The sequence below is a fragment of the Cebidichthys violaceus genome, unplaced genomic scaffold, assembly GCF_023349555.1.
Source record: "Cebidichthys violaceus isolate CVI_PGR_0920_01 unplaced genomic scaffold, fCebVio1.0.p SCAF_47, whole genome shotgun sequence".
Lineage (NCBI taxonomy): Eukaryota > Metazoa > Chordata > Actinopteri > Perciformes > Stichaeidae > Cebidichthys > Cebidichthys violaceus.
The window spans coordinates 1666417-1736779 of record NW_027176672.1 but is presented as its reverse complement, the minus strand read 5'-3'; the positions used below and the strand labels follow the sequence as shown (position 1 = coordinate 1736779).

General features: G+C 44.6%; 5 protein-coding genes across 7 annotated transcripts in view; 3 read left to right on the top strand and 2 right to left on the bottom strand.

The window, feature by feature from the left end:
- LOC137886917 (uncharacterized) overlaps positions 1 to 5275 on the top strand; it is a 28739-nt gene extending 23464 nt beyond the window's left edge. The window contains exon 16 of the mRNA XM_068729612.1: positions 1 to 5275. This exon is cut by the window's left edge and continues 3393 nt beyond it. Coding sequence (XP_068585713.1) covers positions 1 to 4724 — 4724 coding nt within the window. The 3' untranslated portion in view covers positions 4725 to 5275.
- Positions 5276 to 17826: 12551 nt separating this feature from the next.
- On the top strand, positions 17827 to 22246 carry LOC137886966 (transcription factor-like 5 protein). Of its 2 annotated transcripts, none has more exons than XM_068729703.1 (7): positions 17827 to 17864; positions 18501 to 19085; positions 19187 to 19319; positions 19407 to 19566; positions 19669 to 19831; positions 21039 to 21180; positions 21501 to 22246. In XM_068729703.1, the coding sequence occupies exons 2-7, from the start codon at positions 18520 to 18522 to the stop codon at positions 21630 to 21632; spliced, it is 1296 nt and encodes a 431-aa protein (XP_068585804.1). In that variant the 5' UTR covers positions 17827 to 17864; positions 18501 to 18519; the 3' UTR covers positions 21633 to 22246. The 2 variants fall into 2 exon arrangements, with proteins under 2 accessions (XP_068585804.1, XP_068585805.1); XM_068729704.1 differs by lacking the exon at positions 17827 to 17864 and adding an exon at positions 17925 to 18130.
- A 518-nt stretch (positions 22247 to 22764) lies between these two features.
- On the bottom strand, positions 22765 to 36200 carry col9a3 (collagen, type IX, alpha 3). 2 transcript variants are annotated; one of them, XM_068729688.1, is made up of 33 exons: positions 36132 to 36182; positions 35946 to 36043; positions 34986 to 35054; positions 33723 to 33758; positions 33055 to 33126; positions 32846 to 32899; positions 30617 to 30652; positions 30410 to 30433; positions 30200 to 30253; positions 29281 to 29334; positions 29091 to 29132; positions 28932 to 28988; positions 28779 to 28832; positions 28629 to 28682; positions 28480 to 28533; positions 28306 to 28359; positions 28108 to 28161; positions 27970 to 28023; positions 27830 to 27883; positions 27693 to 27746; positions 27540 to 27584; positions 27393 to 27446; positions 27214 to 27267; positions 26629 to 26682; positions 26467 to 26538; positions 25840 to 25875; positions 25597 to 25641; positions 25264 to 25296; positions 24445 to 24591; positions 24272 to 24326; positions 23992 to 24174; positions 23511 to 23588; positions 22765 to 23318 (listed from the first exon to the last, which is right to left on the bottom strand). In XM_068729688.1, exons 2-33 carry the CDS (start codon positions 36009 to 36011, stop codon positions 23134 to 23136), a joined length of 2037 nt encoding a protein of 678 aa, XP_068585789.1. In that variant the 5' UTR covers positions 36012 to 36043; positions 36132 to 36182; the 3' UTR covers positions 22765 to 23133. The 2 variants fall into 2 exon arrangements, with proteins under 2 accessions (XP_068585789.1, XP_068585788.1); XM_068729687.1 differs by having other exon boundaries at positions 35946 to 36200.
- Positions 36201 to 37339: 1139 nt separating this feature from the next.
- Positions 37340 to 42616, bottom strand: ogfr (opioid growth factor receptor). Its single transcript, XM_068729696.1, has 7 exons — positions 42339 to 42616; positions 41706 to 41771; positions 41534 to 41615; positions 41366 to 41444; positions 40475 to 40541; positions 39990 to 40138; positions 37340 to 39888 (listed from the first exon to the last, which is right to left on the bottom strand). The coding sequence occupies exons 1-7, from the start codon at positions 42465 to 42467 to the stop codon at positions 38757 to 38759; spliced, it is 1704 nt and encodes a 567-aa protein (XP_068585797.1). The 5' UTR covers positions 42468 to 42616; the 3' UTR covers positions 37340 to 38756.
- A 5774-nt stretch (positions 42617 to 48390) lies between these two features.
- On the top strand, positions 48391 to 50908 carry kcnk15 (potassium channel, subfamily K, member 15). Its single transcript, XM_068729705.1, has 2 exons — positions 48391 to 48951; positions 49152 to 50908. The coding sequence occupies exons 1-2, from the start codon at positions 48669 to 48671 to the stop codon at positions 50159 to 50161; spliced, it is 1293 nt and encodes a 430-aa protein (XP_068585806.1). The 5' UTR covers positions 48391 to 48668; the 3' UTR covers positions 50162 to 50908.
- The last annotated feature ends 19455 nt before the right edge of the window (positions 50909 to 70363 follow it).

The following is a 70363-nucleotide window of genomic DNA, read 5'->3' as shown; positions in this document are numbered from 1 at the left end:
AAACTATGCATGACTTAAGAAGGCCAGAAAGCAGTTATATGCCGCCTGGTCAAGATATGGGTAGTGTCGGTAGCTCAGATACAAGGGGTGGTGGCTTTCCAAACATTCCAAATCCAGATTGGAGAGGTTCAGGACCAGGTATTGTTGGTCCTGATATGAGGGGCCAGAGGAGTCAAAATATAAACCTGGGTCCACATATGAGGGGTCCAGATTGGAGTGGCCCAGGATCAGACACAAGAGATGATTGGAGAGGTCCAGTCAGAGGAGGGCCATTTGAAGATGAACTGAGAATTCATCAGCCTGATAGAAGAGATGCTGGAGACCTAGACTTTAGAGAACCAGAGTCTGAAATGAGTGGTCCAAACATTGAGGACCTCAGACATGACAGGAGAACAGGAGGTGCAGATTTCATGGGACAAGAGCCTGAAAGGAGAGGTCCAATTAGGGGCAATTTAGGACCTGGTATGCAAGGACCAGGGGGTCCAGATGTTTTGGGACCAGGACTTGAAAGGAGAGGGCTAGCTATGGAGGGTCCGGGGCCTAACATTAGAGGACCTGGGGGTCCACATTTCAGAGGACCTGAGAGAAAAGGTCCAGCTATGGAGGGTCAAGGACCTGACATGAGAGTACTGGCAGGTCCAGATTTCAATAGATCATGGCCTGAAAGGAGAGGACCTGATATTGCTGGTCCAGGGCCTGAAAGGAGAGGTCCAGCTTTGGAGGGTCCCGGGCCTGGTCCAGATTTCAGTGAAGTGGGACCTGAAACAGGATGTTTATCTATGGAGGGTCCTGGTCCTGACATGAGTGCACCTGGAGTTCCAGATTTCAGGGGACTGGGCCCTGAAAGGAGAGGTAATAATATGGAGGGCATTGGGCCTGACGGGAGAGGACCTGGAGGTCCAGATTTCAGGGGACCAGGGCCTGAAAGCAGAGGCATCTCCATGGAGGGTCCTAGGCCTGACAGGAGAGTACCTGAAGGTCCAGACTTCAGGGGACCAGGGGCTGAAAGTGGAGGCTTTTCTATGCAGGGTCCTGGGCCTGAGAGGAGAGGACCTGGAGGTCCAGATTTCAGGGGTCCAGGGCCTGAAAGCAGGGGCTTATATATGGAGGGTCCTGGGCCTGACAGGAGAGGACCTGGAGGTCCAGATTTCAGAGGACCAGGACCTGAAAGAAGAAGTCCAGCTATGGAGGGTCCATGGCCTGTCAGAAGACGACCTGGAAGTCAAGATTTAAGGGGACCAGGGCCTGAGAAGAGAGGTAGGGCTATGGAGGGTCCTGGGCCTGACAGGAGAGGATCCGGAGGTCCAGATTTCAGGGGACCAGGACCTGAAAGAAGAGGCTTATCAATGGAGGGTTCTGGGCCTAACAGGAGAGGACCTGGCGGTCCAGATTTCAGAGGACCAGGACCTGAAAGAAGAAGTCCAGCTATGGAGGGTCCTGGGCCTGAAAGGAGAGGACCTGGAGTTCCAGATTTCAGGGGACCACAGCCTGAGAGGAGAGGTCCAGCTATGGAGGGTCCAGGGCCCGACGGGAGAGGTCCTGGAGGTCCAGATTTCAGGGAACCAGGGACTGAGAGGAGAGGTCCTGGAGGTCCAGATTTCAGAGGACCAGGACCTGAAAGAAGAAGTCCAGCTATGGAGGGTCCTGGGCCTGAAAGGAGAGGACCTGGAGTTCCAGATTTCAGGGGACCAGAGCTTGAAAGGAGAGGTCCAGCTATGGCTTCAGGACCTAACAGGAGAGGACCTATAGGTCCAGATTTCAGAGGATCGCAGCCCGAGAGGAGAAGTTTATCTATGGAGCGTACGGGGCCTGATAGTAGAGAATCTGGGTGTCCAGATTTCAGAGGACCAGGACTTGAAAGGAGAGGTCCAGCTATGGAGGCCCCAGGACCTAACAGAAGAGGACCAGGAGGTCCAGATTTCAGTGGACCAGGACCTGATAGAGAACGTCCTGCTATGGGTGGTCTCTGGCCTACCAGGGGAGAATCAGAAGTTCCAAATGTTAGTGGGCCAGGACATGAAAGGAGGGGTCCCTCTATGGACAGTCAAGAACCAGACAGGAGAGGACCAGGAGATCCTGGTTTCCAGGGACCAGGGCCTGACAGAAGAGATCTAGCTATGGATGGAATAGGTCCTGACAGAAGAGGACCGGGAGGTCCCGAATTTAGAGGGCATGGGTATGAAAGTAGAGGTCCCTCTATGAAGGGTCAGGGACCTGACAGGAGAGGTCTAGGCGATCAAAACACTGATATACATGGTGCTGACAGGAGGAGACCATATGCGAGAGGTCCAGGGACTGAGATTACTGGAATGGGGCCTGAAAGAACTGGTCCAGGCATAGAAGGTCCAGGGCCTGATTGTAGAGGACAGAGAGGACCACACATCAGGGGTCCAGGGCCAGAAAGTGGACAGCAAAATATTGAGGGCCCAGGGCCTGACAGGAGAGGTCCAGTTATCAGGGGACCAAGGCCGGAAGGACCTGGTTCCAGTATGGAGGGTCCAGGGCCCAACAGGAGAGTGCCAGGAGGTCCAGACATGAGGAGACCAGGGCTTCAGTATTCAGATCCAAACAGAGAGGGCCCGGGAGCTGACAGGAGAGGTCCAGAAGGCCCACATTTTAGAGGGCCTGAGCCAGGAAGAAGACCTCCAAATGTGGAGGGCCCAGAGTCTGATTGGCGAGGTCCACACATCAGGGGGATGAGGCCTGAAAGAACTGTTATGGATGCTCCAGGGCCTGATGGGAAACATCCAAGAGGTCCAGATTTTAGAGGACTAGGTTGTGAAAGTAGATGTCCAGACATTGAGAGCCCTGGGCCTGGCAGACAAGAACCTGTAGGCTCAGGCTTCAGGGAGCCTGAGCCTGAAAGAAGAGGTCCGGACATGGAGGGCCTCGGACCAGAATGCAGAAGATCTGGTGGTCCAGACTTTAGAGGCCCACGCATCAGACAGAAAAGTCCAAACTCAGAAGGTCTAAGGCAAAGAAGAGATGACTGGGGAGGGCCTGACTTTAGCGGGTCAGAACCTATCCAAGAGAGCCAAGATATTGCTGGCCAAGGAGCTGATAGAAGAGGACGAAACTTGAGGGGTTCAAGGCCTATAAGGAGAGGCATTAGAGGACCACGGCCAAATATAAGCAGTCTAAATCGGGGAGATCGATGGAAAGGGCCAGACTTTAGGGGCTCTGCACTTGATACAGAGGAACAATGGTCCGATGGAAGAGGGCCCAATATGGAGTCTGTAGGAAATGAAAGAGAATGCCCAGGAGATGATTGGAAAACATATGGCAACAGAGGTCCAGGCCCCATCCAGGAAGGTCCCGGTGAGCAGGTTCAAGAACATAGTAGTCAAAGTTCTTGTGGGGAATGGAGAGGCCCTGAAAGTAGGGGGCCAAGGTTCATACAGGAAAGACAAAATATGCAATTTCCAGGGCCTTTGAGAGGTCCAGGAGATGACTGGAGTGGTCCTGTTTGCAGGGGCCCAGGGCCTGTCCAGGGTGACCAAGATATAGTTTGCCCAGGGCCTGGTAGGGGAGGACCTGGAAATGGATGGAGGGAGCCAGAAAGAAGGGGTGCTGGACCAAATAGAAGGGGGCGTGGACCATTTTTCAGTGGGGAAAGAGTTCCAGACCATCGAGGTCAAGGCTGTGATAGAAGAGGTCCAAATATGGGAGAACCAGGATCAGATATGAGAGTAGGGGATATTGAGAATGACTGGATGCAGCCAGATTTCAGGGGTAATATGAGAAGGCCAGACATGGAAGGACATGGGGCTCCAGACTTGATGAAATCATGCTCAAACAGGAGAGATTTTGAAATGGAAGGTCTCGATAGAAGAGGCCCCAGAGGTCCAGATTCAAGACGTTCAGGGCCTGCAAACAGAATTTCAAACATTGACAGTCCAGGGACTGATGAAAGGTTTTCAGATTGTGGGGGATCTGAAATGCAAGGTGTAGACGTGGAAATCCCTAGAACAGGTAGACAACGATTTGAGCATGATTTTAGGAGGGGAAAAAGACATCCAGATATGAGAAGGTTAGGGCCTGGTAAAACAGATATTAGGGGAGAACCGGTAAGTTCAGATACAAGACATGGGCTTGGGAGGTGGGATACAAACACTGAGGGTCCTCGGTCTGATAGAAGATTTCCAGATATGGGCCCAGGGTTAGAATTTGAGCCAGCCATGAAGGATGACATTCAAGGGTCAAATATAAGGGGCCCAGGATGTGATAGCAGAGGGCCAGAAATGACAGCATCACCTCATTTCAATAGTCCTCATCTAGTTGACAGATCCCAAGGCCCTAGGGATCCACATTCTGCAACATACAATGGACCCCTAGGTCCAACTCAGCATGCAGTAAAGCCCCAGAGACACAGAGCTGCCTTGCTTCCCACTCCAACAGAAGGTATCATACGCTATCCGAATCATATGATCAACAATCCTGATGTCCTTAGCCCAAAACGGAAAAAAATAGGTCACCCAACAGACAGGACGTGGAGTAAAGGTAGACCAGTGAGTCGAGAACGAGAGTCGATCAGAGGTCAAAGACAGGAGCAGGAGAAAAGTCCTGCTGGTAAAATAAGCACAGCTGAAGATGAAAACAAAGGGGATGGAAAACAAAAAAAGGAAGTGGTCAATGAAACTGGTAAACAAGATAAATGTGTAGAAATGAAAACCAATGAGAGTATGGACAGTGATGGAAATAAAAGCAATGTCCAGTCAAGTTAGACACAGGCTAAAATTATGACGCATAGACCCCTCAGGACAGTAAGGCTGTCGAAACTAGACTTTCAAAAAGTGTCTTAGTATCATCACATTGAATAGAGATACTACAGCATAACACACACTGAATGTATTTGTTCTTAAGGAAAGCGTTTGTCCTTGTCTTATTGACACTTCAAAAAGACCTACAGGCAAAGCCAGGCGGAAGATCAGACATTGTAGCTTGATATGAAAATGCTCTGAGGTATTTGAGTTTATGTTTTAGTTTGTCTAGCAGTCAAAGATTCATTTTTGTTTTTTTTTGGTTTTTATTGGATTATGACTAAATGCTAAACTAAAATCAATCACTTCAACTCGATGTGCATTTCTAATTGGAAATGGTAAGACATGTTTTGTACAGAGAATGTACAGTTTTGTTTTGTTTCTTTGATATTTAACATAGCCATAGTGTCAGTACAGTAGCCTTGATCTGGCTTTTATGTTATTCTGCTGATAAAAAATGGCTTGTTTCATTGTTATTTTAGAATGTAAGAGCTCAATAAATTCATATACCTTTTTTAAAATTTGTATTAAGTCTGATTTCTGGAAAGAGACATTGCTGTTGAGTTCAAATGTAATTTTTGGGGGCTTTAGCAAGCCATATACTCCCAATATATGCGAGAAAAGGCAGACATCTCTATGGCCCATACTTTCAAAACCAAGCAACTCATACCAAAACAATCTGGACTGATAAATAGCACTACAGAAGAGGAACACTGTATTTTTGATTTGGGGTGAACTGTTCCTTTAGGTAAAGGTACAACAAGGAAAACTGTTCCAAGTATAATGTACTCATAGTAGAAGTAAACATGCAGAAAAAAAGTCCATGTCACTTTCAACACATTCATGTGGAGGTATATTTTATTTATTTAAGCTATTTATGAATTTTAGCTACTATATTTGATAGGTTATATATCACAATGCAAAATACTTTATCAGATAATCATATATTTAAGTGTTAATCTGCAATTAAATATATTATATGTAATAATTTAGTTAAATTTGTACAATGACTTCATATTTGCCTGGAATGTAGTGAGGTAGAAATACAAAGTAGCATGAAATATGTACTGTATACTCAAGTACAAGTACAGTAATTTAGTAAACATTCTACCATTGAATATAGCGAATGGTCAGTATTGTAAGACACAAAAACAAGCACATTTACTGTCATGGAGAAACTCCGGTCTCTCTTTAACTTGCCTTATTGACCCACTTGTGCTCTGGAAAGAGTCATGGTGTTCTCACAATAACATGGGGATGACCTAATTCACACACAAACACTACCTTGTAATCTGTTGTCGGGTTTCTTAAGGGCTCATGATGAGACAAGCAGGTGGAGATAGACAATGGGTGAGCAAAAGAGAGGGAAGGGAGAAGAGAAAGTCAAAAAATAAATCATGCTCATAGAGGACTGAATCTGCCTGAGGCAGTATTGTGTCTTATCTCCCACAGCCACCTGCAAAGCTCATGGTCGACCAGAAGAGGGCGACATCATTCTTCAGTCCCTCATCAGGCAACACAGCATCCACCAAGGAGTTGATATTGATCTTTTATTTTTTGATTTCAGCCTACTTTGAACTCTAACATTGTACACAATTAATGATAATTTCCAGTTTCCTATGTATACATACTGTCTGATTTAACACATGTTGGTTGGTGGTTAATGTTGTCTCTTTGTGCTCTATGACTCTTTTATTGTAATGACAATTACATAGTGTCATGATTGGGATCAGGTGTAGCCCAAGTTACTACAAAGTATTTTGTAAAAGAGCACTTTTGGCAGATTGTTTTTGCTCCTGTAAAATGACAAAATGAACAAACAAAATCACCCTTTAATAGTAGTTTTCTAGTCCAGGAGACCTACTATTAGAACAAATAAGATAATCCTTTATTAGTCCCGCAGTGGGGACATTTACAGGATTACAGCAGTATAGTGCAAACAAGAGACATAGTAAAAAAACAAGATCAAAACAAGTATTATAAATAAGTAAATAAGTAATACAACAGTAAAGAATATTAAATAAATAAAAAAGTAAAAAATCCACAATAACTAAAATGTTATATATACAGACAGAATAATTGTTATAATTGTTGTGCTGTAATATTATATATACAGACAGAATAATTGTAGTATTGCACAGTGTATTATATTTATTTATATATATTATTAAAATTTAGAAGCTTCTGCCAGTTGTTGGGATATTTGCAAAGACAGTTTGATGTATAGTAATCATTTTTACAGTACAGGAACTAAGTATTATACTTAATTATACTTCACATTAGCATAATCATGGACCTGGAAATCGTGAAACTTGTCAACCCACTGAGTTGACAGTGACTCAGTGTAACGAGTAACGACGTCCGGTGGTTGGACGTCAGTTGTCTTCTTCTATGGTCATCACCGGCGGCCATCACAGTAAGTTTAACACACAAAAGAATAAGACCCGTAGAGAAAGATGAATAACAGCTGCATCTTATTTAGAGTCCAACTAGTATATATTGAACATACATATTAATTTAAAATGTTTAATATTTACTATTTAACGTTAGCGTAGGTTACGCCAACGTCTTTTCAAATTCACTAGCTTAAAAGTTCCTCTTTTGCTAACGTTAAGTCACGAGCTAACGTTAGCTTTGGTTATTAGCCGCGGGCTAACTGACGTCTTGGAGTTGGGGGATGATGTAAGTTGTTTCGGCTAATTTGAACAACACTTTTGTACATTTTTTAATCATGTTAATAATAATATAATGTTTTCTAGTTAATTAACACGGAGCTGAAGCTACATAGCTTGTTCTGGTGTCAGTGTACAAAGAGCAATATATACATATATACTGTAATATATACATATACATATATACATGTTGTTTTCCTTGATCTCCAGCCCATTTCTAGAGTGAAGGATGGTAATATATACATATATATACATATATACTGTAATATATACATGTTGTTTTCCTTGATATGCAGCCCATTTCTAGAGTGAAGGATGGTAATATATACATATATACTGTAATATATATATATATACATGTTGTTTTCCTTGATCTGCAGCCCATCTCTAGAGTGAAGCATGTCATCGTTCCCCTCAGCGTGTACAACCCTCCATGCATCCCCTTCATCCAGAGAACACCCCTGTGACCGACCATATGACCCGGAAGAGGAGTATGATCCAGCAATGGGATATGGACAGGTTGCCCCTAAGAGCATAGTAGCAATTAAGGCAGATGGCCCTGCAATATCAGGCTTTGTAGATGATGGTGTGGCCTATGATCCAGAGGACGAGACCATCTTTGCAGATATTCAAAGTGATGTTGTAACAAAGCCACCTGTTCCAACTCAAACGTCAGATTCTCCATCATGCCCAACCACAATTTCTACCCAGATTGTAACACCAACTCCAGCACAAACCTCCACCCCAGCTGAAGTAGTTCAGAATATTCCTACAGGCACTGTGGTTGTCTCAGCTGCAACACTAACTGAACAACAGCGGATGCTTGAGGATCTGAATAAGCAGATTGAAGAGCAAAAACGTCAGTTGAAGGAGCAGGAAGAAGCACTACGTCAACAGAGAGAAGCTGTGGGTATGTTCATGGCTCACTTTTCTGTTTCTGATTCTCTGATGTCTCCCCCACAAAAATCTTTGCCTCTCAGTCAACTGTCAGGATCAACAGACAACACCAGCAACCTTACAGAGACTGTGGACAGTTCAAATGTGGATTCACAAACTGTTAAGCTAGAAGACTCAACTGCCATCCCTAATTTAGAAAATGATACAGATACTGTTGCAGAGCAAGATGAAACACAGGACAATGTTAAGGAAAATGACAATTATTTCTCTGCTGGAGAGATTGAAGATTCTGATGTAGCTTATGATCCTGAGGACGAAACACTTTTTAATGAAATGCAAGATGATGTATTTCAAGGAGGCAGTTCAAAGGCTTGTGATTCATCTTTGTCTAGATCAGGACATAGTTCCGGCCGCAAGGGCACTCTTAATTCATACCACAGCAGAAAGCGAAGGCTATCACCAAAGAAGCGAAGTCATCGTGAAAGAGACCGCCATAGAAGTCCTTCAAGGAGATCACAGCAGCGTTCTCCTTCACATTCCCGGAGACGTAGGGAAAGGGATAGACACAGAAGAACTGAAAGGGAAAGGTCAAGGCATAGAGCTAGAGAGCAGTCTGAACGCCAGGGTCGGCATCGTAAAGAGCATACTACACGCCGACATTCTCATGGCCGTAGAAGATCCCCATCATCTTCTAGAAAACAAGATTCAGGGTCTCTTTCACCAAAGCAGAGCAGAGGACCTTCCCCACAAGTCCTTGAGGAATCCACTGCTTTAAATGTTCTATGTAATGCTCCAGACTCTTCAGACTCTGTTGTTGGACAACTTGCAGAGAGTAACAAATCATCATTTACCTCGGTTACTATTAAAAATGACCCTGATGGGCATAAAAGTAATCTTGTCGAGAGCGCTGTTAAAGGCTTTTCTCCTTGTTCACATGAACTTCGTCACAATGTGAAGCTTGAAACTTCAGAACCACCACAATCCCAGGAGCCTCAAAAAACGTCAGTCAGTGGCCATGATGACACAGGTAGTGGTTCTTCTACACACGTTGATAAACCCTCTCAACAGGAGACTCTGTTTATGAACAAAATCGACAGTGCAGTCCCTTTAAGAGAAATTGATCCACCCATTCGAGATTCTCCTCATAGCCCTGATCCAGAGCCCCAATTTGTGAAACCTAGCAGCATAGAAAATAGTAACTCTGTAAAAATTGAGGAAATCAGAGATCCTTTGATGAATATCAGCGTCGCAACGCAACATGTTAAAGTTGAAAATAATTATCTGCCTGATGGAGGTCAAACAACAATGTCCAATATGCTGTGGCCTTCTGTTGGAGGTCCAACATCAAATGTTAGAGATATTGGTTTGAGAGCCCTAAATCTTAAGGGCCCAGGTGTCAGAGATGAGGATATGATGGAGGCAGACAAACAGATAAAAGGGGAAATTCCAGGTTTAAAGCATCAAGATGTTCTGTGTCAAGGGGGAGGACTTTCAAATCAAGTTACAGGCACAGATGTTCAGGGCTCAGGAACTGAAATAGACCCTATACGAAAGCATCCAGGACCTGATAAGAGTGGTCCAGGTATTAGGAATGCAGGATTAGATGTGAAAGAACTTGGACATAGGGGTCCACAGATAGATTGTAGAGAAACAGGAATTGAATTCCCAGGACCTAATATGAGACATCCAGGCATGCAAGGAATAAGTCCCAACATTTGGGGACCTGGATCACACACACAAGACCTATCTAGTATGCAAGGTGTGAACCCAGAAGTAACAGGCCCAGGCCCTGATATGAGACACAGCGATACAGAAATGAGAGGACAAATTCTTTTAACAGCTGTCACACAGTCTCCAGATATTAGAGGAAGAGGTGGTGGCCAAAAAGATAGGGGTGAAAGTCCACATACTGGAGGTATGAGATCTGCTATGAGGGCTGGTGGTGTAAGAGATCCAAGTCCAGATATAAGGAGACCAGGTCCATCTTGTAGGGGTTCAGGAAGAGTTCAAAGGCAAAGTAGGCATGATGGCAGTCCAGTTTTAGAGGAAAGGGGCCCTTCGAAAAGGTATTTTCAGACTCATGGAAGAGATGCAGTCTTGAGCAGGACGGGTGGTGTTCGAGAGAGGAGTTTAGATTCAAATGCAACTACAGGTTCAGAGGGTAGAGTTCTAAGAGCAATGACGGATGAAAGGTGGGGCCTACAAAGAGGGCAAGATGTACCCATGAGAGAACCAGGGCCAAACATAAAATATGAAAGTGGTGGACAAGATAGTGGCGGACCTAGAGAACAATTCAAGGAGCCGCGGCCTGATATTAGGGCTGAAAGGAGTGTGCATGGCACTGACCGGAGAGAATCAGAAACTATGCATGACTTAAGAAGGCCAGAAAGCAGTTATATGCCGCCTGGTCAAGATATGGGTAGTGTCGGTAGCTCAGATACAAGGGGTGGTGGCTTTCCAAACATTCCAAATCCAGATTGGAGAGGTTCAGGACCAGGTATTGTTGGTCCTGATATGAGGGGCCAGAGGAGTCAAAATATAAACCTGGGTCCACATATGAGGGGTCCAGATTGGAGTGGCCCAGGATCAGACACAAGAGATGATTGGAGAGGTCCAGTCAGAGGAGGGCCATTTGAAGATGAACTGAGAATTCATCAGCCTGATAGAAGAGATGCTGGAGACCTAGACTTTAGAGAACCAGAGTCTGAAATGAGTGGTCCAAACATTGAGGACCTCAGACATGACAGGAGAACAGGAGGTGCAGATTTCATGGGACAAGAGCCTGAAAGGAGAGGTCCAATTAGGGGCAATTTAGGACCTGGTATGCAAGGACCAGGGGGTCCAGATGTTTTGGGACCAGGACTTGAAAGGAGAGGGCTAGCTATGGAGGGTCCGGGGCCTAACATTAGAGGACCTGGGGGTCCACATTTCAGAGGACCTGAGAGAAAAGGTCCAGCTATGGAGGGTCAAGGACCTGACATGAGAGTACTGGCAGGTCCAGATTTCAATAGATCATGGCCTGAAAGGAGAGGACCTGATATTGCTGGTCCAGGGCCTGAAAGGAGAGGTCCAGCTTTGGAGGGTCCCGGGCCTGGTCCAGATTTCAGTGAAGTGGGACCTGAAACAGGATGTTTATCTATGGAGGGTCCTGGTCCTGACATGAGTGCACCTGGAGTTCCAGATTTCAGGGGACTGGGCCCTGAAAGGAGAGGTAATAATATGGAGGGCATTGGGCCTGACGGGAGAGGACCTGGAGGTCCAGATTTCAGGGGACCAGGGCCTGAAAGCAGAGGCATCTCCATGGAGGGTCCTAGGCCTGACAGGAGAGTACCTGAAGGTCCAGACTTCAGGGGACCAGGGGCTGAAAGTGGAGGCTTTTCTATGCAGGGTCCTGGGCCTGAGAGGAGAGGACCTGGAGGTCCAGATTTCAGGGGTCCAGGGCCTGAAAGCAGGGGCTTATATATGGAGGGTCCTGGGCCTGACAGGAGAGGACCTGGAGGTCCAGATTTCAGAGGACCAGGACCTGAAAGAAGAAGTCCAGCTATGGAGGGTCCATGGCCTGTCAGAAGACGACCTGGAAGTCAAGATTTAAGGGGACCAGGGCCTGAGAAGAGAGGTAGGGCTATGGAGGGTCCTGGGCCTGACAGGAGAGGATCCGGAGGTCCAGATTTCAGGGGACCAGGACCTGAAAGAAGAGGCTTATCAATGGAGGGTTCTGGGCCTAACAGGAGAGGACCTGGCGGTCCAGATTTCAGAGGACCAGGACCTGAAAGAAGAAGTCCAGCTATGGAGGGTCCTGGGCCTGAAAGGAGAGGACCTGGAGTTCCAGATTTCAGGGGACCACAGCCTGAGAGGAGAGGTCCAGCTATGGAGGGTCCAGGGCCCGACGGGAGAGGTCCTGGAGGTCCAGATTTCAGGGAACCAGGGACTGAGAGGAGAGGTCCTGGAGGTCCAGATTTCAGAGGACCAGGACCTGAAAGAAGAAGTCCAGCTATGGAGGGTCCTGGGCCTGAAAGGAGAGGACCTGGAGTTCCAGATTTCAGGGGACCAGAGCTTGAAAGGAGAGGTCCAGCTATGGCTTCAGGACCTAACAGGAGAGGACCTATAGGTCCAGATTTCAGAGGATCGCAGCCCGAGAGGAGAAGTTTATCTATGGAGCGTACGGGGCCTGATAGTAGAGAATCTGGGTGTCCAGATTTCAGAGGACCAGGACTTGAAAGGAGAGGTCCAGCTATGGAGGCCCCAGGACCTAACAGAAGAGGACCAGGAGGTCCAGATTTCAGTGGACCAGGACCTGATAGAGAACGTCCTGCTATGGGTGGTCTCTGGCCTACCAGGGGAGAATCAGAAGTTCCAAATGTTAGTGGGCCAGGACATGAAAGGAGGGGTCCCTCTATGGACAGTCAAGAACCAGACAGGAGAGGACCAGGAGATCCTGGTTTCCAGGGACCAGGGCCTGACAGAAGAGATCTAGCTATGGATGGAATAGGTCCTGACAGAAGAGGACCGGGAGGTCCCGAATTTAGAGGGCATGGGTATGAAAGTAGAGGTCCCTCTATGAAGGGTCAGGGACCTGACAGGAGAGGTCTAGGCGATCAAAACACTGATATACATGGTGCTGACAGGAGGAGACCATATGCGAGAGGTCCAGGGACTGAGATTACTGGAATGGGGCCTGAAAGAACTGGTCCAGGCATAGAAGGTCCAGGGCCTGATTGTAGAGGACAGAGAGGACCACACATCAGGGGTCCAGGGCCAGAAAGTGGACAGCAAAATATTGAGGGCCCAGGGCCTGACAGGAGAGGTCCAGTTATCAGGGGACCAAGGCCGGAAGGACCTGGTTCCAGTATGGAGGGTCCAGGGCCCAACAGGAGAGTGCCAGGAGGTCCAGACATGAGGAGACCAGGGCTTCAGTATTCAGATCCAAACAGAGAGGGCCCGGGAGCTGACAGGAGAGGTCCAGAAGGCCCACATTTTAGAGGGCCTGAGCCAGGAAGAAGACCTCCAAATGTGGAGGGCCCAGAGTCTGATTGGCGAGGTCCACACATCAGGGGGATGAGGCCTGAAAGAACTGTTATGGATGCTCCAGGGCCTGATGGGAAACATCCAAGAGGTCCAGATTTTAGAGGACTAGGTTGTGAAAGTAGATGTCCAGACATTGAGAGCCCTGGGCCTGGCAGACAAGAACCTGTAGGCTCAGGCTTCAGGGAGCCTGAGCCTGAAAGAAGAGGTCCGGACATGGAGGGCCTCGGACCAGAATGCAGAAGATCTGGTGGTCCAGACTTTAGAGGCCCACGCATCAGACAGAAAAGTCCAAACTCAGAAGGTCTAAGGCAAAGAAGAGATGACTGGGGAGGGCCTGACTTTAGCGGGTCAGAACCTATCCAAGAGAGCCAAGATATTGCTGGCCAAGGAGCTGATAGAAGAGGACGAAACTTGAGGGGTTCAAGGCCTATAAGGAGAGGCATTAGAGGACCACGGCCAAATATAAGCAGTCTAAATCGGGGAGATCGATGGAAAGGGCCAGACTTTAGGGGCTCTGCACTTGATACAGAGGAACAATGGTCCGATGGAAGAGGGCCCAATATGGAGTCTGTAGGAAATGAAAGAGAATGCCCAGGAGATGATTGGAAAACATATGGCAACAGAGGTCCAGGCCCCATCCAGGAAGGTCCCGGTGAGCAGGTTCAAGAACATAGTAGTCAAAGTTCTTGTGGGGAATGGAGAGGCCCTGAAAGTAGGGGGCCAAGGTTCATACAGGAAAGACAAAATATGCAATTTCCAGGGCCTTTGAGAGGTCCAGGAGATGACTGGAGTGGTCCTGTTTGCAGGGGCCCAGGGCCTGTCCAGGGTGACCAAGATATAGTTTGCCCAGGGCCTGGTAGGGGAGGACCTGGAAATGGATGGAGGGAGCCAGAAAGAAGGGGTGCTGGACCAAATAGAAGGGGGCGTGGACCATTTTTCAGTGGGGAAAGAGTTCCAGACCATCGAGGTCAAGGCTGTGATAGAAGAGGTCCAAATATGGGAGAACCAGGATCAGATATGAGAGTAGGGGATATTGAGAATGACTGGATGCAGCCAGATTTCAGGGGTAATATGAGAAGGCCAGACATGGAAGGACATGGGGCTCCAGACTTGATGAAATCATGCTCAAACAGGAGAGATTTTGAAATGGAAGGTCTCGATAGAAGAGGCCCCAGAGGTCCAGATTCAAGACGTTCAGGGCCTGCAAACAGAATTTCAAACATTGACAGTCCAGGGACTGATGAAAGGTTTTCAGATTGTGGGGGATCTGAAATGCAAGGTGTAGACGTGGAAATCCCTAGAACAGGTAGACAACGATTTGAGCATGATTTTAGGAGGGGAAAAAGACATCCAGATATGAGAAGGTTAGGGCCTGGTAAAACAGATATTAGGGGAGAACCGGTAAGTTCAGATACAAGACATGGGCTTGGGAGGTGGGATACAAACACTGAGGGTCCTCGGTCTGATAGAAGATTTCCAGATATGGGCCCAGGGTTAGAATTTGAGCCAGCCATGAAGGATGACATTCAAGGGTCAAATATAAGGGGCCCAGGATGTGATAGCAGAGGGCCAGAAATGACAGCATCACCTCATTTCAATAGTCCTCATCTAGTTGACAGATCCCAAGGCCCTAGGGATCCACATTCTGCAACATACAATGGACCCCTAGGTCCAACTCAGCATGCAGTAAAGCCCCAGAGACACAGAGCTGCCTTGCTTCCCACTCCAACAGAAGGTATCATACGCTATCCGAATCATATGATCAACAATCCTGATGTCCTTAGCCCAAAACGGAAAAAAATAGGTCACCCAACAGACAGGACGTGGAGTAAAGGTAGACCAGTGAGTCGAGAACGAGAGTCGATCAGAGGTCAAAGACAGGAGCAGGAGAAAAGTCCTGCTGGTAAAATAAGCACAGCTGAAGATGAAAACAAAGGGGATGGAAAACAAAAAAAGGAAGTGGTCAATGAAACTGGTAAACAAGATAAATGTGTAGAAATGAAAACCAATGAGAGTATGGACAGTGATGGAAATAAAAGCAATGTCCAGTCAAGTTAGACACAGGCTAAAATTATGACGCATAGACCCCTCAGGACAGTAAGGCTGTCGAAACTAGACTTTCAAAAAGTGTCTTAGTATCATCACATTGAATAGAGATACTACAGCATAACACACACTGAATGTATTTGTTCTTAAGGAAAGCGTTTGTCCTTGTCTTATTGACACTTCAAAAAGACCTACAGGCAAAGCCAGGCGGAAGATCAGACATTGTAGCTTGATATGAAAATGCTCTGAGGTATTTGAGTTTATGTTTTAGTTTGTCTAGCAGTCAAAGATTCATTTTTGTTTTTTTTTGGTTTTTATTGGATTATGACTAAATGCTAAACTAAAATCAATCACTTCAACTCGATGTGCATTTCTAATTGGAAATGGTAAGACATGTTTTGTACAGAGAATGTACAGTTTTGTTTTGTTTCTTTGATATTTAACATAGCCATAGTGTCAGTACAGTAGCCTTGATCTGGCTTTTATGTTATTCTGCTGATAAAAAATGGCTTGTTTCATTGTTATTTTAGAATGTAAGAGCTCAATAAATTCATATATCTTTTTTAAAATTTGTATTAAGTCTGATTTCTGGAAAGAGACATTGCTGTTGAGTTCAAATGTAATTTTTGGGGGCTTTAGCAAGCCATATACTCCCAATATATGCGAGAAAAGGCAGACATCTCTATGGCCCATACTTTCAAAACCAAGCAACTCATACCAAAACAATCTGGACTGATAAATAGCACTACAGAAGAGGAACACTGTATTTTTGATTTGGGGTGAACTGTTCCTTTAGGTAAAGGTACAACAAGGAAAACTGTTCCAAGTATAATGTACTCATAGTAGAAGTAAACATGCAGAAAAAAAGTCCATGTCACTTTCAACACATTCATGTGGAGGTATATTTTATTTATTTAAGCTATTTATGAATTTTAGCTACTATATTTGATAGGTTATATATCACAATGCAAAATACTTTATCAGATAATCATATATTTAAGTGTTAATCTGCAATTAAATATATTATATGTAATAATTTAGTTAAATTTGTACAATGACTTCATATTTGCCTGGAATGTAGTGAGGTAGAAATACAAAGTAGCATGAAATATGTACTGTATACTCAAGTACAAGTACAGTAATTTAGTAAACATTCTACCATTGAATATAGCGAATGGTCAGTATTGTAAGACACAAAAACAAGCACATTTACTGTCATGGAGAAACTCCGGTCTCTCTTTAACTTGCCTTATTGACCCACTTGTGCTCTGGAAAGAGTCATGGTGTTCTCACAATAACATGGGGATGACCTAATTCACACACAAACACTACCTTGTAATCTGTTGTCGGGTTTCTTAAGGGCTCATGATGAGACAAGCAGGTGGAGATAGACAATGGGTGAGCAAAAGAGAGGGAAGGGAGAAGAGAAAGTCAAAAAATAAATCATGCTCATAGAGGACTGAATCTGCCTGAGGCAGTATTGTGTCTTATCTCCCACAGCCACCTGCAAAGCTCATGGTCGACCAGAAGAGGGCGACATCATTCTTCAGTCCCTCATCAGGCAACACAGCATCCACCAAGGAGTTGATATTGATCTTTTATTTTTTGATTTCAGCCTACTTTGAACTCTAACATTGTACACAATTAATGATAATTTCCAGTTTCCTATGTATACATACTGTCTGATTTAACACATGTTGGTTGGTGGTTAATGTTGTCTCTTTGTGCTCTATGACTCTTTTATTGTAATGACAATTACATAGTGTCATGATTGGGATCAGGTGTAGCCCAAGTTACTACAAAGTATTTTGTAAAAGAGCACTTTTGGCAGATTGTTTTTGCTCCTGTAAAATGACAAAATGAACAAACAAAATCACCCTTTAATAGTAGTTTTCTAGTCCAGGAGACCTACTATTAGAACAAATAAGATAATCCTTTATTAGTCCCGCAGTGGGGACATTTACAGGATTACAGCAGTATAGTGCAAACAAGAGACATAGTAAAAAAACAAGATCAAAACAAGTATTATAAATAAGTAAATAAGTAATACAACAGTAAAGAATATTAAATAAATAAAAAAGTAAAAAATCCACAATAACTAAAATGTTATATATACAGACAGAATAATTGTTATAATTGTTGTGCTGTAATATTATATATACAGACAGAATAATTGTAGTATTGCACAGTGTATTATATTTATTTATATATATTATTAAAATTTAGAAGCTTCTGCCAGTTGTTGGGATATTTGCAAAGACAGTTTGATGTATAGTAATCATTTTTACAGTACAGGAACTAAGTATTATACTTAATTATACTTCACATTAGCATAATCATGGACCTGGAAATCGTGAAACTTGTCAACCCACTGAGTTGACAGTGACTCAGTGTAACGAGTAACGACGTCCGGTGGTTGGACGTCAGTTGTCTTCTTCTATGGTCATCACCGGCGGCCATCACAGTAAGTTTAACACACAAAAGAATAAGACCCGTAGAGAAAGATGAATAACAGCTGCATCTTATTTAGAGTCCAACTAGTATATATTGAACATACATATTAATTTAAAATGTTTAATATTTACTATTTAACGTTAGCGTAGGTTACGCCAACGTCTTTTCAAATTCACTAGCTTAAAAGTTCCTCTTTTGCTAACGTTAAGTCACGAGCTAACGTTAGCTTTGGTTATTAGCCGCGGGCTAACTGACGTCTTGGAGTTGGGGGATGATGTAAGTTGTTTCGGCTAATTTGAACAACACTTTTGTACATTTTTTAATCATGTTAATAATAATATAATGTTTTCTAGTTAATTAACACGGAGCTGAAGCTACATAGCTTGTTCTGGTGTCAGTGTACAAAGAGCAATATATACATATATACTGTAATATATACATATACATATATACATGTTGTTTTCCTTGATCTCCAGCCCATTTCTAGAGTGAAGGATGGTAATATATACATATATATACATATATACTGTAATATATACATGTTGTTTTCCTTGATATGCAGCCCATTTCTAGAGTGAAGGATGGTAATATATACATATATACTGTAATATATATATATATACATGTTGTTTTCCTTGATCTGCAGCCCATCTCTAGAGTGAAGCATGTCATCGTTCCCCTCAGCGTGTACAACCCTCCATGCATCCCCTTCATCCAGAGAACACCCCTGTGACCTCGGCGGGGTGATTTTGAGCCACGGCGGATGTGTGACGATTGATCACGCGCAGATGCTGGGACCTGAGCTCGGTCTGGCGGAGATGTCCGAGGTTGAGTGCACGCACCTGCAGCACCTCATCCAGGCTCAAATGGAGGTACACGTTGCCCCTCCAGAGTTTCCCGCCGCCAGATCTCACCCAGCTCCTACGGTGACGGTTAAAGACGGCAAAGTGACGTCCCCCAGCCTGACCACTCAAGCCATCGACCTGTCGACGTCGACGGATGAACACAATCAGGCGATGCCGGGAGAGAAGACACCGGCTTCTCACGGAGAGGTCCCGGGTTTCGTGCTGGCCAGAGTCCGAGGCGAAGACAGCCCGACTGAACTACGTGCCAACAGCAGCACGTACTCCAGGTCCAGATCGGCTGCCAGGGTTTGCTTGGAGAAAAGGTTTAACACCCTGTCTGCTGACACCCCGAGACAGCAAGATATTCAGTCTGCAGTTCTCAGCAAGTAGGCGTCACTAACATAGTCTACTGCTGTTTGTTAGTAAATATAGCCCCATAATGCTCATTTCTATGGAATGTGCAAAAATGTCCGTTGTTGGGTTTCAGTTTTTTGACGATGCTTCAGCAGTCTGCAGAGGCTCAAGAGGCCGTGATACACTTGACCACTGACAGAGACAATCCTTTTGAGGTGTCCAGCCCATATGCAGGAGGTGTATTTAACACCAACATGTGTGAACAAGTATGACGACACACAAAATATGCACCGTCTGACGAGCTTGTATAGGAACTCATTGTTCAACCCTCTATTTCCCTGTTTCAACCTCAGGTGATGGGCCATAATCCTCATATGGTTGACCCTAACAAGCATCAGGGTTTAATTAAACCCAAGTTCTCATTTAACTTCCGCCCGGAGAGGGTTGTTACGAAAGCTCACTATACAAGTGGCAGCCACTCAACAGAGGAGCAGCAGTTTGTGACCCCAGGAGGTAATGATCAGTACTCTAAACCCACTCTTCTTTCATACGTTTGTGTTTTTTTGTCGTTGCTTTGTGTCTTGATTTAGTCTTATACGCTCGTGTTTTTCAAAGATGACGCGGCGACACCGGCTGCCTTCAAAAAGCTCAACACCTCTCGACCCAGCAAGGCCGCTTCGGCCCGAGAACCGGGCAGCAGCACCTCGAAAAGAGCTCGATCTCATCTGTCACTGATCCAGCGCAGGGAGGTACACAACAGCAAGGAGAGGAAACGCAGGTGAGTCACAGTCTGTGACATGCTCCTATGACATAATGACCCATAAATATGAATGTACTTTTTAATCAGAATGTGATGTTTTCTAGTCACAGTCACGTTTATTCTCTTGGGGTGTGAAAAATAATGTTAGTATAACAAGTGTGTAATGCAAAACAATAAACTACTTTTATAATTGTCATAACATAGAAATATTAACTATATATATATATTGTTTATGGTAGCCTCTGAACTCTGCTCATCATGGTACAGTCCCCCCCCCCTATTATAAAAGCTATTGGATGCACTCACTTCCTGTTTGTCAGTTTGAACTCTTGACTCTCTCAATAAAAAGTCATAATATGGTAAGTCATTAAAAAAGTCAGTATAGTATGTCAGAAAAAAATGATAAATAAGTCAAAGTATTATGTCGGGGAGTCTATGTTCCGATCCGTAATGGGCGGCCCCAGACTCAGACCCAGACTCAGAGTGTGGAGGAATGAAGGATTTCTTGTCGGCTGATGAGGACGGGGAGAGTCTGAGCTCTGAGGTCACGGTAACGAGCTGCTGAGGCCGGTGGGGGAGTCGGAGGATTGCGATTCTGGAGACGCGAGGAAAACGGGTCAAAGTTCAAGTAAATCAAACCTCACAAATAAATAACTCGTACGCATAAAACAGAGCGGCCGAGAGCGACGAGGATATGGCGAAGAGTTAGGAGGAATGTCATGAAAAGTACTATCATAGTATGTCATAAACACTCATCATATATGTCATTTGAAAGTCATAGTATAGTATGCCTTAGCATGTTTTACAAGTTAGTATTTCAGGAACACGTCATAGTACAGTAGGCCATGAAAAAGAGCAATATAGTATGTTTCGAAATATAGTGTGTCATTAGAATAAGTCAAAGAAAAAGTTGTTTTATGTCATAAAAAGTCATAGTATCGGATGTCATTAAAAAGTCAGACTCCAGTATGTCATGAAGTGGCATTGAAATATAATATATTATATAATTATATAATATGAAAAATTCCAGCTGGGGACCTTTGTTGCGTGTTAGACCCTCCTGTCCCCCGATGTTTCCTGTCTCTCTGTACTGTGTGCTGTCTCAGGCTGCTATGCCATCAAACTGTCCCCTCTGGGACTCGAGACCTCAGGGTCTAAAGACCGTGTCGGTGAAGTTTGAGAGACGCCGATAATGGCGTACGCAACGTCTTTGTCTTGTGCACAGGAAGATGATCCGTTTGTACTGTGACGAGCTGAACACGCTGGTGCCATTTTGTGAGTCGGATACAGACAAAGTGAGCACCCTGCAGTGGACCACCACCTTCCTCCGATACATCAAGAAAACATACGGAGACACCTTGAAAGAAGTGAGTGTGTGTTGAGTTTGACTTCATCCTCCTGCAACTGAATCATTTGAGACTTGAAACCCTCGGAGCTGCTCTTGCTGCCTGAGTAAGAAGTAATGCAGATGAACTTTATTATTTTACTGTGATGGCTCATCTAGCGTTGCAGTCTGTGCTAAAAATCTTGGCAGCGAAGTGAAACAATCCACCACATTATGTTCACTGTGTGCACCACCACCACCACCACCACCTGGAGTAAAGGAGGGGGAGTCTAGACAGACACAGACTAATAATAATAAGGTATCGGTACTATCTGTCATCAGCCACAATCATTTGCTTCACAGGAGTTCCAGAAGGCTTTCGCTGAAGGCAAAGGACGCTTTCTTAAATCCAGCCCTTCTTCAGGCCCGGACCCAATCCACCGGGAGGAGGAGGAGGAGGACACGCTGAGCGTCCCTCTGTCGGTAGAGCAATGACCCTTTCACTGCTTCATCTCCACACATCAGCCAGATATCTGAGGACCTCTGAACTAAGCCTGGGTCGTCCCCGTGAGGCCCGGCTGTGGGTGAGGTCAATGTGTGTCGTCACATTTTAACTGACAAAAAGCATCCTTTTCTTAGAGGAGCTCTGCTTCTGACTATGTAACACATATTTAGGGATGCTCAAACACGGCTGGTTTTCTCCAGCTGCATCTCAAAAGCCACACTGCATCAGCTGATATATTCCCCCCCCCCACATTGTTTATGAAAAGTCTTTTCCCAGAGCCATACACAGGTGGCGCTGTTTCCCTTTCTAATGATTTGATTCCACCTCTTCAGCTATCATACATTGTTTTATTATAAGTACACCTTTTACATGCTTGATTCAAATGTTTTTATTTAATGTTTGCAAATGCACTGAAATACTTAAGTGTTGCTACTGTGTGAACGAACTGGGTTACTTGATCGCCATGCGTCGGCGTATTACTCTGACATACTAGGCTGTTCATTTGATGTGTAGAGAAGAGTAATGTTGTACTGAAAAGTGGCTTTATTTGTTCTTTCTTACAACATGTCGCTGTAGCATCTTACTGTACATACAACAGTCACCCACAAATAATAAATAGTATTTAAGGTCATGTATATTTAATAGTTACAGCACCGGTAGTACACAGTGGATGTGGTCATTGTAGTTTAAAAAGAAAAAAGAAAGGAAAAAAAAAAAAAATACTGCTAAGATTATTAAATTTATTTTACAACGTCTGATTTATGCATCCACCAAGTTTTATTTTGTTTTTGATTCTCAAATCTAGAGACTTCACGTGTAATTGAAAAAACAAAGAAAAAGACTATAAAATGTTTGGTTTTTTTGCATTAATCTACACAATTTCTGGGCACCTTGGTACTTGTTTTTTTATTACTTTTACATTAATACACACACAGCTCCTCGACGGGGGCTTTTTGCCTCCGTCGCCTATTTCCATATCTTACACCGTAAGCTCGTATGTTGAGGTAACACCTGTGAGTAGCGGGCCGTCATACATGCACATTCACTTCAGAGACAGGCGCCGTTGGTTTTTTTAAGAGTGTCATCTGCCAGAAGGATGTTAACCAAGGTAACCGGGGGGGGGGGGGGGGGGGGGGGGGCATGGAAACAACATGTACAAAGTTTTTATACACCAAAGGACTCGTTCATTTCCCAGCTGTTTGTAGGTCAAGTCTTGTTATGTGATGCTGTAGTATATGGAGCGATGTAGTTGATCTCTTGGGACTCTTCTGTCCGATTCATTCGTCTTCTTGATGTCTCTCAGTTGTCACTCCTGGGATGTTCCTCTATCCCTCTCAAAATATCACCTGTTTGATGTTACTCTCCCCATCTTGTGATACATGTATTTAAATAAAGAGGACATTGTTGGGACCACTCTTCCTTCCTTCCTTCCTTCTTTCCCTCACTTATCACCCTCCCTCCTTCGGGGTGGATGGCATCAGGAAGTCGCGTTTAATGGTTTTTGGGGTTGGAGGATTTCCCAGCGGGCGACGCTCCCTGGCAGGCTGTTGTGTCACAGATTCCAGGAGGTCCCTGGTGCCCCGTCCTACCCACCCTGCCTGACTCTCCAGGCTCGCCCGGGTCTCCCGGAGATCCGTCACGCCCGTCTTTGACTATTCCAGGTACTCCCGGTAGACCTGTGGACAGCGTACAGGGCGTGAAGGCAGAGCGCCGCGGTTCTTTCAACAGGTTTGTAACAGATTCATATTTCAACAGGAGAACAATATTGGTCTTATTGGATAGGTTTGACGTGAGTGAGGTTTATATGTAGAGTATAGCAGCTTTAAATCTGCTAGTGTCTAATCAGAGTACTCCTGAAGGCCACATACCTTGGTATCCTTGGTCTCCAGTGGGCCCATCAACAGCTTTGCCAATGGATCCCTTATCTCCTTGTTCACCAACATTACCTGTGAAGATTCATCATGAGTGGTGGAAAGTAACTTGTTGCATTTATTACTAAACTACTGTACTTTACCTTTACCTGACTACTTCCATGTTATGCTACTTTATGCTCTTACTCTGCTACTATTTCAGAAGGAGATATCGTATCTTTTATTAGAATAAATATGATACATTTACAGAATACTGGACGCTGTTGTAGTGGTTCCCAAAAGGTTCTCTAAACGTTTTCGCTAAAATGAATGTTCAAGGCCCAAAGAGATGGAATCATCCAAACAAAGAGAACAAATGATGCAAATTGAAACAGTAGAACTTTTCTTAGATGACACCATTGTACAACTGATGACCCAGTTTTTTTTTCTGCTCCTTTCCATAGATCTAAAGAGCCAGTACCGATTCCACTCGTCATACCTCTGGGACCTGGGTCTCCGAGTTCTCCTGGCAGGCCTCTGTACCCTGGCGGTCCACGTTGACCTGGATGCCCGAAAGAGCCGGCGACTCCCGTCTTTCCCGGAGTCCCCGCGGGGCCGGGGCGGCCCACCATCCCGGGGGCCAGGGGTCTCCGGAGGTTAGCCGCCAGCTGTGCAATCTGGTCTGCGTGGTAAGAACAACAGGAACAGGTCATTTATCCAGCTCCGCTTTTATTCAACACTACAGGAAGAAAAACAACTGATTGATGAAGACGTCTCACCATCGATCATTGAGCCACACAGCTCTCTGATGTGCTGCTCGCTCGTCAGTTTACCCTGAAACACAAGTGATTAAGGCATTTTTAAAGCGTAGGCTCATTCATTAGAAAACATGAATATGTGTCAATCAATCACAAGCTTTTTACACATTCAAATAAATAACAAAAACACTCACAGGTACACCTGTCTTTCCTGCAATTCCAGGCATGCCCTGCTCCCCTTGGAAGCCCATTACTCCTGTTTTTCCTGGAAGTCCTCTCGCCCCAAGCTCTCCTTGTGGACCCGTCACGCCCTTAGGTCCAAGTTCACCCCGCTTTCCTTCCTGTAATCAACAACAACCATCTGTTAAATAACATTACATTTATTTTATTTTTTTTTGCAAAAATGAAGAAATTAATTTTCTTCCCAAAACTGGAGCTAAAAACGTCCATAAAGCCTCACGATGTGATCGTTCTAACAAACACCAGCCAAGGAGCAGAGTGGGTCTGTTGAGACGGCGCGGGGGCGGCTTCATACGCCGTCGTGATGCTCGATAATTACTCCAACGAGCCAACATTAAATGAGACCGCGAGAGTGAGGCTCGCGAGTGCCGTGTCTCTAATTACATAAATTGCGCCGCGGCTTAATGCGACTCGTCTCTCCCCTCGTGGCGGCGGCAGCGGCGGCAGGCGAACAGGCCAATAAAGCCGAAGCAGCGATACCAAACTCTTAATTAATCCTATTAAACCTGGAATGTGAGGCAGCGACTCTGACGAGAGAGTGGGCACCAGCGTGGAGCGGGGGCTCCATCTTTAAAGCTCAGTGAGGGAGTCGACGCAGAGGGAGTTTGGAACAAACTTGTGCCGCTAATTAAACCCACTCGCTACATCTGATCCAAACTCTGTTCTGTGTTAATGGAAGAACGTCTACTGCGGCTAGAAGGGGAGCGGATCTATTCAGAGTTAGGAAACACGAGTGACAAAAAAACGTGAATGAAAACATTGATGTGACTCACCGCTCCTTTTTGTCCGACTGGACCAAAAGGACCCTGTAGAATAAAGAGTTTAACAGAATGTTACACAGCTGTGTGTGTGTTGCACCTTTCCTACAGCAACACAAGTGATACAATAAGATACATAAAGCACTTTACAATCTAAACACGCAGTGACAGGAGACCAAGGTAAAGACGTGTAATGGGTTCTCTCCTCCTGGTTCTACTCAGCAGTCGAGCAGCAGAGTTCTGAATCAATTGTAAAACCAATTGCTTGCTGACAAAGTAATGAGTCCCCGGGTCACCGATACTGCGTGTTTGGATTCTGATCAATGTGAAATCTAAGAGAATACTCACAGGTTCTCCGTTCTCTCCTGGTAGGCCGTCACTTCCTGCCACGCCCTGAAGAGACAAACGACAAAGATGATCCGAATCATTTGATTCAACGAGTTCTAAGAAAAGTCTTTAATCTCGCGAGCTGATAAAAGACTTTCAGCGTCGTGATTGAGATTATTACAGAAACTTCAAAAAGCTGGATGAGGGCGTTCGGCGGAGATCACACTGTAGTTAAACTGGACCAGCTTGAACTTAAATATTTACCATGTCTCCTTTAGCTCCATAAGCTCCAACGGGACCCTACAGGGTTGAAAGAGAGAGAGAGAGAGAGAGAGAGAGAGAGAATAAATGAGACCCATGTAGAGATATTTGTGGAAGGCCGTCTGTGGCAGAACGAAGGGGGATGAAGGGAAGTGAGGTGGGCTGGTTAGAGGGGAACCAGCAGCGGTATAAAGACCGGCTTTGTTCTGGCCCCAGATTGTGAACAGGAGGCCTGTTTGTGTTTGAGCTCTCTGCCGGCTGCAGTTTGAGTTCATACCACCGAGGCGGAGGTGGGCCGACCTGCGTATTGACACACGGTACTGGATAGGTGTCTCTGTGTTTGTGTGAAGACATGAAGTTAAAGTTTCATGTTTGTATTCTCAAATCTGAATATTTGTCTCGAGTTCTTAGTCTTACTCCAGATTAAAGGCTTTTGTTATTTGCTAACATTAAATAGGCGACATGACTAATTGATTAATTGAGAAAATAACTAGCAGATGAGTCAATAATAACCAAGACAATATATTTGTTATTATTATTATAAGAAACCCAGATACAGCATCATGGATTATGTTGGACGATGTTCAGCCCTGGGACACGTTTTTATATTGTCACCTACGTCAGACTCACCCTTTCACCAAACTCTCCACGGATACCTGTTGGACCCGGAAGACCTGGATCCCCCAAGGCTCCAGTTACCCCCTGTAGTACACGACACACACACACACACACAGCCAGTGAGTAAACTGAAAAGGGAAAACTGATAGTGGTTGGTGATGTCATGCAACTGACCTGGAAGCCTTTGACTCCCTGAGGTCCGGCGATGCCCGTCGGCCCGATGCCTCCCTGTTGGGAACAGACACATTGTCATGTAATCCTACCAGGAGGAGCTCACAGGAGAACAAACAGGAGAACAAACTGGAGAGTAATGGCATTTCAGAGATGCAGCGCTGAAAGAAAACGGCCGTGATGGTTCGTGTAAAGCATGAGTCATTATGTGAGAGAAGTCTGTTCGCTTCTATGCTGTTTTATCTGTTTTTCTTCTCCTCGCTGCAGGGTCGTCTGTGGAAAAACAAAGACCTCTCTGTTCATGAATTCCTCCTTTATCAATACCTGGCCCTTCATTGCTACCTCCACCTTAGCAAGCCTCTGAATCAGACGCAGTAGCGTACCATTAACTTTGAGGGGCAGGATCTTATTCTTCAGCTGCTATAGTTTCATCTCCTCTGTGTTTGTGCTTTACACTTCAGTCGTGATGCATTCAAACAGCCTCGCCGGTTGTTAGAACGGCGCCCGTTAAAGTGTCGGAAACTGAGTCTGCAGCAATTTGACAACAGACACACGTTGCCTTCGTTCACAGTGGAAGCGTCAACTTACAGCCACTCCTCTGGGCCCGGCTAGCCCCCTCTCTCCCGGGACGCCGACATCGCCCTGAGGGAGGAGACCAAAGACGGCAAGTCAGGAAAGCTCAGAGTCCAGACTCGACATTAAGTGACATGACGGAGAGGCTGTGACCCCCCACACACCCCAAAAAAAAAAGCCCATCAGATACATACAGGAATACCTGGCTCTCCATAGGGTCCTGTCTCCCCATCCTTCCCTGGATCACCCTGATTTTTAAAAGACAGGAGAAGATGAAAGTTGTCCTCCGTGATCCTAATATCATCTTTACGGTTAAACTTGTATTTTGTTGTAACACTCACAACTTGTCCTTTATGCCCCTTCGTGCCAGCCTTTCCTTGTAGACCCTGGAATACAAAAATATAAAGAGTGTTACGATCAAACGGGGGAACGAAGGATTTAAATATCATCCTTTATCATCAGTTAGACACCCAAGTCTGCTTCAAAACACTCACAGGAAGTCCGTTTGGTCCTTTCTCTCCGACTACTCCGTGGCGTCCAGCATCACCCTATCAACACAGACAACACATCAGCTCTGCTCTCACAACACGGTAAAGCCCAAAGCATGCAGAGAGGAAAAGGTGGAGCTTACCTTCTCGCCATCTAATCCTGGCGTCCCATCTTTGCCGTCTCTGCCGGGGATTCCCTGTAGAAGACGTTACAACATGAGGTGACGCATATTAAAACAATCTTTCATTAATGTATATAAGTTATAATCAGATATGCACTTACAGGCTCCCCTTTGGGTCCAGCTCCTCCGGGACCTCCTTTGGGGCCAATTTTGCCCTGTTTGAAGGACACATCAAGGTGTCATTTACACGTCTTCTACAGACTTGTGAAACTAATCACAAACTGAAGTATTTGACTCACAATTCCTCCTTTGGGTCCTCTGAATCCCTGCGGTCCTTTTTCTCCCGCGTCGCCCTGGAGACATCAGATGAAACACACACAGCTATTCATTGATGGGACCAGCCGTCTATTCAGCATGTAAACTACTACCGAACGCTTTGTTTTATTAATTTTGTGTGTTACAAAAAAAAAAAAAAAAAAAAAAAAGGAGAGACTCACTGTCTTTCCAATGACGCCAGCGATGCCATGTTTGCCTCTGAAACCAGGCAGGCCCTACGGACAGAGGAAGGTCAAAGGAAACCAACTGTAAGTACACAGATCCAAAACGTCTGCACTGTGAGGGACGAAGAGCGGAACAAGGAAGGAGCGGTCATGGTCTGAACGTTTGCTTACTCTGTCTCCTACGGATCCCATTGTGCCTTGTAAACCTCTGAGACCGCGTGGGCCCTGAAACACAGCATCAGAGAAGCATCATGAAGGCACTGCGGGCGAAACGTATGGGTGAGGTAACGCAAGTCGTGAGTCCTCTTTGTGTAGCTCACCTGCAGACCCACAGTCCCAGGAATACCCGGTGGGCCGGATGGACCAGCGTCGCCCTAGAGACGGAACAGGAAACCAAATTACAGAAAGTAATAAAAGCAATATTTTACACATACTAGGTTTATTCTATTCTTAATAAAAAAATAACTCACCTTCTCTCCATTTTTTCCAAGCTCTCCCTTGTCTCCTTTATGTCCCGTGTGACCCTACATGAGCAGAAGTACAGACAGGAGGCGTGTGCATGAGGACATGTGTCGTGGGTGACATCAGCTCTGAACAAGGACCACGACGGACGCTATATTTACCTTGAATCCCGGCATCCCGGAAGGACCAGAGGGACCAGGGGGACAGATAGCGGGACACTGCAGAGGACAGACACGACACATTTAAGGACTCTGCTATCGGTGTATTGAAGGGGGAACGCATCTTCAGTTTACCGTCGTTACGCCGCTCTCATAACTTACCAGAAGGTCCCCGCTGAGATCCTGAAGGGTCCCAGGAAGACCCTGACGGAGGAGGAAATGACAACACACATTAACACCTCCCTGTGAATCCACAGGCATTCAACGAGAGATCCACTGGGTGGGAAAAAAATACAGTCATTGAACCAGCAGCGCCGGTTTATCAAGCAACGTGAGGAGAGCTGCACTTTACCGGCGGTCCGTCAGCGCCGGAAGGTCCGGGAAGTCCTGAAAGACCCTCAGCACCCTGAGAGACGGATCAAGAGCAGCGAGGTTAGGAAGCATCTTCAGCACGTTGGTGTAAAATAAGCGACGAGAGGTTTTGTTTTCCTCTTGATTGCAACAGCTCCGCTAAGTGAAGTCATGCGCTCACAGTTATTACAATCAGCTGTGATTGTAGAGGAACACTTGAAGGATCCTTCCACTCCAAACACACCATTATTGTCACTTCACTCGGATGTTTGAACTTCACCGTGCAGAAGTTTGACGCTCGACGGCTGTTCTCTAATCAGTCCGATGAAGGAGGAACGTTTCTCCGCGCTCGCTTTAAATCTCACTTTAAATCCCACGAGCGAGATTTAGTGACATCGCAGCCAGCTGGTGACGTCACGGTCCAACGCGCAGCTTAAAGCGTTTCAGGCGTGAACCCGACCCCCTCCAGCACACCGACACGTTTCGATGAACGAGGAGACTCTGGTTGAGACACTAACTGAACTTGTTATTCCAAGCAGAGTATCTCAAAACGTGTGTGGGGGGGATTTTTAACTCCTCAAATGACTTCAACGTGGTAGAAAGTAGAAGTTCAATAATACTTCATTTGACCACTTCCTGCATTAGTCCACATACTGATGTGTCCTTCCTCTCCAGTGGTTATTCTTATCCTCCTGCTCCTGCTGTGTTATCTAGAAATTTAGGGCAATGTTTAAAAAAAAAAAAAAAAAACCCAGCTGGAATTCAAATCGGCATCAGATTTACTGATCCTACTTCGCCACCATTTCCTCGTTTCTCACATAATAAATTAGGTCATAAAATAGAAAACAGTAATTATTCGACTATCTCGTTGAGTCGGAGGACAGGAAGTCTTAAATCGGGGAGATCGGACGGATACTCACCGCTGAACCTCGTGGTCCGACTCCGCCTGGCAACCCGTTGGTTCCGGGTAGTCCCTGGAAACAAAGGACAGCGCCCGATCAGAGGCCATGACAACATGTCGGGACGACGAACAAAAGCTACAGTGATGTGTGGGAGAGGATACAAACGCATCGCAGTCTCCATCTTTCTGCACATTAGAGTGACGTGAGAGGACAGCGCCGGTTACTCACTGCAGCTCCTGTTCTCCCTCTGCCCTACGGAAGACACAGGAGGACAAATTAAGTCACAAACACCGAGGGGACGATTCGATTTGCTCACAACATCGACAACCATTGCGGTCGATGTTGTGATGGTTGACCGTCAGAGGACTGGAGGAACGGCTGCTGTGTTCCTCCGTGAGGTTTCTGACGTGTTACATGGTATGTGGGGGTACTTACAGGAGGTCCAGCTGGCCCGGCAGGTCCAGCGTCACCCTGTAGGGAGCAAGACAGAATGTCACGATCAACCTCAGGGACGTAATGAAACCAAAAGGAACCACGGGCCAAAAAGACGTAAACCCTGAACCCTCAGGGACCTCACTGACGTCACCTGTTAAAGACTCCGTGTGCAACGTCACGACGCTATGAATTGTGGATAATGTCCCCAGGCAAAGTGTGTATAAAGGGCTGAAGAGGTCTGAGTGAGCCCTCAGACACCTGAAACCCCATCGGACTTTGCAGGACCGCGCCTCAAGACTCTGTGAGTGTGGAGATTTGGGACTGGGGCCCTTGAGACCCGCGTATGAACCCTTCTGAAGAGTAATTGTAGAAAAATCGTCTCCCCGCTCTTAACGTTCCTCTACCTGCCGCTCTGCTTCCTGGATGGGCGGAGCCTCAGAGTCAGTAAAGGCAGCCAGCTCACCTGTGGTCAACTCTATCGAGAACAAAGAAGCCTGCTGGCCTCAAACCTCCAGTAGGTTATCTGTGTATATGATCATGTGTGGGAGAGTTTAAATGCATTCATAGCAGCTTCAGGTCTTCAGGACTTCTTTGTGTACTGATGAAGTTTCAGTTTGTGTAGTAATTGTTTTCGATGTTAAACTGCCTTTGTTAGATTGTTGATAGTTAGAGTTTGGAATTATGATGCACAGATTCATATCCTTTGTTATGCTTTCTCTTCTGTTGTCAGATAAACCAGTTGAAGTGTCCCAGAACGACAGACTGGACTGGATCTCCTGCCTTCGCTCATCTGTCCCAACAGACAAGCCTCTGGGTCAGTAACAATCCTGGAACCAGACTGTCCTTAATACTGCTGACCCATGTGTGGAAGTAATGGACATTGTGCTACATTTAGATTTGTATTTATTTAGTTCTGCATGCTTAGCCTACTAATGGGGGGGGGCTGTTATTTAACAGTTATTGTGATGGTGGTAACTATAAGGCTTTGTGTGTGAATGTGTGTGTGTGTGTGTGTGTGTGTGTGTGTGTGTGTGTGTGTGTGTGTGTGTGTGGTGTTTGACACAATTGCTCGTCACAGTTCGTCTAGACACAACGATGAAGAGCGTTGTTTTGCAAAAGTTGTCTTATTGTAAGTCAGTGTTGGAGACACTGCAATCAAATATGTTCTTTAGGAAATAAATTAATATGAATAATAATCAATTGATGAAATAAAAAGAAATATGATATTTCTGCTGTAGGCCATGAGAAAGTGGAAAATCCCCAAAACGTTGCAACTTATTAAAGTAGCTGAGATGAGTAAATGATCATTTATGACTCCGCTTGTGTATTTTGGTGGCTTCGGTAGTCCCTCCTCCCTCACAGCTGTGTTTGTGTCGTCTCAGAGGTGAAAGGTCAGAACAACCAAGCGTCACACAGCGATGCTACTTATTCGCCGCATTCCTCGGCGTGCAAACGAGACAACAGAGCGTTCTGGCGCACAAACCGACCGATGTGGGGCAGCTGGACATATTCGGCAGATGAGCCCGTAATTACAGAGAAATCTGTATTGTGTTGTAAAAAAAACGACCTCGTCGTCACCGATTACTGCGGCACACCGGCCTGTGCTCCGTCTCAGACTCCACCAGCTTGATCGACTCTACGGCACACGGCGGTGGAGTAATCTCAGTAATTAGGGACACTGGTTGACGCAGGCGTCCTCATTAGGGTTGGCTAATTAGTTGAAGTGCTAGGAGGGGGGTGGGGTGGGGGGGGTTTATCTGACAGTGAATTTGCAGCATTACAGCAGAGGTCCTTTAATCTTCATTCCTTCATATCTTATATTTAATACGTGTGGTGACTCTGTCTTCTCTTGCTCTCTCAGAGGACGTATTCGGGTTTCCCTCGGCATCGGGGCAACAAGATCACCGTCCGCTACAAGTCTCTCAGGTTGGTGGGAAACTGTGTGCATTCCAGGTCGGATTAGGGAAGCGGCAAGAAATGAAATCCCTCATTAAAAACACTCCCACCAAGAGGGTGAGCCGGCTAGACAGATCCATGCTGACAGAGGAGAAGCACCGGCCCGGTCCCCGTTAGACCCGCTCTAAAAGTCCTCAGCACCCAAATCAACATGCAGAGTTTCTGCATTGATAGTGGGGGCAGTTTAAAGTAAGGTCATAACATTCTACCGGGTGCATCTTTTAAGCGTATCCTCAGCATCCCGGAAAGATCAAAAGACTAAGACACACTTACCGTTTCCCCCGAGGGTCCATCCTTCCCAGCGGGACCATCGGGACCCGTCAACCCCTGAAGAGAAAGAAAGCACATGACACCATTGCCTCGTGCTCTGCTGGTATTTCAAAGGTCAATTCATTTCACTTTCATAACGCTCTGTTTAAGCACCGATCCCTGACATTCCTTGACGAAGACGAGTGAGTAAGAATTGTCGCTGTGTTACTTACGTCCACCCCTGGAAGTCCTGGCAGGCCTGGTTTTCCTGCTCCCCCTGGTATTCCTGATTTCCCTTTGGGACCCTACACACAGATAAAGATTCATGAAGTCGTGCGCAATAAATCAATTCTATCTACGCAACAGAAAGCAAACAAAAAAAGGGAGTTTTTACTTGTGTGAATCAAGGGTTTATGGGTAGAGGCGGTCTTATGCTGAGCTGAGCCCTTTGAGACAAATCTTATCTTTGATCATATCGGGGACTGTACCAAAATCATTAAGGGGGGGGGGGGCAAGGGCAAGAAAGAGGAAGGGTATTCTGATTTTACTTCTGGCTGATGCAAATCAATTTTTGGGGGGAGCATGGACGGGTCTTTTATTTTATTCTAGTCCTAAATTTACATTTTATTTCAGGCATTCTATGAAACATGTGCAACAGAAAGCTCCTTGTATCAGGATTCTATTATTTAGTACACTGGTGGAACACAATCTATCACTCTTGTATTATTCTGACGTGTGTGTGTGGAGGTTAGTGCAGCTCTTTTTCAAAGTGCTTTACAGATGATTTACAAGACGATGGAGAGAAGATTAAAAAGACTAATTAACCTTATTGACTTAAGAGAACTAATACAACACTGACTCAGTGGCCCGATCATTTTCATACAGGCTACATAAAACTTACTATTTTCCCCGGTAGTCCAGCAGGTCCAGGTTTGCCCTGTTAACGAGGATGGAAAGGAATGAAGTTAAAACGTGCGTTTTGTTTATTGGATGTACACCGCCACCCAAATACCTCCAGAGTGCTTCATTCAAGCGACTGAAGCTCGTGGTCTGCTTCAGCACATAGGATGTGCAGTGACTGGGGGAAGAACGAACTGACGGGTCACGTGAGCAAAGCTCCGGTCTGGTTTGTTCGGGGGGGGGGGGGGGGGGGGGGGGCCTGGAGGTGCGAGGTGAAACTCTAGATGCTCTCACCGGGTTGGGGAATGTATCAATGGGCTCTCTGTGAGCCCGGAGTTTACTGGACTCACTAAAATAATCACAACTTCACAATTCCTGTCATTTTTTTTTTTTTTTCAAATAACAGTAACATTTGACAAAAAAGCCAGACGTGAATATATAACAGATATAAAAAGGGAATTACTTTGTTACCAAAGTTGTTCTTTTCCACCCGGCTTCCCTGTAATCCAATTTCCTCTTATAACTTGTGCAAATAACCATAACATCATATCCTACACACCAGCTAAACCCCCTTAAACAGTTGGTTCAGTCCTGGCAGCTTCAGTTTCAGTGGCCTGTTCTTGTATTGTCAATATTTACTGACAAGATAAAATGATGTAAAGCCGCACATATCAGACATTTTTATGAGTTATTGACCGGATAAAGAAGTGAAGCTTGTCACAGTATGAATATGATCTTAGCTTAATTGGAGGTTTAATAGGAAAGGAAAAGTCACTGGACAGTTTCTCACCTACAGAACTCCATTTATTAGAGCGACCCTTAAACCCTGCCTACCTGACATCCACCATTATCAATTCATACTTGGAGGCGGGGCTTTGGGAGGAGTCAGTGCGATAAAAACGAACATCTAGGAACATTTCAGCCACATGTATGCACAAAGAAAACTCTTTCTACCAACGACATCTGTGAATTTCAAGGTTGAGACCAAACTACCACTATATAGAGACTGTGGCACAAATGAAAAAGTATTCTAGTTCATGGTGATCTTGATCTGTAGTGTAACCCCCCATGTTTCTTAAAAGAGGACACTAGATCAGTGAATCACTCACAGAGAGAAAATCTCTATTCAACTGAGATTTTAACATTGTTTTTCTTATCTACTGACTGGAGTTGATTATGTCTGAAAAAGGCAGAAGAAAGAATTATGAGGCGCATTCATTTTAAAGTAGAAAGAAGCTGTTTGTGTGGAGTCTGGTCAACTCACATCAGTGCCATCCTTTCCCGGTAGCCCTGCGGGTCCTTGGGGCCCAGGAGCTCCTCTGGGGCCCGGCCTCTGAAACACAACATTTGGACAACGTCAGGCATCCGAACCCTGCATTATGCTTCCTCTGTTCCTTCACCACCACCACCACTACTCCGTTATCCGACAGCAGCGTTTGTGGTTTGACATAAACCGAAATAAAGTAAAGAGGGATGACAAATTGACTGTATGATAATGAAAACAATACGTAAGATTTGAATTAGGACAACATTAAAAAGTGCTAAAGATATATAACTTGATATTAAATTCAACTGCAACTCCATGAACTCTCCTGGTGCAAACAGGCGTGCGTAAAGACGCGTTTAAGCCCCCCCTCAGGCGCACGAGGAAGCCTGAATTAGATAATAAGAAAGCGCAAATCAGTTAATTCGTAGTTCATCTAAACAAAAATAAACGCAATTCACTGAGGACTTTCCAAACGAGCTCCTGCTCATTGGAGCCTGAGGGGAACAGAGGTGGCATTGTGCGCCGTGGCGCTGATCTCCAATCCGCGCATTCCACAGGTTCAGAGGAAAACATAACCCCGACTTCACCGAACAGTGCGAAACGCGCAGCCACCTGCACACAATTAGGCTGCTGTGGGAGAGTCAAAAAAAAAAAAAAATAGGCCTACAGGAGCGGAGAGACAGAAGACTGGTCCACGTTCAGAACCAGGAGCACTGTGAGATATCATGGAAAGCATCAGGGCGGTAGAGGTGGAGAGCACGCAGCTCGGGGCTGCAGCAGATGTAACAGAGAGCGGCTGTCATCAGCGCAGTGGACATGCTTTAATACCAACACATGGACCCGCAGGGGGACACCACTTGTTGTGCAATAGCTCCGTTAATTCACATTAAACGCTCCCAGAAGGAAAAGCGCAGCACCCATCGAGACGAGGTGCAGGCGGCGGTTGACGAGCCTTACCTGGGCAGAGGATGATGTCAAAAGCTGGCACAGTAAGAGCACCCAAAGCGCAGAGAACACCGCCATGGCTCCTCCGCTCGCCCTCACAAACCCCGAGTCTATGCGGTAAAAAAAAAGGTCAAATCCCCGGTTCCCGGTCCTCTCTCACGTCCCCCCCAGCGTCCGCAACGGAGCCTTTTCCTTTACCTCACGGCGCGCAGCTCCCGAATGGCTTTCTCTTTTTGGATCCAGATAAACCCGAGCCTCCAGCCGAAGGGGCTGAACTCAATGTGGCGCACTGTACACAGGGGTGAGGAGGGTGAGGAGGAGGGAAGGGAGGGAGGCGAAACAATTTCGGACACCGAGAAAGTGGGTTGAGCTTAAAAAAAAACAACGTTTAGATGTAACCGGGTTTAGTAAAGTGACCTGAAATACTGTTTCCAGGTGTGCAGAGTTCTAAAAGGTTATTTAATGGTTGTGTCATTGTGCAGAAGTACAATTACTTAAAGGGCCAGTACTCTCTCAAATGTAATAGGATACACGCGTTGATAAGGTTTGGCACATCAAAAGTGAAGCAACACAGGCCAAGACATCCTGCCCTGAATCTGTCAAGCTCCAAACATACTGGACTTTACATTTCCCACAATGCAACTCAGCGGCAAGTCTTCATTTTTGTTGTAGGCCAACCAGGAAGTTAGCGTCGTTCCCAAGACAAAAAGCAAAAAAAAAACAGGATTCTTCCATTAATGGACCGCTTGGTCAGAGAAATATCAGATAATACAGAAAAATCCCATTTTCCTGAAGCCCAAAGTTGTCTGATCACATAACGATTAAAGAGAAGCAAACGCCCACAATTCAGCTGCTTGATCAAGTGAATGTTTCGTATTTATGTTAACGATCACTGTCAAAATAGTTCTGATACATTTTATGTCAATCCACCAATCTGAACACTACCCGAGACAACCATCACACTATGGGCCACAAAAACCAACATAAAGGAATAGTTTGCATCATTAAATCATAAGTCAATATGGAGATTAAAAAAGAAAAGCTGAGGTCCAATTCCTCTCTCATGAAGGACGAACAGAACCTGAGCGCTACGCTCCGTCGATCTATAGATAGAGGCTGGCATGAACAACGCAGCCCAGAACCAGCAGTACCTCTTACCGTCCTTACTCACCAAACCGATCCAAAGTCCTGAACAAACGGCGCCACGTCAGTATCTCTAAATTCAGCTTCTTTCTTCTTCCCTCGGCTGTGAGTCACTGAACTTCACCGTTTCTTTGCTGAGGTAGAAGAAGATGTTTCTGACTATATGCTGCCGTCTCAGCAACAGAATCACACGCTGACATCTACCACCGCGTTATTCTGAGAATACGACTGAAAAACAGATTAATTTCATAAAAAAAAAAAACTTCAAAAAAATAGTAGAACTTTATTTTGCTTTAACAGCCAGTTGGGGAGGAAAAGTCATATATAAACAATTCAGCACTTTTGTAAAGTAATTACCATTTTCATTATGTAAATATCATAGCTTTAATAATTAATAGTGAAATTTAAGTGCAAATATAAAAAGATGCATCAACGTACTCGCCCCGGCTTTTACATTTTCATGGACTTCACTCATGTCAACATACAGCGGACTTTAAATCATAAAGCTTTATCACAGTTATTGTACAATCAAGCAGTCTAATCACACCGCCGGCAAGGAGCTCAGTTGTTCCAACTTGCCGAGTCTTCATGAGAGCGTACAGATTGTGCAACATTATTGAAATATAACTTAAGTGACATTCAGTCTTTACTCTATTTGAACAGCGGGGGGGGGGTCCAGCAGAAACACAAACCAGTACAGCTCATTTTACTCACACATTAAACAGCCCAAAGAGGAAAAAACTAAAAGAAAAAAGCTCTTCCAATTAATTATTTTTCAGTGCAAAAACAATTATTAAATTGTGAAAGTATTAAGGTGTTAAAAATACTAATTGATATACATTAATAACGGCGCTCGTAGAGATATTAAATATCACAACTACGTCAAAAAGGAAAGTCTGGTGATATTCTGTTTGTCGACAAATCCCATAAAAAGACCAAAAACAATGAATTTATGACTCGTCTGTATCCGTGTACCTCATATGAGCAACGATGTCGCTAACATGCCCCTTCATCACAATAACTAATAATATAACACACACACACACACACACACACACACACACACACACACACACACACACACACACACACACACACACACACACACACACACACACACACACACACACACACACACACACACACACACACACACACACACAAAACCACTTCTTGCTCCCGTTTTGAGTAGCATTTGACAAGAACTAGTCACTTCCTGTGAAAGGATTTAGACTTAAAAACAACCATGAAGTCAATATTTGAGGATTCATGTGTTCAATAAGAATCAACGGACTTGTTGGAGCGGAGAGTCACAGATAGAATAAAAGGAGCCAGAAGGCTTTGAGGGATCAGCGAACGCACCGTTGGCTGTGGGGAGACTAGACGGCTGGCACACGCTGGCTAATAATGCTAACATGTTAGCCTCCCGTTGGTTTTCATGGGACTTGTTGACGAGAACAAAAAACATCTAGAATATCATCAGACTTCTCCTTTAATCTGGTCTGATGGCCCACATTTAGCAAACGAATGAATTCATACTCGTTCAAAGTGAAAAGAATTGATAACAACCAATATAGTAGAAATAAGGCCCAGGAAGTATTTTTTTAAGTCATACTCTGTCCCTATAGCACATTTAATTTAAGCTCAAATTTATGTATTTTCTTCAGTCATCCAGTTTATTCATGAACTCTTCACATTTTGGTCCGAGCTCGAGGGGTTCAATTCCATATCGACGTCCTCCGACTCCGTCCCGTTTGTCTGTTTGTCTTTGTCGGTGCTCATCGCAGACCCGTTTGTTGCCGAGCCATTTGTTGCCGTCCCATTTGTCTTCGACGTTTCCTCCTCTTCCTTTTTATCTGGCACTTGATTAAAATCAGTCCTTGGGATTTTTTCCTCTCTTCCAGAAGAAAGAGCGGGCGAATGTTTTGAAGTCTTAGGGGGCGTCTGCACCGGGGGGCTCGTCTGCACCGAGGGGCTCGTCTGCACCGGGGGGCTCGTCTGAGCGCCGGCCTTCTCCTCCATCGGCCCGCTAGCGGAGTCCCCGGCGGCGCCGTTGCTTTGCAGCTCCTCGTCATCGTCGTCTTCTCTCTTCTTCTTCGGTGGTTTCTCAGTGTCTACGTCCGCATCCGTTTGCATATCGTTGTCCGGTTCCTGGGCGGCGTCCTTGGAGTCGGCGGTAGACGCGTCCTCGCCGTCCGCACAGGGCTCGTTCTTTGCCGTCACAGAGTCGGGACTGGACGACTGATCCATTTCATCGACGTCGTCCGTAGAGTCATTTCCATTCCCCAAACTCTCATTGGATTCTGCGTTTCCATTTCCGACCGTCTCTGCTTCTGCTTTAGTCTCGGGGGACGCCCCGGACGTTTTGTTTTTGTCTTTACTTGCCGTTTTATCGGTTCCTTTCGGAGCCTTCGTAACATTGTCCAGTCCGTCCTCTTTTTGTGGCACAACCGCCTCTCCGTCTTTGCCTTTGCTCCGTGAATACGCCTCGTCTTTTCCATCTCCGTTCCCGACCGCGTCGGATCTCTTCTCCGCCTTCCTGAGTTGTTTCTGAATCTTTCTGGGACACCACACAAACTTGTCTTTTGGCTCAAAATTAAAGTAGGCAAAGCGCACGAGCTCCTGGCGCTTCTGCTTGTCCAGGACAGCAAACAGGAAGTAGTCGAGCACGCTGCGCTTAACGCTGCTCAGGGTCTTCTTGACTAGAGTCTCTTCCAGAAAGAAGTGCACCAGAGGGGCCTGGTAGTGCTCAAAGCCCAGCTCCCCCAGGCTCTTCAGGATGCGAGTGATGCGCAGGTTGTTGTGCATATTCCTGCGAGAGATGAAACAGTTGAAGCCGAGATTACAAACAGACACACGTACATACAGACGTTGCATATATACACACACACGAGACAATTTTTAAATATTCACCGCTCCAGGTTTCCAAATCGCTCCTTCCAATTATCTGCTCGCTTCACTTCGCCCGTCTCCTTGTTGACCAAACGCATGCCGTAGAAGCCCAGCATGAGTTCATAGGACTCGACTAGTCTCTTTTTAGCCTCCTCGTTCTTCTTGAAGGCCTGGTGAGCACAAACAGAGGCGGTATAAATGGGAACAAATCACAAGTAACATGGGTCAGACATTGGGATTTAAAGACTAGTGCTAGTGATGTTAGTAGAAATCATTTACATCACACAATGCAATATTTCTAGTAACTAATTTCATCAGATACGCAGCTGTCAACCTCCGTTTCAGTACTTTTTGAGCACTTTTCGCTTTTCTAACATCACAGCATCTCAAATACACATTCAACTCACTGGATGACATTTGATTTCGGCTGTGCATTCACCAGATATGACTCTTTATGTTGCATAAAATGGTCAAAATTAATTTGTTGTTTCATGTTGTGCACTGACCTCAATCTCTTTCTTGGTGAGTTCTGAAGCCATGTAATTAACCCCCGGCTCTCGCAGCGGAAACAACCTTAAAATGTCAGATGATTTAAAAAAAAAAAAGGAGAAAAAAAAAAGAGAACAGAAAATGAATCAACTTCTAATGAAACGATTCTCTCATTCAGTGACGAGGACCTCAGCTGTCCAGAGACGTGCTCATAACCCAAACATAAAATATACTCTCAGTGCTTCATCAAACACCACCAACAACAATCATAGTTTTTCTTTTCTTAAAAACAGTTTATAAGAAGTTTTCTAACTACTACTATTCACTGTTTTTAAAAAAGCACACTCTTTGCTTAAAGTTACGACGAGGAACTTTAATTTTGCGTTGATTTTGGCGGCTCCTGTGGACATAAGCGGTAGTGTTTCTGAGCGCCAGAGTCCCTTTAAAAAAACCTCTCATTTTACTGTAGCAGGGGTCTGACAGTCTGCTACAGGCAGTCCTGGTTCTGGTTCTCCCGTGCCCCACTTCCCTCCAGATTGCCCAGCAATACGGCCTGGGCCTCCCAGCAGCGCGGCGCCGGCGTTTGGCTCCAGAAGTTTTTGGTGAAACCTGCAGGATTGTCATCTCATTTTGCACTGAAGCCTATCAAATAACTATCGAAACAGCCAATCTTCCCGCCGATGGTCTCGTTTATTCTCGTCGGGTCAGATAGAGGCATCGGTTATAATAAACTGAGAGCGTCTCATGAAGTTCCTCACAGTAACTTTAAGAGTGTGCTGCATGCTTCCCACTGCAAGGTCACCAGATTATGACGACAGTGGCTTTACAACCCCAGACTGAACGAACACACACACACACACACACACACACACACACACACACACACACACACACACACACTACATTACCACTGAATGTAGGAGTGAACTCTCTCCAGTCGCTTGTAGTCATTCTTCCACTCCTTCAGAAATGACTCGATGTAGATATCTGCACCGGGCGATAAAGAAAGCATCGTGTCACTGTACGGACTTCACCGAACATTTAGAATGTCTTGTGAGAATATCTTGACACGTTACCATCGGGAGCGGAGGGGAACTTATTTAGATAAAACTGAAGATTGTTCATTTTGTCTTCTGAGCACTCGTCATCTGTAAGATTCTGAACAAAAACAAAAACACATAAATATATAATTTGACGTGTCTCAGCGATGCTGGACTAGATGCATTGGGTTTCTGTGCTGTGACTTACTGGGTACCCTCTCCTGTAGGTCTGCATGTCCTTTGCTGCCCTCATGTTTCTGGGCGTGTGATGCCACTGCAAATAAAAGTGAAAGTGAAATGAACCTGCATCCGTCTCAACGTTACATACACGCACTGTGAGACATGGACGCAACATTATTTAGCATTAATGCAGCCTAGTGCAAAAGAACTACGACAAGCAAGTGTCGTCATTGCTAACGACACCACGACACGTAATGTAGCAGCAAAGCTGGCGATACAGTAACGTTACAAGTTGACCTATAAAAAAAAAGGCCAAGCTAATCCATTTCACACAAAAAATGGGGTTTAACACTTAATTTTAAAAAAGGGTCTATTTCGGCTATATGTTACACAGTACGCATAGTACTCGCCGTAAGCAGCCCAGCGTAAATATAACGATATATGGCGACTTATAGCCCCTCAAAGTAAGCTAACGTCAGAGGCTAGCTAGGCTAGTTAGCAAGCCTGCAGCACAAGAGAGGCAAGCACAGCTACCGTTAGCGTTACAGCCAGGTGAAAAAGCAGTGAGCTACAAGTCAACGTATTCACAACGCCGTGGCGTGATTTTAGCCAAGCAGTGGTTCGGCCGAGTGATGGCGATAATGATAATAAAAGCGCGTACAGTTAGAGTCCAGCCAGATTTGTTTTTGTCTTGACATGACCGACGCGTTTGGCTCTCTCCGGCCGGGTCGTCTCCATCACTCTCTGTGTCCCACGTCGAGTCGTAGTCACACACACAGTCGTCCTCCATGATTTAAGACTAATAACGTGACTCGGCTACGGCTAAATAAATAAAACGTGTAACCCGTGTTAGCGCTATTTGACGAAAGTGAATCACATGTTCAGGTTAGACGAGGACGTTCTCTGACCATCATCCGTCTCTCTGGTCTACCATCGTCAGACAGTCTGCAGTACTGACGCCGCCTTCAAGTACCCCCACTCTCAGTAGCGATTATCGGACTTCGCGTAACTTGGCACAAAATAGCGTTTGCGGTTAGCCTTAACCGGAAACGAAGTTCGTTTTTTAAATGTAGCTTTTGTCTGTTTGAGAGAAAAAAGAAGCTTACAACAGCAGTTTTGAGTTGCTGCCTCACGTGATCACCATCTAGCTACAGTTTAGGATAAGGTAAAATAGGAAGGTATGTGTGCTATTAAGGCTAATGGCGTTTATCAACACTTAAGGAAACTATGTATTCCTTTTTTTTTGGCTTACACGCCCTTCCCTGTAAGCCGGTGTCATTTGTGACTTAATGAAGTTGTTAGTGTGCTTTCTAATACAAAATAATAGGATTTTCCGACAGAACCGGAAGGCAGCACACTTGCTGTATTGGATGGTTAATAGCGATAAAAACTGCAGACCAGAGCCGTGTAAAGAGAGAGTCGCATCAAGAGAGGTTCAAAGCGCTTGATTGTCACGTGATTTTACGCAGACTTCAGGTAGTTCCAGGAAGTACTTGGCGGGCAATTTGAATGCGTTGATATTGGTAGAAATCGGTACAAACAGAGAGGCAGAACTTCGATTTTAGTACTCAATAAATATGAATGAACAATATTCATATATAGCAAGGATGATATGTATTTAGTAACATACATTTTTGTGTTTTTAAAAAAAGGAAAATTTGCTATTTTAAGATTTTTAAGTGCAACCACTAGAGTTACCTGCCTTGTTGACATATTTTAGGCTAAATGTTATTTATAATTTAGATATAAACTTAATATTGTTTCTAGACCAGCAACAGCAAAGTCACGATGTAAAGTCATTAATATCTCACTGGAAACAAATCTAGAATGTAAACAAAATAAATACCTTTCCTGGGTTAATTTTATAAATGATAAAAAGTCTTTTTTTCCCATAATTTCCTAAATTCCAAGGTGTAGTTCATAATTTGACACAGTAAAGCAGCAAATCCTCTCATTGGAGAAGCGGGATCAAGAGAATCTTCGCTTGAAAAATGACCTCAACCATTATTAAACCAATCAACCAATTATTAAAATAACTGCTGGTAAACAGTCTGTGGGTTCACTAGTCGATTAATCCACTAATCATATCAGATCTACTCACCATGAGGTCAGTGTTCCAGAGCGGCAGGGTTGGAAAAAAACACATGCACTGTTAAGCTGCATGTCAAGGGTTTTCAGATATTGTTTTTAATCATGAGAAGTACATAAAACACAGACGAACACTTCCTCCTTCAGTTTAACACAAACATTCAAAATCACCCACTTTGCTATCAAGACAAATGTTGTGGAATAAATAATACAACATATGCTTCTGAGGTGTAGTGGAGTAGAAGTATGAAGTTGCATAGAATGGAAACACTCGAGTAAAATACCCTGAATTTGTACTTAAGTACTTAGTTACATTCCACAACTGCAGATCGACCATCTGACCTTACGTCATTAACATATAAGACACCATCTAGAAACACTGCATCCACCCACACACAGTCTCACATGCCCTCTCTCTCTCTCTCTCTCTCTCTCTGATACACACTCACAGTCTGTATCTGGTGATCCAGTCTCAGTTCTGTGTAATATCTGGACCAGCGCCGCAGAGGACTGAAGTGTGTAAACATGTCATTTGCCCGTGATGTCCATCCTCTCACGCTAATTGGACTGATGCATTTATACGAGGGAGTATTTCACCATTAGAAGATATAAATAGAACTGTTTATTATCACGGGGGGGGGGGGGGGATTCGATTTTGAATGTTTGAATGGTCGCTGGTGTGTGGGTTTCTATTTTTGGTCTTTTTAGTTACTGTGGAAACCGGCGGGCCCTGCAGGCATCCGGTATAAGCTGTTCCTGTTTAATGCCTCTGCTTTGTAAAATGGATTCCCCGTTGCCTTGTTCTCAGCCAGTTCAATGCAGATGGAAAGATTTGTTAATATACAAAGGGATTATAATAACGATGTAAACCCAGTCTGGCTGTGTCTGTCGGAGATTTGACAAGAATGTAGAGACATTAAGACAGCTTACTGCTCTACCTGCCCCCCCCCCGCTTCCTGCTTCCTGTACTCTATTACATTTAAATTAGCTGCCAGTTCATTTCAGACTGAATTTGTTTTACTTGAACACGCATACAGTTAATTAGATGCATTAAATGGAATGAAAACATTCAGAGAGGGGCAAATTGTTTCAATTATAACACTGACAAAATGAAATAAGTCATATTTACCCACTGTAATATTTATTATATTACATATACTCACACACACACACGTATGTATATATGCATACATATACATACGCGTGTATACATTGTAATTTTACGTTGAGTATCAATGTATCCAAATATTCCAAAACGTTTAAATTGTGGCATCATTTAGTAATCTGTGTCGACACTCAATATTTACATATTTAACGGAACACATAAAGGGATACCGTGGAAAACAATTATTTTAATGAAGCATATAATCAGAAACTCACTGATTGTTATTCTTGTATCTGATTAGGATTCAGCACATAATCTCGTTCTCTCCTCCACCGCAAATGAAGTTTCTGACATGTGTCCTACGTGATCAAATCCGTCATCGTCATCATCATCCATATTAAAGAACTTGCAGTTGAATTCCCCACATGTCTCTGTGTCTCCGGGTCCTCGTCCTCCAGGTCTGTCTCCTCATAAATCACCTCTCCGTTTCAAGCTGCTTCCTCGTCTCCTACTCCTCGTCCCTTTTAAATGTCCTTGTCAAAGCACAGCTGCTGTTCTCTGCTAATGACCACCTTTCAGTTCTAAAAGTTTGGCTTTTTACAGAGGAGCACAAATTTCTATGAGCCCTCCTCCAGGATTTTTTTTACAGATTTGCACCCCACACACACACACACACACACACACACACACACACACACACACACACACACACACACACACACACACACACACACACACACACACACACACACAGAATTAGCAGATGGGTTTTATTTAGTAGAGAAATGTGCCTTCAAGCAAAAGGTGCTCTTTTCGTCACATGATGCCATAAGCATCTTTTTTTTTTTTTTTTTACCATCTGCATATTCTGAGCGTCACCAGAGACACCGAGGAGACGTTTGTTGATTTCATGAGATAAAAAGTGGACAAATGCTTCGTGATGTGATGACGGCGTTTAATGTTGCACGAGAGTGAAAAATATAAAAGGATTCATACTAATCTGGGAGTTTGTTTTTGGCTGCTGCGGTGGATCTGTAGCGTTTTCCAGAGGGAAGTTAAAGAGGATGAACAGGATCAGATACAATTCGTCAAGGTTTCTGTCTCACAACCCAGTTCTGTTCACTCGTTCCCAATAATCTATTATTAGATTTTAAATCTCAGCCCCCAGGTGGCCGTACCATTAAAAGTTGAAACCCTTTCTAGAAGACTTCTGCAAACATTCTCTAAAGCGCTGCTGCTCATGTCTCATGAATCCAATTTCCCGATTAGAGACAAGAGCTGCAAGTGTTCCTAAATGTTCACACTGTTGCTGTTTCAACGGGCTGATCATTGATCAGAAGAGGAAGGGGAAATAATGACGGGCATTTTGGTGACTCATAATTATGACTTTGGTGAGTACATTTTATTTTTCGAGATGAGATATAATGAGCACTTAGAAACGGCTAAATATATATTTCTTTTGGTTTGAGCTAAAAAAAAAACCAAACATGTCTTGTGGCTTCACAAACCCCGCCCCCCAAAGCTGTCAATCAGCAACCGTAAGAAAGATAATAATAATATAACAAATATAGACTGTAAGAGGAAAAAGCGTTAATATTCATGTGCCAGAATTTAATAATATACATATGACATTTAAAGAAAATGAGGCATTACGATGGAGAAAGTGGACACTGGAAGGCATTTTCCATAATCCACTTCATTTGTTTCCATTGTTCCTCGTAAACGACACGGTAATGTGTGTGTGTGTGTGTGTGTGTGTGTGTGTGTGTGTGATAATGAAATGTAACCGAGAGAGCGGAGAGAACAGAGAGAGCCCAAACTAAATCAATGAAGCGCGTCTCGGAGTCTAAATACTTATCCTGCAGCCCAGGCCTGATGGGGACTGATGGGCCTCCTGACTCTGATCCAGGTCCTTGGGCTTTGAAAAAGGACGTGAACACGCGCTGCGTAGATTGATGGGTGGCTGTTTGAGGGGGGGGGGGGGGCCTTCAGGTTCCTCTCTTATCGGCGGAGATGTAATTGCTTTACGGAGAGCTGGTTTGAATCACGGCAGGGATGCGAGTGTGCCGATTTAGCCACTTAACACAAAAACAGGGAGCAGGTTGCTCTGTTTCCTAGAGGAACAAAAGAACACGAAGTGATCCACCTGCAGAACGCTGCTGCTGCTGCTGCTGCTGCTGCTGCTGCTGCTGCTTCTACTGACGCTCCTGCATCTCGTACATCTGTGTTCCTGCTCTCTCCTTCCACGTGTCACCGTGAAGTGATGCTTGATGTGGCAACACAATTCACCCAACGAGGACCCGGATCGTTGAGCTCAACGTATCCTGGCTCCGGCCTCGCTCGACGGTTCGAGTCTGTGCTATGAGTAACCGTGGCAACCGGCATCACCTACTCTAAGTTTTCCAGAAGCGTCCATAGTGGAGCGACGTCGTCTATTCGACAACTGTACCAGCAGGCATCAGCTCTCTAATGTGCAGACAGACACACAGACAGACACACACACACACACACACACACACACACACACACACACACACACACAGACGCACACACACACACACACACACACACACACACAGACACACACACACACAGACACACACACACACACACACAGACACACACAGACACACACACACACACAGACACAGACACACACACAGACACACACACACACACCCACACACACAGACACACACAGAGGACATGTTTTCAAAATGACAACATTGAGGACATGCATGATTCAAGGAGACAGTAAATGCATAAAGTACTAATGTAATATAATTATGTAATAATGTATTTTGCTGTTAGGACACCGGAAATGTTGTCAAAGTAACAAAATTAGCATCTTTTTTTTAATTGACCACTTTTATTGATTCCCTTTTTAACGTCATCTTTTCATTTATATTTATGTATTCATCTCCTTTTTAACAGACTTTTCCCTTTTTATTCTTTCTATTTTATTTTATTTTTTTATTTTAAAATGATCTTGATTTTCCACTTTATAATTACTTTTTTATTATTATTATTATTATTATTATTATTATTATTATTATTATTATCATGTTATTATTCTGAGGCTGTAAAAGGATGATAATTCACATGAGATGACATCATTACATTACTTATTAAACAACATGTCCACTCATTATTATTGACTGTTGAATTGGTTTTCACTGTTTTATTTATTTTTGTGGATGTTTGTCAGAAGGCCAATGCAATCATTTTTCATCCATTTATGATTTGGTGTTTTGTTAGTGGTGCAAATAAACCGAAACTAACAAATCAGTGTAGTTCTCTCAGCCTCTGGCTGTCTCCACAGGTAGATGCGCAGTTTGAAGGCCACACGTGAGATCCCGCTGGTCGCTGTCCGTGGTGCTGAACCCCCCCCCCCCCCACCCGTTAGATTGGTATCTACTGAGTCGAGACTTCACTTGTTGCGCACAGCTGGGATAACACTGAACATTGCTGCAAAAGCGGACGAAGTGTCTTATTCCTACATCTCAGCTAATTATTTTTGGAGTGGTTTGCGCATGCGAGGAGGCAAGCTGAGGCCACTTGCTGATGACCGCGTTGAGAGCATCGCTCGCTCTCAACGCGCGCAGCAGGATATGCGCGTTTTTACATAAACCTGGTGACACAGATTTCCTGTTTTTTTTTAATTTTCTCCCGCTTCTACGTTTCACGCAACAGGCAGCAGCGGCAACGCCAATGTGGAGACGGCGCTGAGGGAAACGCCGCCACCTGTAACCGTGCGTCTATCTGCTGCCGACTTTTTTTTCACGCTCGACGCCGAGGATGAAGAAGCAAAACGTCCGGACCCTGTCGCTCATCCTCTGCATGTTCTCCTACTTGCTGGTCGGCGCCGCGGTGTTTGACGCGCTGGAGTCCGAGACGGAGAGCTCCCGCAGACGCATCTTGGAGCAGAAGCGCAACGAGATGAAGAGGAAGTACCGCTTCTCCGAGGTCGACTACCGCGAAATCGAGCGAGTGGTGCTGCAAGCTGAGCCCCATCGCGCCGGGAGACAATGGAAATTTGCTGGCTCGTTTTACTTTGCCATAACAGTCATCACCACCATTGGTAAGTTGATGTCACGCTTCTATCTTTAGCCACGAGGGGTACTGTTTGACTCTGTTGCCATAGTATTTACAGTATTCTCCTCATCTAAGGCTTGTTTTGCAGACTAAATCATGAATTTAAAGAGATAGATCCACGTTTCAGCATCCACAGTATGCGTTGTGGGTTTATGCGCCTTCTCATTTCCATCCCTCTGCGTTAAGGTTATGGTCATGCTGCACCAGGCACAGATGCAGGGAAGGTCTTCTGCATGTTCTACGCTGTACTGGGAATTCCTCTCACTTTGGTCATGTTCCAGAGCCTGGGAGAAAGGATGAACACGTTCGTCCGCTATCTCCTACACAAGGTGAAGCAGTGCCTGGGCTGTCGACGCACTGAGGTGTCCATGGAGAACATGGTCCTGGTGGGCTTCCTGTCCTGCATTGGAACCCTGTGTGTCGGGGCCGCAGCCTTCTCCCACTTTGAGCGATGGAGCTTCTTCCACGCGTACTACTACTGCTTCATCACACTCACCACCATCGGCTTCGGGGACTTCGTGGCCCTGCAGAAGAAGGAGGACCTCCAGGAGAAGACGCCCTACGTGGCGTTCAGCTTCATGTACATCCTGGTGGGGCTAACTGTCATCGGGGCCTTCCTGAACTTGGTGGTGCTTCGCTTCCTCACCATGAACACCGAGGACGAGCGGCGGGACGCTCAAGAGAGGGCGTCGCTGAAGAGGGACCGGGGCCTTTTGGACGGGCCTCTGGGTCTCCGCGGTGTTGGGGAACAGAGCAGAGGCGGCCACAGAGAGAGGAGCAGGAGCAACGCGGCGCACGGTCGCAGCCACAGCACACTCTTCCTCCCGATGGAGGAAGGAACCAGCTGCACCAACCTCATCGCTTCCCCAGCGGAGGATCGGGAAAGGCGAGGAAGCCCCTGCAGACGCAGGCTGCATTTCCAGATCAAGGCGGGCAGACGCCGGCCGGAGTCCAGCCTCGGCTCCCTCTGCTCCTGCGTGTGCTACCGCTTGGGGATTTGCGATAGTCCTCTCGTGTCCCACGGTGAGCGCCGCGGCTGCCACGTCAATTCTGTTTACGACAACTCTGTGTCCTACAGGATCCAGGGCTGCTCGCCGGGCTCCAGGGACAACACTGGACTCTCTTCCCCAGGAAGCACGCTTTCACCGGGGCACAGCTTCCGGGAGTTCCCTCGTTCAAGGAGAAAGTCTGTGTGAAGAGCAACCGAGGTGGTGTTCAACGCGGACTGTGACCGGCATCTTCAACGACACTGTCTTTTGTGTTACACCTCGTGCATGTCAGGAGACACTGACTCCGCTCAAAACGAATAAGTTGTCAGTCGTGGCTGTTAAAGATCATTGTATTCGTTACGCGAGGACGAGCGTTCTTATCCTCTGTTACCATGACGTTTATTTATTCATGTTGGTGATTCTGCTGTGTTCCTCGCATGAAAGCGAAAGTGCATGCTAACGGGAACGTGCGGCACAACGTGTGGATGCACGTGCGACGTACAGATTGGGCTTTTTTCAAAAGTGTTTTTGGATATAGTGCTTATTAATGACTGTATAACTGTTCAGTGACGGTACGTGAACGACCCTCGGTGGACTCTGCTCCCGCTTCCAACTCAATCCAACACTTTTCATGCCATAAGCTAGAAGATGTCAGCTTACTTTTATATACAAAAAAAAAAAAAAAAGCCTTAAATAACGTTCACCGAGCACATGAGATGTGTGGCTTCTTAGCTCAGTGAATTTAATAAATCCTTTTATTACTTGTAACGGGGGGGGGGGGTCAGGTTAACTTTCCTGTGCATTGTGCAGCATTAATGCACTCTTGATATAAAGAGATTGTGATCGTTACATGACTGATTCTAACGTAATGGATGTAGCACGTTTAACAGATATGTAGCAGGTTGCAAATAAACTTCCCAAAACAATCCTGGAAAAAAAAAATGGTCACTTTCCGGCCCCGGGAGGTGGGGGGGTGGGGGAATGGGGGAGGAGTTATTTCCACGGTTTGTAGTCAGAGTCGATGTGAGTCTCTTACAGTATTGTTTTATTAAACCAAAGGAAAGGAGCATTAAACGTCTGAGGCTTTTTATTTGACTCAAAGTTTGCTGAATTTCTTTTGTTGTCGTTGGTCGTCGTCTGTTCTACTTGTGTTCTTATCAACAGGAACACAGAGTGAACATGGAGAACGTGATGCTACTTGTGGTGACGGTGTAATATTGACTGACTGATTTACATTACATTACATTACATTACATTACAGTCATTTAGCAGACGCTTTTACCCAAAGCGACTTACAATTCAGTATCTATCTACACACCGTAGACGCAGCTACGGGAGACATTCTGGGGTTTAGTGTCTTGCTCAAGGACACATTGACATGAGACTAGCAGAGCAGGAGCCGGGGATCGAAACGCCGACCCTCTGATTGAAAGGCCCTGCTCTCCACTTAGCCACGGTCACCCCCAGGATTTACAGCAGGAGATAAACCCAACAGGCACTGATGTGGTGATTTGAACGTCAAGAGACTCTGAGATGTGGAGGTGAAAATGGTCAAAATCTGGTTGAAAAGTGAAAGTTTTTAGACTTCTAGGTTACAGATAACCGTTGTTTCCACGTCACACTTTAATACACGGTTCAGACCTGCTTCACACTAAATCCTGGTGATTGAGATCCACGTTCCAACCAGAGCTTGAGCTCATTTCAACAAAGCAGTGTGTAAGTATTCAAGTACATTCGCTCAAGTCGTTCATGTGTTCTCTGAACTTCTGCTTCCTTACAATTCCGAGGTAAATATTGTCCTTTGTTCTCGCGTGTCTGACAGCTTTACATCGCTTTGCCAGACGGCGAGCGGCGAGCGGCGTGCAGGAAGCATCTGCATCTGACACCCGGGAGAAGGAGAGCAGGCTCCAAGGGACGGGGTTGTCAGTGTTGACGACTTCCTCTCTAGATTTAGTAACTTCTGGAGCTGTGAGCTACTTTCATTTTTTTTTTATGGTTGGATCATTTTAAACGTCTTGCTGGTTTTCCAAGATTACAAACTAACGCTGGCTTTAAGCGCTTTGTGTTGTTTATAACACGTATGCACCTTTATGTTGACATATCCAGTGCAGGACTACTTTAACTCACAAAGGAGTATTTTTGATATTGCATGTCTGAGCTATGAAGTTCATAACAAAATGGCCATAAACAGGTGGCCATGAACACCTACCTTCTCCGTCACACCTTTGCTTCTGTCACGAGATGGAATCACGTGTCTTCACGTCTGCACATCGCCTCCAATCACTATTTTTTTTTTTTAAATCAGCTTCTTTTTTTTTTTTTTCGGTTTGAAACGAGGAAGAGAAATCATGAAGACTTTACATAAGTGTCCCCGAGCATACATTCCACGCCATCTGTTGATCTGCTGGAATAGTAAGCTACTTTACATATAAATGTGAAACTGATTGGGCAATAGAATCTGAAATGGTGATTGGTTATGAAACGCCATCTGCTCCGGTTGCATGCACCCAAATGTTTCCTCTGTTCCCATACATCGTCTACATCACAGGCTCCGGTTCCGAGCCGCCGTGTGCAACAAGTGTTCAAAGTGTTTGTCCGTATTTCAGATGTGCAGGAGTCTCGTCGTCCTGTGTGACCTCACGACGGAGACAAAAGGAAGAGAATTATGACACAATAACTTTGACGAGGGGGCCCTCTACAGGTGATAACTCTCTTAGGGGACGTTAGAGGAAAGAGAGCCATGTGAAACATTCAGCCACTAGAGGGCAGTGTGTGTCCACGCGCTGGCTGACGTTCATTCCTGTGTTCGTCTGCAGAAGTGTGCTTTGACTTCATCCCGACACCGTGAGCAGCATTATAGCAACCATCGTGGTTTTTGCCTGTAACTCCTCCTCGGCACGTTGAGGCGTCGGACTTTAAAGGGTCCGTAAAGGTGTCAATCTGGGACCTCGTGGTGTCAGGGGCCTGTTGGTCTCTGGTCCACGGTCGATACCAAGACTAGTTCACACATGCTGGGTCAAGTCAATACTTTTTATACAAACCATAAATATGTCTCAAAGGGGCTTTTTAATCTGAACAGCATGCAGCACCCCCTATGGGACGGTCGTATGAAGACCAAAGCAGAACGTTGTGATGAGTGAAACCACAAAATCTGATTCAGATTGTTCTATTATTAAAGTAGCAAAAGTTTGATTATACTGTCATATTTCAGGAGGCAATTCTTTGTTTTTTACTCCTCTCTGTTTGATTACTTTATTGTGTGTCTATATTTACGTTAAAACAATATTTTTAACGGTAACTAACACATATTTACCGTATGAACTCTCAGAACTAAGGAGGCGATCGCTCCATGTAGCTCTTTCTCTGACATACAGTAACAAGTACGATACGTCACAGGACTCACATCCTGTTAACTATGCGTGGAATAGAGAGTTAATGGTGATACAGATGTTTTGGATGATTCCTCTGGGTGCTCCGCTGTACGCTTACATTACCCACGCATCCTTTTCTCATTGGCCTTGTTTGCCATGATCTCATTAAATAATCAATATCTGTCAAATCAACATTTGCAGCGATCATTTCTAATACAAATGATGCTACATCGTTCGTACTAAATACATCGATTCACATATTCATTTTTCCGGGAAGCAGTTCATCAAAGCGAACCGCACCGAGCGGTACAAAGAAAGTATTGGCAGAAACCCAGGAGCTGATGGATCACAAGAGACGGACACACTTTCATAAGACAGACGAGGGTTAAGATGTAAGATATGGACTTAAACATCTAATATATGGACAGTTCACTCGTTAGTCTCACTTGGATGGACGAGGTTCGGGTTAAAGAAGGGATGATTGTATCCAGAGAGTCGACTCTATGCAGGTGGACGGATGAAACAGAGAGGTGATCTTTCTCTCTCAACACATTAGCGGAACATGGAACCCGTGAAGATCCCCCTCGGGGACACAAGAACCCCTTCATCTTATGCAGCCATTTCATTATCTGCCCAAACAATTTTAGGTTTTTGTGAGGGATTTTTTTTTTTTTTTTTTGGTGCCCAGGGACATGGATCAAAGTAAAGTGCTACATCTCCCGCTAAAATGAATGATCTTGAAAGGGATCATCAAATAGAGACTCATCAAAATGGGAGCTGGTGCTAGTACTCTGTGGAGAGATAATTATACTCTTCTGAGAGCTACTGGAAATTAATTTTGCTATATAAAAATGTAGTCTGCTGAGAAGGAGAGCCTCCTGTTATTCACCTTGCATCCCTTGGTATTACTTGTTTTTCTTGTAAAAGTGAATAAATAGTATTTCACATGCAAAGGGTGTCACTTTTCTGTCTGTGATTGTGTTTACTCTTCCCCACACATATATACCCATATATATATATATATATATATATATATATATATATATATATATATATATATATACAAAATATGTCTCGGGATGACAAAAGACGTCTCATGTGGAGAAGATAATGGGTCAATTTCAAAGCGTCTGTTCCATTTAGCACCTGATGGGTGTAAGAAAGCAGGCATCAAAAGCTTTAAGGCGAAATCAACAGACGACTGTCTGATTTTTTCATCACCCTGAGAAATCTGAAATATCTACTGAAAGATACTGCGGGGAAAAAAAGTAGAATATTATCTATTTATCCATAAACAGCTTTGGGATGAAGCCCTGAACTTAATTGAAAAAATTAAAGTCCCTTTAAGGGAACGTTACCCCTTAAAAAACCACATTAACTATGCAGAGCATCCAGTAAAATACACCCTGGAGGACACTTTAACACATATCACCCACCTTTGCAGCATTTCTGTGCACATGGGGGATATTTCTACACGTGATTAATCATGTGATAACTTGAAAGTTGCCTTCTAGACAGCAAGTAGCTTGATAAATGTGTCCCATTTTACACTTTCCTGACTTTGTTCTGTAGCCATGGCGCGAGAGAGAGAGAGAGAGAGAGAGAGAGAGAGAGAGACAGAGAGAGACAGAGCGAGAGAGAGAGAGACAGAGAGAGAGACACAGAGAGAGAGAGAGAGACACAGAGAGATAGAGAGACAGAGACAGAGAGAGAGAAAGACAGAGACAGAGACAGAGAGAGAGACAGAGAGAGAGAGAGAGAGAGACAGAGAGAAAGACAGACAGAGAGAGACAGAGACAGAGACAGAGACAGAGAGAGATAGAGACAGAGACAGAGAGAGAGAGACAGAGACAGACAGAGAGACAGACAGCGAGAGAGACAGAGATACAGAGGGAGAGAGAGAGAACCTTTTGACTCCTAAATTGCTCTTTATATGTAATTATGTAAAAAAAAAAAAAAGTGCACATGAGTCAGTCAAAAGTGAGTTGATGGTTGAAGGCTGATGCATAAGTCATGCAGTATTTGTAGTCCCCACTGGGAGGCAGTGACACACTAAATGGCTGCACAATGCGCCTCCTATGTTTGCCCAGCTGTAGCTCTTTTGCCATCACCCCCCCCCCCCCCAGCTCCCTACCTCCCCATCCTCTTCTGATCTGAGTATGAGATCGAGGTACACGATGATGAATAACAATTAGCGTCTCTCTGAACAGACACCAAAGAAGAAGAAGGCCAATATCAACGTGAGAATTTTATATGCAAAATCTCTCATTGTTCATTTCAGTACAAAAAGATGAGCATGCTGTAGCAAAAATAATTAAACACTTACTTCAAACTGATATGTGAGCAAATAAATTGGACACACACACACACACACACACACACACACACACACACACACACACACACACACACACACACAAGAGGACAAAATAATCACATCCATTCTGCTGAATTCTCTCCAGGAAAGTCATTAATGGTTTTAAATGAGGACGAGCTGCCAGCGATACAACTGATCTGTGTGTGAAATGGAATTAGGCGGCTGAGGATGACAAGTGGAATCTTTTACAGCCAATACTCATCGCTCACTGTGGCAGCGTGAATGATGCTTTTATTTTTTTTTTTGTCTTCTGGTCGGTGGCTAACAAATGACACTGACGGCACACATTTTTGTTCTTCCCATTGACGTATAATCAATTCAACCGATATAATCATCCACACGATCACCGGCACACATATCGCCTCATCACACATCGGTATGTAACGGAGGAGCGAGCGTCCACAGGTGAGGAGAGGAACACGGTAGTGCAACTACACCTTACTTGGAGTATTTCCATTTTAAACAGGTGTATTTTGTCGCCATCTTGTTTTTGTTTTTTTTGCAACCAGAAGTGAGGGCGGAGCTAAGTACAACTGAATGCTAAATACAACATTTCCAGGTGACCAAAAAGGGTTACAATCAACTCTAATGAGCTGAAAACACACTGTGATAGTTTGGAGTTGTGAGGCGAAAACACAGGCAATACCCCCAGACCCCAAAACTCTATGGTAGTAGACTCGTCCGGTCTGTCACGTGATGCCCCCTATCTTCACAGGTTTAGGAAACAACCCTACTTCTTTAGGTTCAGGAAAAGATTCTGTTTTTAGTTCAAATAAACCCGCTAACTCAAACTTATCTTAAGCAAAAATGAGCTCAACGAGTACTGGCCAATCGCAGCCCAGTAGGGCGGGACGAGGCGCCGTCATCAAACAGGTGCGCGCCGGCTGACACGCGCTGAACGCTAACTTGTTGCAGGTGGAACTGTGGCGACGTCTGCGTTCGTTTTTTTTCACCTTCAGTGAGGCCTCGCTGCTACAGCTATGTTGTGCTGTGAGAAGTCAAACCTGGAGCTGATGGAGCAGAACTTCTCCACCACCACCTTCTCCACCACCACCACCACCACCACCGGAGCAGACTGACGTTAAGCCAGGTGAGTAACGAATCAGTGTGCGCGCGCTACACTTTGTGCTACAACTGTGCAGCTCTACTGTGTTTGCTGTGTTTTGCGTTGCAGCTGAAGTTTTATATTGTTTATGCATGTCTTGTCTGCTTTGGTGATGTTTTTATTACGCTGTTAATTCAATAATATTGCTTGTTGTTGCACCCGCCATGGTGTCCATAGTTCTATTTACTATCGGCTATTTTCTTCTTTGCTTAATTGCGAGCTGTATCTCATCTCTGGTGTCTTCTCTGACACTGAGGAAGGCGGTTGTTACTGTAATTGATAATCAGTTGTGTGCGCAGGCTGCAAAGCGCTGTCTATAAAAACAACAACACATGAATATATGGTTTGTTTGGACGTTGGGGCTCAGTGGTGTGACGTGTATCGCTGACGTGTTAATTGCACCTTGCTTGTAGCCTAAATGTGTTGTTTATTAGATTTATCATATGATATCATCATCATCATCATCATACATTTCTCTCTATCTTCCCTCTTTTACCTTTTTAAAAAAAATATATAAAGCAGTGATATTGTGAATGACCTACATTTTACTTTGATCAAAGTACATCTATTCACAAGTACTCTTTAGGCCTACTTGACTAAAATGTGATTAAAATAACAGTAATGGTGCTCTTGTTAAATAATTGCTACTTTTTAGCCGTTTTTATAGAGGATCATAATTCTTCTTCCACTGTTGAATATCTGCTGGTCATCTGATCGGTTGAAGCAACACACACACACACACACACACACACACACACACACACACACACACACACACACACACACACACACATCAACAGGACTTCTAACAATCGATCAGAGCTGCTGACGTTCCTCTTCTCAGTGCCTCATGTTGGTCTCAGAGCAATTAGCCTGCCTGCATCCCAGTAAGTACACAGCAGTTTGTGGCTAATCTTCCTCCCTTTTCACCCTCTATCTTTCCCTTTTTATTGATTTTTTTTTTTTTTTTTTTTATATCTTCCATGTTTCTTTTTCATCAGAGTTTGACTGTCTGACACACATAACTGGAGGTGTGACAGGTTTTACAGCTCTCACACTAATACCCTTTATTTGCCTGTAAAGGGCTGTCGTTGGGAAGTCGTTAATGGGTGTGGAGAACTGAGGCTTTCAAGTCTGTGTGCGCCGGTGTGTTGGTATGTATGTGGTGTGTACATGCGGTTTGTGTAGGTGTGTGTCACAAAGATGTTTCTTTTACAGCGCTGTCATCGCCCCCAGAGAGAGGAGCCATATATATATATGTATATGCCTGCCATGTCTGTGACAGTGTGAGCTTCTTTAGAGAGTATCCAACACAATAATACAATGCAACACAGCAGTCGTATAGATCCCAAATGTAAAGGTTCACTTTATATTCACAAGGTGTCGGAGAGCTGCTGATTCAACGTGAGCTTAAGGTTACTGCTGTTGTACTCGGGCGGCAACATCCGCTTCAGAAAAGTGAAGCCCGAAGTGCCTCAAACCTGTATTCTCTCTAATGGCCATCAGGGGGCGGAGTCTCCGGTTGTATAGAAGTCTAGTCTAAAATGACTCTACTTCTCTCTTGATTTATTCCCTCAGTAAACATTGTAAACATGAGTTTATGGTCTCAATCTCTAGTTTCCAGTCTTCTTCAATACAGCATGATGTTCATTTAGTACATTATGCTCCATTTAGAGTCAAACGGACCATAAAGCAGGGTGTGTTTAGGGCGTGTCTACCTTGTGATTGACAGGCCGCTGCCCACGGTGTTTATTTTAGCACTTGAACCCTTTCACAGTGTGATTTCAGTTCATCAAAGTTAAGTGTAATCGTCTTTCTTATTCGCCGTTGTACTTATTACTTTCACCATATCGTGTCTTTTCTGGTTGCAAAAACCAGCCAAGACGTCAACGGCCCAAAAAAACCAAGATGGCGACGGCCGAAATGCAGAACTCGTTTGCTTCAAAGACGGCAGTCCACAAAAACCAATGGGCGACGCCCACTTGAAGTTGTTCCTCCACACATGAAACCGGGGTGACGAAAATGCCCACAAAGGACATTTACAGAGGGATTAATGACGGTCGTCCGTCGGGAGCAAAAGAGGAAGTTGGGTGACATTATCACTGAGCCGCCTGCCAATAGAGGAGATCAGGGCGGCTGGATGGGTTAGCAGAAACAATTATCCATTTAGTGACTCGACCGAAAATGTACAGTATCTGCAGATAGCTTAACCGGTTGTTGAGCTCATCATTTATGTTCATTTTCAAGCAATAATGCCAAACATTTTAAGGTTCCAGCTTCTTAAAGGGCCAGTATTTAGAACTTCGGGGAATCAAAGTATGTTTTCTTTAGTGTATAATCGCCTGAAAATAAGAATTGTTGGGTCCAGTGGGTCCTCTTCATGCAGTCCGCTGTGTTGAAAACGCCATTCTTCTACGGTTGCCCAGAACCGCTCTGGATCGGGACAATTGTGCTTTTGCCTCGACCTCCTATAGTTTCAGTTGGTTGCGATCCGCAAACTCGCCACTAGATGCCACCAAATCCTACACACTGCAAATCATTGTAAATTGAATATCTTTGGGTTTTTGACATTCAAAGATAACATTACTCTGCCCTCTTGGACATTGTAACCTTTTTTTTTTTCTTGTAAAATGGTTCGTTTTGAGAAGCGTTTTAATGTTGAGTTTAGTGAGTGTAAGTCGTCGTGCTCCACCGTGCCGCATGACGAGGTTCTTCTGTGTTTGTGCTGTGAAGCTACAGAGAGACTTGCTCAGTGAAAACCTCGAGCCTGTGGATAAACGACTCTTTAAAATATTGAAATAAGGCTCAGCTGGACTCTTTAGTCACAATATAACTTAATTAATTGGAAAGAATCGGACATGGACTGCATTTAGTTATAAAACTTAGCCCCAAAAAAAAAATAATCAATGCATCTTGTTTTATTTCTTTCTCTTTCTTTTTTTCGAACTCGCAGCCAAAAGACTAATGACACAGTCGCCGTACAGCAGTTGAGTAAACACGGCCGAGTCTCCCCGCTGGCGGCTGCATGCGGTGACCTGGGAATGAAGGAGCTCAGTCGTGCTGACTCGGTGAATCTGAACACCACAGAGGCTGGCTTGTCACAGTGCCAACCATTCGATTTGTTTAGAGACACAATATGGCCGTCTTGGCTGTGTGCTGGAAAAGTCGCTAGGGGAGCCGCCGGTATACTTGCCAGCCAACTCTCTCTCTCTCTGTCTCTGTCTCTCTCTGTCTCTGTCGCCCCCCCCCCCCCCCCCCCCTGTGAGGCCACACTCTGCAGGGAGTGTTTGAAGAAGGAAATGTGCTTTCATGGAAGATTCAAAGCCGTGATCAAACATGCAATGTTCTCTGAAATAATTCAACATTTTGACACTTTCATTGTCTCCTGCTTGATTTATGGCTTTCCGCCTCACAACATAGTCATGTTGCCCCCCCCCCCCCCTCACAGTTCTCTAAAATATGATTGTTTTTAATACACATTATTTAACTCTTTGATGCAAAAGATCTTAATGAGTGAGCTTCTAACAAATAAACCTACTTGAGTTATTTCCGCGATCACAAATATAAGCCGTTATCATTTTTACATAATGGCCGCATTAATCGCGCCGATGACAGGGTTATCATGAGCCTGATCTGTCATCCTTCTCTTCGCCGCAACAATAGCAGCTAATAGCGACTGTCAGAAGAATGCAACGCTCATATTAATGTGGAAGTGATGATTTAGCTCCGTCCAAACTCCCCCCCCCCCTTTTCTTTCTCCGAGAGCTTTCCGCCGCACGGCAACGGAGATACAAGATGGAAACATTTAGCCGCTCGCGATTAGTCGCCGTTGATTCAGATGTATACGGTCTGTCTCATAAGATGAGCTGGTATTCGTTTAGAAAAATCGATTGACTCGACGTCTTAATAACGGAACTTGTCACCTTTTTGTGCAACGGTTTGACTCGTATGCGACCTTTCACGCTGCAAGCTTTCCTCGTTACAGCGGCACGTTTGTATTTAATTTAGTCTAGATAATCCATCCGCAGACATGCAGCTTAGGTTAAGTGATGACTCTAAATGGCCCGTTGGTGTAGATGTGAAGGGTTGTCTGATAGAGACGTCTGGCGACCTGTCCAGGGTCTTCCCCGCCTTCGGCCAATGTCAGCTGATCGGCTCCAGTTCCCCCATCGCCCCTAAGTGGGTAAAGATGATGGATGGATGTATGGATGATTCATCTTCTTGTTACTATTTGACCGTATGCTGCTTCCCAGCGGTCATGCCTCACTGTCGACCGCTTTTATCGGGACTGTTTTCAAGTTCAACCCCGTCCACAGAGATTGTTCCCCCCCAAGGGAAGAAGTTCGGGCACCCCTGATGGTTTTCTATAAAATATAACCTTTTGAAGAAAATTTGTAATTTCTTCTGCCAGCCAGAGTGTGTCGACTGGCAAAATGAGATAATACGAAATGGTGCTAAAACGACAAATACAAATCTCAGCAAACCAAATGATGTTTTGTTGAAACTGAACGAGAATTGATTTTGTGATTAACGGCCCTGTTGTTGTGCAAAAACACCAGAAGAGGACTAAACATTGTACGTCATGTGCATGGATGTTACCTAATTAACTACGATGGCTGTTCAGTTCGGAAGTGTTTTGTTTTTGTTCTGATGAAACTAAAAGCAAGTGCCGTGGTTTTCCACTTGGGAGGCTGTGAAATCGGGGGAATTTGGGGGCGGGGGGTGAAGAAGGAAGTTGATACTGAAAATGGGGGGGGGGGGGGAAGAAACATTAAATCCAAAATCTTGGAAGAAATTGGAGGAGTAAACTTTCTATTTACCGGGAGTGTGTTCTTCTAGAATAATTGCCGGGGAGCAGGAAGTGAAAAGGTGTGTCAAGTGTGACCTAATTAGCTGCAGCAGAGACTTTAACGTCTCTCAAGTGCATCGCGAGCGACGGGAACGCAGACCTGAACCGTACCTGAGTGAGTCGGTGGAGGTTTTATTCTTCAGCTTTAACATATTGTGCTGGTAAAATGGCATTAACAGAGATCATAACGATGTTTATAGATCTCAGTGAGATAAATGGCAAGTCGGGGGTAATGGGGTACAGTTGATCGATACAATAGGAAGCCGGCTTTATCGTTAGTTACACCCCCCCCCCCCCATTTCCCTCCATGCGGCTCATCATAATCTGCTTTAATTTATTTGTTTGTACTCGTCTCTTGTTCATCTTTTTAATAGTATCATTAAAATGTCATACTTGTTGTCTTGGCATCGAGGTTGAAACTTTTCCCTCCGCGATGGGCTCACTATTGAACATTCACCGGTAATTGAACGGTAATGAACTGTTCTGTGACCTGTGGTGTGTGAGTAATTGATTCTGAAAGTGGTGTTTGTAGGCTTCGACGTGTGTCTACGGGGGCGAGCAGGCACTGTGTAAAAGGCAGCTGTTGTCACGGCTGCGGAGAGTGTCGTTGCAGCGCCGGCCTGTAGATGGCGATGCTGCACTTCCTGTTGTGGAGCCGCCTGTGCTCGGGCTCTGGGTGATCAAAACCTCCCAAAAATACAGAGAAACAACTGTGATCAAAAGCCGCAGGCGTCGACCTGCTATGGATTAAGGTTTGTTGTGTTGTGTTTTGGGATTATTATGTTGGCTCTGTATCTTTATTTAGTTGTTGGACGTCATCTTCAGGCTGAGTCTCAATCCGTTGGCATTGATCTCGCACAGTGTTTCTACCTATTTCCCGGTGTTGTGGCAGAATTGAACTTTTCGGTGATATTTTTGACCTACCGATTGGGTCAATTGTCCAATCGTAGCTTAAAAAAAAAACGTGAATAGGCACGACGGGCCTTCGGACTTTTCAACACTGTTGACGCTCGTGGGGCTGTAGTACGTCTTTGGAGGGTGTGGTCTTTTTAAATCAAGCTTCCACGACCAGAAACGCAACAACAAAGGTATAAAGTATGGACTAAACCGTGCTCTAACGTTAGCTGATAGCATTAGCATGACTGGTTACTAGAAAGCTAAAGGTAAACCAGTAGCTAACTGCAGTATGTAGTTCCAGGTTACCAAAACAAGATGCTGGTGTGACGGTAGAGAAACTCTGTCCCGCTCTTTATTTGGTTTCGGGAAGTTTCGACTTAAGTCAAACTTGGTTTTGGATAACATTACCAAAAATGTAATCTTACAACTGTGTTTGCTGTCCAACAACGATCTTCAACATTAAGCTTTCCAACCTCCCCAAGCGTTCGAATGAATGACATTTCAATTATTTCTTATTGATAATATTAGATGGAATGCTATCCCAGCGCTCCTTTTTGTTTCCACGTCGTCTGTGGATCGTCAGTCGGTGAGGATTGCCGCTGTCTGCCTCTTCCAGCCACGTCTAGCAGTAGAACTCTTTGTCTACATTTTTGGTTTCTACATTGCGTACGTGCTCGGCCACAACGGAAAGCTTCGCAGGCATAGCAACGGTAACTAAGGGGTTTGGGGCTCAGCGACCGGTCAATCGCTGCCTCCGCACACTCCTTGGCCGCTCGTCCTTTTTTTTTTTTTTTTTTTTTTCCAGAAACTTAATTTTGCCGTCTGTCTTCCTCTCTCTAAATGTGCGGAGCGGAGTAGCCGCTGCATTAACCTCCCGTTCACCTCCCAGGCTCGTCTCTTTCATTGGCCCTTCACTGTAATGGCCGCGGCGAGGTTTTTGCCTTGAGCACAGATGGCGAACAACATGAAACTATGGGGACCGTCCAGGCTTATGGCCAGCTACTGCTCTTTGTGTGGGCAGGTAAACCGTTTGGAGAGAGTGATGTGGAATGACAACAGGCCACACGGACACAAAACCCAAAATCTCTTGACGGTGGGATCATTGAATAACGGTGTTTGTTTTCGATTTGCCTCTTGCTGAAAATTGTTTTAGAAAGTTAAAATAAAAAAAGGCCTAATTGGCAAGAGAGCTTGTGGCTTCCAGCTGTAGCCGTCCACTATTTTATTCTGCAATCTGTGTTGTGTTCAGGTACATGGGGGGGAAATGGGCTGAAATGGATTTGATTGCTGGTGCTTTTAGAAGATGTGAAACTCTCCACTCATTCTGCTGAGGTTATCGTGACCGTCGGCCTCTTTTTTTTTTTTCATTCCGTTCTCTCTTTGGGAACACCGGGACATATTGTAGTGAGTCTGGACCCCTGTTTTGGATCTATGGATTGCTCCATAGATTGCAAACTCCACCAAGTGTCAATGAAACCCTGAAGAAACCAAACTCGTCACTATCCGAGCTGAGACGAGGAAGTCGGAAAACGGTCGGTGACGTGGAAATGAAGGGCAGAGGCGCCCTCCCAAAGAGGTTCTATGTGTCGTGATACAAAACGGTGAGAATCCGAAGTGAAAGTTGTTTGCGGAGGAAAATCTCTTGAGCTTTATGTATAAACAGTACAGAGCAGCCAACCTCCCCAGCACTTAATGAATGCTTGACTGAGTGGAGCAATTACAGGGGATGGCTCCATTAAGCCATTTACATTTGCTCAAAGTTAGATTGCCTTTAATTTGCTCTGTTTGGAAAGCTTGAGAAAAATAAAGGCATGTTTGTTATTGAAATAAGCCAGCTGCATGCAGATGTACAGGAACTGTGTTGACTGTACCGTACGTCCCTCGGTGAACAACGGACCGCCGATGGTTGACTGACTCGAGGAGTTGACGTGGCAGCAGTTAAACCCCATTAAAAGTTTGAATCCCTTAAATATAATGCTTTATTTATAATGTTGGGAAACCAGTAAAGCTCTTATAGATCTAGCTGTTTTCTTTGGGGATACTTTCTTGCTCAAAAAAAATAGCCGCAAGGAAAACTGTTGATGGTGAGGTTTTTTTTCTTTGGATGATCCTCAGTAATCAGGATGTTGCTTTTTTTTTTTTTTTTAAAGTTTGAGTTTTTCAAATTGAAGTGTTTTCTTTATTTTTTTTTTATGCTTTGAGCAGCAAAAATGCAATTCTGTTCACCTCCATCATATTGAGGTCATAGCAGAAGTTTCAGCAGCGAACATCTGAAACCCTCAGTGCATTAAAGGAAAACTATCTGCATGGCGCGACAGTGAGCAAATGTGTTTTTTTTTTTTTTTGTGTGTGTGATTTGGGTAAAGTAGGGGTTGAAACAAATATGCGAATATGCACCGCACGGATACGAACAATTATATCTGCATTTTTCCAGCACTGTGGCCCCAGTCAGATTAAAATTCACGTCCCATTGATTTCTATGCAGAACAGAGGGAGACGCATTTGAATCGGGCGCACTCCTTTAAATCGACCTTCCATCGAAACAGGGCGGCCGAGTAGTCTCTCGTTTCTTTTGACGGTTTACAATGTGAACGTCGTGAAAGCTTTACGTTGGCACAGACAAAACATGTCGTCTGTGAGCTGGGAAGCTCGCAATTTGTGAACACCGCAAGTCCAATATAAACCTCGGAGGAACACCCTTAAAAACAACCAACTTAAGGTAAGTTATAACACGATCGTAACGCGTTCAAATGTGTTCTTGTAAACTGTAGTTTGCGGTGAGAATAAATAAATACAGTTGTTTGAAGGAGATGTTTTCGCAGCAGTACAAAAATAGATGTTTGATTAGTTTAACTTCCTGACATTCTCTCTAAGTAGCCTGGGAAATGTAATGCTGATTGCCAAGAATGTTGTCATGTGAATTGTATGTTTTCATGCAAATCACCACTATGGATGACAAAAACAAAGTTATTGTCATCTAGAGTGAAGAAGGGTTTAAACTGTCGATCTTATTCTTAGAAAGAAAATCTGAATCTGCAGGTCAGATATTGGAATCTGCCAAGAAAAATTTCATTTTGAAGGCTCGTTTCAAACACAAACTATATTTCGTCATTTGATTAAATGAAGGCCATGGTTGAAGCTACTTCTGTTGGCATGTGACCTCATTCATATTTGTATAAATGGCGGTTCTGTAGATGCGATTACTGACCCTTTGAGATTTCGAGACAAAGTAGTAAAGACAAATATATATCTATATTTTTCTTTCTCCCATTGAAACGTTTCATTTAGAAAAAGACCTGCAGACCTTTACTGCTGGTCATCATCTTCAAGTAATCCTCATAATTCCATTTTCTTTCCCTCTGATTTACTCAAACTTTGTCATGGCAACGGAAGTCAGAGATGCCAAAGCGCTGTCAGAACATAGAGCGCCATGTGGCGAGTGGATGTGATTGAATTACTCCGTGTAGGAAGTGTGATGTGCTCTACTGTACCTGAATGCTTCCGAGGCAAGATTGGCGAACGATGGGAGTAAAGAAATGCTGACGATGCGTCCGGGGCGCCGTGAGGGATGTTTCCCGCTTCACACACGGAAACCTCCGGCGTTGGCGTTTATGCGTAACCCCGCTTCCCCCATCACGGAGCCGCACACAAAGTGCTGTCACGTTGAGAAGTCTGAAATTTTTTTTTTTTTTTTTTTTTTTTCAGGGAGGATCAAAAATATTTGCACGGGCGGCCTATTCACACCCCTCAGCTAGGTGTAACACGATGTTCCATTCTCTATAGGTATACCTCCGTCACATGTTTTAAAACGGCTCCGACATGCTGTCCAATCGTATGAAACCTCAAGACTGAGCCGATTTTGATTTATGCGGCAAACTAAAAGAGAGGCTGTGTTCATGTTCCTCGCATGCAGGCAGAGATGGGCGAATTTATTCAGTGCTTCCTGGAACACGATGTTCAGCGCTGATATGGGCTTGTGGACTCTGTTTTGCTCAGCAGAGGTGATTAAAAGCACTTTTCATGAGAATTACTGCTCATGCCTCTCAGCCAAGAAAATGATCTACCTGAGTTTCTTTTTTTCCTTTCCTTGACTCATGCACTTAGGTTTGTTTCTCTCCTGCTTTTCGGTAATCTCTTAGGTACCCTTGTTAAATTCTCCCCAAATTTACCGTCTATTCTTTTCTTTTTTTTTTTTTTTTTTCCCTTCCTTTCCTTGCCATTAGGGAGAGACGCATCAGACTGCACAGACTTTAAAACCGTTTTGCCGGTGGAGGGAGGGGGGATGGAAGCAGACGGAGGAGGGTGCATTAAAGACTTTAGAAGTGCTTGGGATAAATAATCATATTTCTATGCACCCACGATGCTGGAAAAGCACCATCTGGGACAGGCCATGGATTTGCATTACAATATAAATGGGAAGTTGCTGAAGCTGAAAGGGTGATGTGAAGTCATTCAGCCAGCCCCCTCACTCTCTGACAGGTCGCATCTCCCTCCCCACACCAGGCAGCAGCAGCAGCAGGCAGAGGCGCAAGGCACTTTGTTGGCGCGCGGTACGCCGGCGTATACTTTCTGTCGCTCGACCTAACCGCCTCCACCACCCCCCCTCCCCCCCCACCCTTTCAACCTCGTCTCTTTTTTTTTTTTTTTTTAACACGCACATCTCCACACACACATGGAGCGGCCCGATAGCGTGTGCACCAGTGGCTTCTCTCTTCCCGACGTGATCTCCAGTGAACCCTCCAGAGCTGACGAGTGTAGGTGCACAGGAGACAAGGAGACGAGCAAAGAGGAGGTGGTGTGAGAGGTGGTGCTGGTGGCATATTGGTACATAATGAAACTGCTATATCCTTCTTTTTTAAATTTTTTTTTTTTTTTTTATCCAGGAAGGTCCCATTGAGATACAAGCAGCATAAGCAGCACTTTAAATGTGCCCACTCAGCTCAAACGCATTATGGACCTTGTTTGTTTATTAAAAAAGATAATTTGACTCCTCATCTAACGGCAACGTTGCCTCCGAAATACACATGCAAATGCATTTTCACAAATTAGATTTTGAAAGCTAAAGGGCACAGGTGATGTATGCTCGTTTTATTGCAGTTTATTATATTTTTTTTCAAGCCCCTCCTGTTAATTTCCATTTTTTTTTTTTAAAAGTCTTTACATAACCGAACCCCACAGGTTGAAGCTCCTGAATCTGTCGCTGTACAAATGGGTTTAGAATACTTTTTTTTTTTTTTTTTGTAGAAAAAGTTGGCACCACTTTGCATGACAGAGCAATGTTGGCAGCAGAGCGCTGTGGATCTGCATCATGTTCAAACGACTGATTCTGCTGTAGTCTGACTCCGAGGACGCACTGAGCGTGCTCAAATGCTCCCTAAGTGGTGTACCATGTTTACCGGCGCCCCAAAAAGAGCCCCAACCAAGTGATTGCGTTTACAGGATGAGCTCGTTGATTTTGACACACGACGATTGTTCACTCTCTTTTTTTTTCTCCCTGTAGCCGGTTGTTTCTTTTGTTTCGTCTGTGATTTAGACCCGGGCCTTTCTCCTGAAACTTTAAATATCACGCTCGCTGTAGACAACATACAAGCATCCACAGTATAAATATGCAAAACTACATGACATGACGGGGAAGAACACAATGTCGACGACGTCCTCGCGCTCAGAACGAGTCGTGCCAAATGTGCTAAATAAACCGCGGTTTGTGAAGAAGAGACGAACCCAAAAGTGAAGGGAATGAATGCCTTTGCAAAAATATAATAATTTTTTTTTTGAGCTTGTTAGCCTCCTGTTGTTTTGAAGCAAGAAGGCGACAGCTTACTTGTAAATTGCACCAACCAAAGTGACACATAGAGGTGATATGAATGCATGCGAGTCAATAAATAGACACAACGTGAACCTGAGCAGATGCTTGTGAGGCGCTGATGAGAGACGGTGAGAGTTTGGATTCCAGTCACTTCGTGATCACCTTCTCTCAGGAAGGGAAGAAGAACTTTGTGCTTTTCTTGAGTTGAATGACTAGAATAACCTTTTTATTCTTTCGTTTACGAGTACAGTTGATTGAATTCTTTCCTCTTCTGCACTTTTGATTTATCTGCTTTTATTTCTTTAACCAAAATGTCTTAGTGGTGCAAGTTCTGTTGCTTCAGTGTTTGAATATCTTACTCACGTATGAAGTCAGATGAAACATTAGTTTTTTTTTTTAATTGCTTGCTGGGTCAAGGACAACAAAATGAGAGATTTCTCATGACGTATTATACTTATGGTGCCATGGATATTGACCGCTGCGTAGCGTCCAGCCTGCAGTTCCTCCTCAGGTGACCTCACCGTTGATCCTCACTCTGATCCTCACAAGAGACCGCATCTCCCACTTTATTTAGCATTTTATTCATAGTGGTTTTGCATTAATAAACAAGGCAGATAAGACGTATTTAAGCCCTGATATACAGTGGGGGGGGGGGCTGCTGAGTCAGATTTCCACGGCGTCTCCCAGCTTCAGTGGACCTGAACAGTGGCGTAGTGCGCTCGGGTACAGAGGTGACGACGGGGACTTTTTTCCCCCAATCTATCCTCTTTGTCCGAGCGCTGCTGTGCAGACCTTTCAGTCGACTGCTCCATTGTTTTCTGCTGTGAATCCCACAAAGTTCTTCCATCTAAAAAAAAAAAAAAGAAAGGAAGGATAATAGCAGTCTTTTGTTGGACGTGGCTTTGAAATATCACATATTAATGGATGGCATTTTAGAAGTGCAGTTGCTGTTAAGTTTGACTGTGATGTGATCAACCTTGCATGGAGAGATAATACTCATTAAAACACACCCGCTCCACACTGAGGGGGTAATGCATGCATTCAACGTTCCACCAAAAAGGAAAATTGCTAGAATAAAAAAAAAATCACAAAGGAGGCCAAGAATCCAAAATATAAAAGCACAATTATTGTTTCTGCTTTCAGAACATAATAAGAATAGATCTGCCTCGCTTTGTCCTTTCTTTCTGCTCCGGCTAATTTTCCATAATGTTCTGCACTGTTTGTAGAATTGCTGACAACTCGGGCAGCTTTGTTTTTTAGTTTTTTACCCTCCATCTATCACAGGTACACACACACACACACACACACACACACACACACACACACACACACACACACACACACTGCTACAACAAAACAAAAAAGAAACCTGTGTGTTTTAAACATTAAGCAGGAGATTCAAACGCCTCACAGTCATTTTGGAATTATTTGTGTCTGATCAAAAGGATGAAACGAGCAAAAATCACAGACGGCACATGCAGTGGCGGTGAAACAAGCTGTTGTGTGTGTGTGTGTGTGTGTGTGTGTGTGTGTGTGTGTGTGTGTGTTAGTGAGCAAACAATTCCTGAGCAATCATCTACAGAAACTCTGCTGGAAACGAAACACATTTAGAGAATAATTCATGACTTTAAATGACACAAAAACCGCTTCCTGATGAATAAACATGCTGCATTGTGTCTGAATTGACCTATTGGACGACTGACCATTGTTGGATGATGTCCCTACATTACTCAGATGTATTATCAGAGAAGATGTATTGTTCCCAGTATGCTAAAGTTCCCATCCTGTTCTTTTCTCTTTCCCAAAGTTTTCATGTTAATCTGGACCACTGCTCTTTACTGAGCTTGGGATTTTGTGTCAGCTCAGCTGATGCTATTCTCAGAGCTGTATTAATTGTTAGCTCGCTCTTTGATTTGCCTCATTTAAAAGGTCTTTGGTTAATTTAATGGATCGCAGAGTTAGCTTTCCAAAGTACTGCTGGGTATAAAAAATTACAGACGGTAA

Bases quoted from the DNA above. Each gene is read 5' to 3' on its own strand.
- LOC137886966 (XM_068729703.1), top strand. From the start codon at position 18,520: ATGTCATCGTTCCCCTCAGCGTGTACAACCCTCCATGCATCCCCTTCA. The intron at 19,320-19,406 runs GTATGACGACAC...TTTCAACCTCAG, and splicing joins ACACCAACATGTGTGAACAA to GTGATGGGCCATAATCCTCA. The intron at 19,567-19,668 runs GTAATGATCAGT...TGTTTTTCAAAG, and splicing joins GCAGTTTGTGACCCCAGGAG to ATGACGCGGCGACACCGGCT.
- col9a3 (XM_068729687.1), bottom strand. From the start codon at position 36,011: ATGGCGGTGTTCTCTGCGCTTTGGGTGCTCTTACTGTGCCAGCTTTTG. The intron at 27,884-27,969 runs GTAAGTGCATAT...CGTCTTCTACAG, and splicing joins CTGGACCCAAAGGGGAGCCT to GGAATCCCCGGCAGAGACGG. The intron at 27,585-27,692 runs GTGAGTGTTTTG...TTTGTATTCCAG, and splicing joins AAGGACCAAACGGACTTCCT to GGTCTACAAGGAAAGGCTGG.
- ogfr (XM_068729696.1), bottom strand. From the start codon at position 42,467: ATGGAGGACGACTGTGTGTGTGACTACGACTCGACGTGGGACACAGAG. The intron at 41,772-42,338 runs GTACGCGCTTTT...TTTTATTTGCAG, and splicing joins AATCTGGCTGGACTCTAACT to TGGCATCACACGCCCAGAAA. The intron at 40,542-41,365 runs GTAATGTAGTGT...TGACATTTTAAG, and splicing joins GTTCACTCCTACATTCAGTG to GTTGTTTCCGCTGCGAGAGC.
- kcnk15 (XM_068729705.1), top strand. From the start codon at position 48,669: ATGAAGAAGCAAAACGTCCGGACCCTGTCGCTCATCCTCTGCATGTTC. The intron at 48,952-49,151 runs GTAAGTTGATGT...CTCTGCGTTAAG, and splicing joins AACAGTCATCACCACCATTG to GTTATGGTCATGCTGCACCA.